The sequence below is a fragment of the Apium graveolens genome, chromosome 6 (genome assembly GCF_009905375.1).
Source record: "Apium graveolens cultivar Ventura chromosome 6, ASM990537v1, whole genome shotgun sequence".
Lineage (NCBI taxonomy): Eukaryota > Viridiplantae > Streptophyta > Magnoliopsida > Apiales > Apiaceae > Apium > Apium graveolens.
This window is the reverse complement of record NC_133652.1, coordinates 91,692,854-91,764,942: the sequence shown is the minus strand read 5'-3', so window position 1 is coordinate 91,764,942 and position 72,089 is coordinate 91,692,854. Positions and strand designations below refer to the sequence as shown.

General features: G+C 34.3%; 2 protein-coding genes and 1 non-coding gene across 4 annotated transcripts in view; 1 reads left to right on the top strand and 2 right to left on the bottom strand.

Annotated features, from left to right (window-relative positions):
* LOC141667528 (uncharacterized) overlaps positions 1-3,395 on the bottom strand; it is a 5,126-nt gene extending 1,731 nt beyond the window's left edge. For both annotated transcript variants that reach the window (XM_074474052.1, XM_074474053.1), the window contains exons 1-9: positions 3,213-3,395; positions 2,700-2,822; positions 2,517-2,573; positions 2,336-2,398; positions 2,156-2,224; positions 1,912-2,004; positions 900-1,004; positions 750-827; positions 221-349 (exon numbers count right to left, since the gene is read on the bottom strand). In XM_074474052.1, the coding sequence (XP_074330153.1) occupies positions 221-349; positions 750-827; positions 900-1,004; positions 1,912-2,004; positions 2,156-2,224; positions 2,336-2,398; positions 2,517-2,573; positions 2,700-2,807 (702 nt within the window). In that variant the 5' untranslated portion in view covers positions 2,808-2,822; positions 3,213-3,395. The remainder of the gene's footprint in view (positions 1-220; positions 350-749; positions 828-899; positions 1,005-1,911; positions 2,005-2,155; positions 2,225-2,335; positions 2,399-2,516; positions 2,574-2,699; positions 2,823-3,212) is intronic.
* Positions 3,396-16,955: 13,560 nt separating this feature from the next.
* LOC141669425 (small nucleolar RNA R71) lies at positions 16,956-17,062 on the top strand. The gene has a single exon (XR_012553711.1). It is a non-coding gene; the product is annotated as a small nucleolar RNA R71 (small nucleolar RNA).
* Positions 17,063-39,795: 22,733 nt separating this feature from the next.
* On the bottom strand, positions 39,796-46,386 carry LOC141666586 (protein SUPPRESSOR OF FRI 4-like). The gene is made up of 7 exons (XM_074472659.1): positions 46,070-46,386; positions 43,793-43,890; positions 42,646-42,769; positions 41,534-41,952; positions 41,087-41,235; positions 40,940-40,993; positions 39,796-40,188 (listed from the first exon to the last, which is right to left on the bottom strand). Exons 1-7 carry the CDS (start codon positions 46,267-46,269, stop codon positions 40,117-40,119), a joined length of 1,116 nt encoding a protein of 371 aa, XP_074328760.1. The 5' UTR covers positions 46,270-46,386; the 3' UTR covers positions 39,796-40,116.
* Positions 46,387-72,089: the final 25,703 nt, after the last annotated feature.

Below are 72,089 nucleotides of genomic sequence, written 5' to 3'. Positions count from 1 at the left end.
GATGTTAAAGTACCGTTGATCTAAAAAAAATACGTTAAAGAGAAATTTACAAGTAAAATTTCCTAGAGCTGCAGCTGTTACATTCCTTATACTATCATGTCATGGTAATGAATATAAATTACTGTCATTGTCATTTCATGTTAATGAGTACAATAATACATTAAGGAATCAGGACATTTAAACTAATTACAAAGAGTCTTAAATTAAAGTTTGCACAGACCTGGGTTATTTGCACTTGGTTTTTGCCAGATGACGAGAATCTCAATAGCTCTTTGCTTGCATAGTCGTCTATATATGACTTGTACATTGTTTGGAATAGATTATATTGCCCTTGTACAATCTTCTTCACCTGCATAGTTATGTGATGATAAATAGAAATTTTAAGATCAGTAGATCACAATGCTGTTTAGAAAGGCTCCATACACATCGAATGTTGTATGCCAAAGACTATGAGTCTATGTCACATCAAAAAGGGTTAAAATAAATATATTGGTGACCTTGAATTGTAACCTGGTTTTTGTATGTCTCTACTAGATAATTATTCAAGTCGCTAGCAACATGTAAAAAGATATTATGGCAATTAGCAAGACTGTAACATTAATCAGAGAAGTTTTTGATAACAGTTGTTCGTATATCTTCAGCAATATTCCTTCAAATCAGCACTTTTAGCAAATATTTCAAAGAAGTATGAATTTTAGAATTTCTAACATTTTCAATCTAAATTAAGATTAATTTTTAAGCAGCTTTACCTTATTTTTATCCTCTGCGAAAAACATGCGCAAGTCACCCATATATGAAAGGCTGCATATTTTGGTATACAGATCTTCCTGCAAGAACATCATTTGTAAGGCTATCATTTGGAAATTAAGAATAATACTTACTATGAAGAAGCAGCAAACCTCGATAAATTTGGATGGCAACAGAAGGAGAGCAGCGAAAGTGGCACTCTTCAAGTTAACAGAGTTTACATGTTCTATGCCGAGATTATCAACAAGCACACGGACCTATTGGAGTAGAATAAAACTCTCATTCATGTCATGTTTGTTGTTCAGTGGTCCAGAGACAATACAAGAAAAAAGGATATGAGGTCCACGTGTACAGAAACATTAAGATTTTCTAAAAAACTGTTTGCGTCACCCAGAGGAACACACTTAAAAGTTAAAAGGATAAGTTGTGGGAAACTATGTTTGCTCATGCTGGAAATGCTTTTGAAATCCATAACTTTTCAGCAGTGCCGAATACTTGCTTTAAATACTAGGGTCCGAAAAATCTATTACCAGTTTGTCATTGAGTTAATAATATTAATATATTAAGTTTATATATATATAGTGTACAAAGTTAATAATATATATATTAACTTAATATATATATATACAAGCAACTTTAATGAGGCACAAGAATGTATAGTAATACACTATGTAGCCTATGTAAGAAAGTATCCTCCAGGTCATCCTTGACATATGCTGCTATGTTTAGCATTAGGGCTCCAGCTAGATTAGCGGGTAAAGCCTTTATGCATAAATGTAATAAATAATTACGCAAACCTTCTCTAAATTTCACATAGGTTGGGATTTAAGTTTCTAGTGATGGTGTAAAGCTTCTTAGTATTTTAGACATTTCACCAAAAAAACTGAGCAGGCAAACTACAAGTACTGACCTAAAAGATGAAATATCTGTTGACTGGTATACAGACAATATTGCCCTGAAAGTTGCAATATTGTTGGCTTATATACAGATGTAATATGAGATCAAGAAGAGGGCTGACTATTTACATAAATTTAATCCACTTCATTTGACATAATATGCGATGTCTCAACAAAAGTATAGGTTTTTACCATTTTTTAGAAAATAAACCTAGAGTAGATGAAACTTATTTACACCTACAAGAAAGGGAGAATAGATAAAACATACAGGTTTCTGCAATCGACCACTCAAGTAAAATGTTTTCCATTCAAGTACATCCTGAATCAAGTCATCCAGTCGAACAACTCCATATTTGTGCATCTGCCAAAAAGTTGATCACAAATGAAAGATAAGTTAATTACGAAGACATAGCAAACTAACCTTAAAAAGTACTTAATTATAAGGAAATCATCTCACAAATTGCTCTGTTGCCCACATATTTTCTTCACAATTACAGTGGAAAAATTGATACCTTGTCCCCGCAAGTTATAAATGGGTTGAAGTGTACCCCAACACCAATGCCATCTGCCACACCAGTAACCTAACAGATGACCAACCATATATAGAGCTTTAGTTTGCAGAACCACATTAAACGTTCAAGCAAAGAGTCCGTGTATGCGACTGAATAAGAGACAGATAGAGAGAGAAGAACCAGCCTGGCTCCACCAAGACGCATCAGCCATGAGGCATAGTGGTCCCTGTTTAGTTGTAGATTCTTCGAACCAAAAGGAGGGAAAAGGAGGAAAAAATAAACATAAAAAATTGGATTTGATATTTTTGATATTCATTAAGCAGAAGCAAATAGGAAGAGTAGAATGTATATAAACACCTACCTCAGAGTGCCATTGTTGAGGATTTGATACACCAAGAATGTAATCTATCATGGATGACTAGAGTTCCACCAACAACATGTGATGAAATATAATTTAAAAAGGTCAGTTCGTAAATTGTGACTTCACATGTTTTTGTGTGTTGCGCAAGGAAGTTGAAAACGAAGGGTACAAAAGATGGAAAACCTTGTCATTGTTATTCGGATGGAGAGAAGAGCCATACATGAAGCAGAAATCTACAGGAGGAAGAGTTTTCAGCAAGCCACCAAGCTCAGGTCTATTGTCATTGTCCATATTCACACTCGAAAACTACACTTAGAATACACCATCCATAAAACAATTAACTTAGTAGGTGCAATTTACAACCTTATACACATACATTAAGTCTATATAATACATTACCAACGCGACGAGGATCGCAAGATCATAAATACATTCTACGCCATATCGATAGGTAGACATCATGTATCTTACTCAATTAACACTTCTTTTGACCAAACAAGCCTAAAACCACGAAAGTATCATAAAAGAAGCAGTTTGTGAGACCCCGAAAGCCCCTTTTCAGCTGGGCACAATATATATATATATACATGCATAGGAATATGTTCAAACAATTGGGGTGCAGATAGAATATCACTTGTTCACATTTATAAAAACAAACAAAAATATTTGAAAATTATAGATAGAAACTTGACTTACTCTTATATATACGAAATTGCGAATGATTTGAATTGATAGCTGAGTTGCAGTTAATTTAAGCCACAATTTGTTCAAAGAACACTCTGTTTTGCGCGGGAAATCATCAACAAAGAGTGTAGCTACAGATTAATAGAATTAATATCCTGGCGCCGCGTGATGTACCAGAAACCTTAAGAAAGAGAAAAGGAAATGATTACCGGGTTTTAATACGGTCAAAATCGGGTTAATAGCATAATAACTGATCAACTGAGATTTCGAAAATCGGAACTATTTAGTTGAGATACTGATATGCGATTTATAAAAAATCGGATAATATATCGGTGATTTATTGGAAAACGGTCAAATTAGACAAATATTTTTGAGCGATTTATCGGTCATTTTTGAAAAATCGGCTGATTTCTATAACCATAATTATAATGAAACTAGTTAACTGAGACATGTTTCGCAGCGACGGTATGAACTATTTTAGAAAAGTGACTCGAGAAAAATTTTATAATATTATATAAGTTAGATATATGTAAATAGTAGAAATAATTATTTATAATTTTTTATAATACCAATATCTGTCAAGATTTTTCGAGTCCAGAGTCGTAATTTAATATATGTATTTAACGAATTAATTCAAGCGAACAATGTAATTATTTTTGAAAACCAGTAGCCAACAAAACTACTATTTCAAGTATATAAATGAATATGAAAGATCTAATTAATGTGCACATTTTCACCTCCGACAAATCCAACACAAAGATAATATAGGCTATTACAATGTAAATATGATTTTCAAAAGTTAACATGATTAACAAGTGTGTAAACAATTTTGAGGCATGAAGATTTTTCCGAGTATAAACATGGTCAGCAGTAATTTAACTTAGCTGTATAGCGGCAACATACAAATAGATAGATTCTTACAATTCACGAAATCTATTAAAGAGCATGCTCAAGAAATTACAAAATTCTTAATCTCAAGCAAAAAAAAGGAACGTACCTTGGGCCGAATTTCTGTACGGTTAACTCAATTCTAGAGGGAATCTTATATAAGCATACAATACCCTAAATCTAACTCGGCAATTCTAAAACTATCTTCCTAAAATTTTACGATCTATTTAAGTATATTATTGCTAACGAGGAAATTCTAAAACTATCTTTCTATAGTACACTTGATTTTCAATTTAGATGAAATTATACGTTATCTTCGATATGTTAAGTTCAATCGATGTTAAATATTATGATTCTAATCTTAACAAATCATTCTTTTATATAAATAAAGTATTTTGATGAAATTCTTTATTGTTCTTTATATAAGGTGTTCTTTGTGAAGTTTAGCCCTCTATATATATACCATTTATAATAGACGATACATTGAAGGTTTTGATTTAACGGTTTCCTATCATTTAGTTATAATATAGCTATTGCTTCATGAACACCCTTATATAAAGAACAAAAAAGAACACTATAAAATTATACATAGTAAACACATTTCGATTTTAAATTTCACACCAGGTCTTTTATGAATAAAAATACAATTGTTACGACCAAATTTCTGATGATGATGGAACGTCCTTCGATCGTGTAGAGCATCCTTCGGTCGGACCTGCAAGGAGAAGAATGTGAGGGTTTGTCCCCCCGATTCACCTCTGGTGTGAGAATCAGTAATCGGCCTTTCATGAGTAAGATGGAACTTACAAGAGCTATGATTGTACCAAAATTGTATATGCCATGGTCCTTAAAAAATTGTCTTTATGATTGTGTGTATATATTGGTGTATTTATCAAACCTTGGATATAAATGATTCAGCCATTACACTTGGAGGAAGATGAATGTTTCAGGGGGTTACGTTTCTTTGAATTATTATTCTAACGGTCGGTCCGTGGTTGCCTAATGGTCCTTCGGCTATTGGGCCTCATAAATCGGGCCACTATCACCAACATGTCCCTGTCTATTGGTCGGACTAGTGTGTGGGCGATAGACAATGTGCGTGGCCCATTTTTGGGTAGTAATCCTAAGGCCACTTGTCATATAACACTCAGCCAAGGAAATCGAAGACAAACGGAAGCTGGGAGAGGACCTGGAACAGACCGAAGAGTGGTGTTTCCATTCGGATTTGACTATGCTGTTAAAAAAGGCTCGTGGCCTTTCCTGGAATTACAAGCTCTTTCTGGATGAAGTAATGGAAGATCTAGTCGCTCCTGCCTTCGGGCTTATAACTTCTGCCTTCGGGCTGTTGATGCTGTTGTTTTCTTTTCGCATCTTTAGATGTTTCTTTGCTTTGGCGTATAATAATAATTTTTTTCTTTTGCATTGCATCTTCGGCTTTCGTTTTACCTTGGAAATTTTGCAAAATTTTAGAATATGCATCTTCGACTTTTGTTTCGTCTCAACAATGGTGTCTTCAAATTTTACCTTAATTGCATCTTCGGTTTTTTCCTTGGCAATTTTTAATTTTCATCACATTTTCGGCTTTTATTTCGCCTAAACAACGGTTCAATTTTCATCGCCTCTTCGACTTTTATTTCGTCTCAACTATGGTTCAATTTTCATCGCCTCTTCGGTTTTTATTTCGCCTCAACAATGGTTCAATTCTGCGTTGCATCTTCGGCTTTTATTTCGCCTCAACAATGGTTCAATTCTGCATTGCATCTTCGGCTTTTATTTCGCCTCAACAATGGTTCGATTTTGCATCTATCTTCGCCCCAAGTGTTTGAAGGACTAGGGCCATTGTTCAGAAATGATGTTAGCTTTATTTGCCCCTTTTTTCTAAAGATGGGTCTTATTTTTTAAACAGTTGCTGTAAATTCCATGGTAAGTATAGGCGATACAGAGACGGAGGACCTATTATCTTCGGGTAGCCCCTAAATAGGTGTCTCGTCTGGTTTCTAAATCTTAGAAAGGAGTGGGGGAACGGATAAACTATCATCTTCGGTTTCGCCCCCCCTTTTAGAGATAATGTCTTGTGTAATGTTCCCTTCGAACGAAGGAATATTGTGAGGACGAAGGACTTATCTTCTTCGGGTGGCCCCTGGATAAGTGTTTCATGCGGGAGATAAAATTTTAAAGAGGGGCGAACGAAGGATCTATCATCTTTGGGTGACCCCTAGATAGGTTTTCGTTCGCCCTAACTAGTATAAAAAGCATGTTTATCTTTAGATAATATATATTTAATATGAAGCGACTCTATTTATGCCTTGGTATATTTCGAGGAAATTTTACAGTGCTTCGGTTATTTTCGTGCCTTGATAAACTTTTCTTCCTTTACGCTGCTTCGGCTATTTTGGTGCCTTAGCGTAATTTAGGAAATTTTATATGTGTCTTCGGCCTAGCCTTCAAAATTGTCATTTATCCCCGAGTTTTTAAGGGACGGAGTAGTTCGGAGTTGATTCGGAACTCCGATTTTTAACCCGGCATAATTTATTCTTATGCTCCTTCGGTTTGTATTCCATATTTTATGTTTCTTCGGTTTAACATTTACCTTAGCGTAATTTATTCGATTGACGCATCTTCGGTATGTGTATTAACCTTTGTATAAATTATTTTGTTAGATATATTTGATAATGTCATGTGTAATATGATTTGTGTTTAGTTTTCAGATCTTACCTTACAGGACAAATCAATACTTAACTGAAAATCAGCATTTATACTGAAGACAGAACTTAAGATATCAGAACTTAAGTTATCAGAACTTAAGGTTCAGAAGATATTTATCAGGAGATAATATCAGGACTTAAGATGACTTTCAGATAAGGCAAGCGGCTGATTGAAAGGAAAAAAGATCGAGACTAAGACAGAAAGAATTGTGCATGAAGAAGGAATTCTACGAAGAATAGAATACTTGGAAGAAAAGATAACTAGTTGATATATTTTAGGAAGCAGAATTATATTCCATATCAATTAGAAGATTATCTTCTAACTGTGTAATATATAAACACAGGCATAGAGTTTACACTATAAGTGTTATGATTATCGAAGTTATTATTCTTTGTAACTATAGCAGCTCACGTGATAATTTGTTCATCACTGAGAGAGGACAGTTCCATGTTGTAACAGAGTTTATTGTGTTAAATAAAATCTGTATTCTGTTACTTAAGTTCTTATACTCGATTTGATTGTGCTAAACATTGTATTTGTGGCGCCCTCCAAACTCGGGTCAGAAGTTTGGGGTCCACACACACCTTATTTATAACCTGCTTATAACAATAATAAAATAATAATATGCAGTGACCCTACTTACCAACTACCACAGACCGTAACAGGTTAAAGTATGCACACAAGCCAAACACACTTATATTACAAATCGTTCAAATCCCAACTATTTAAACTCAGAACTGAGTATTAAACATTATTACAAACTTTTACAAACTCAAACTATCCCAAAAAAGCCTACTATCTTAACTCGATCAACCTGAACCCCTAGCTCTCCGCTGGACTGGGGATCCTCGGTACCAACTGGTTCCTTCTTAACTGGAAAAGAACATAAATAACATCGCATAAATGAGCTAACTAGCTTAGCAAGTCACATTGACAAAACTGAGAATAATGATCATCAGGTGAAAATGGTTATGATGACAAGTGAACAATGGATGATGATTTAGAATTGGATATTATATTTTCATTTTAAAAACCATGGTTAGGCTGCTGATCAGTCACGCACTAACCTCGAGCAAAGCACACAACACTGCTCTAACTACTGGATCCAAGGCACACATTGGCCTAACTTGACTATTATATGGTCTGACCACGAATCTGGTCCACAATTTTATATAAAAAAATGTTAGGGCGAAATCACGCACTAATATTCACGCAAGTATACGCGTTCGCAAGTAATATAGAATACTTTCTAGTTCGTTCCCTCAGAGACTCAGACTAAGTTATTGTCTAATTTAACTCACTCACCAATGTATGATTACTTCTCAATGTTAAGATAATAACACTTAAAATTGTTGATTAAATATTAACTATAATTAACTACTTAATTAACCACTTAACTAACACTGCAATTTATCAATAATAAAACACTCATGAGATCACAACTTCATTATTACTTCCTTCTATAGCCATCGTTATTACCTTTAGCATGTGACAGTGATGATATTAATCGAATAACACAAAACTGATAAAAACCAACTTTCATTGTACTAATACCATTCTACCAAACATCCACAATTAAGATAGAAGTTGAATAGTCATCAATTATGTTGAGTTCCTATATGTCTACAGAAATCGACAACACAACGATTTAAGCACAAGTTACTCCTTTTGATTACATAGGGCAAATAAAACTGTTAGAGTTACCCACTAATCATGCACAACGTACATGAACCTATGCTAGCATGGCAAGTTCTAAACCTCAAGATCCACTGTTGCTTCACAAGAGATTAACACCCTATCTTATATGTTCGCGACGCACATAAGACGAATACGCACAACCAATACTAGATATCATGCAATCATCACACACTAAAGTATTAAACAATTAACTAAAGAATTCCATAATAAATCCATTGCAACCCCATGATCACGATTAGCCCATAATAGAACTTATCGTCATCATGGGTTCATATGAAATCATGATAAACGAACACAAGAAAATAACAACTAAACTAACTATATTAAAACAGAGTACGTCACAAGAGTAAATAAGTCAAAGCAAGAAAACTAGCATCCAACGTTACAACGAAACAAGAATCACAAGAATGTATGCTTCCTCTTCGTTGCTGTGTGCTAAATCGGTCTTCTTCCTTATCTCCTTCGCTTCTTGCAAAACACAATCTAAAACATAATCCCCTCTTAATTACCCTGTGAAAAACGTCTCAAATCTACTTATATAATAGTCCCATAAAACTCAAATTACATAGAAGTTGGAAGCCAAACAGAAGTAGAAGTCTAAAATAATATATTATTTTCCCCGACCCTGCGCGGCCGCTCAGCATAGCTGCGCGGGCACGCAAGGCTGCTGCGCGGCCGCTCAGCATAGCTGCGCGGGCGCGCAGGACCCTACTTGAAAATTTCCAGGTTTGCTCCGTTTTTTCGCCGTAATCTGCCCGTTCTTTTCCTCTCGCAATGGTGAACACATGCCAAGGCTTATTCTTGATGATTCCTTCTCTGAAATGCAACTAATACCCTGAAATGCATAAACACTAGAAAAACGTATCAAATACACAAAATACTTGATTTCAAGACACCAATTTAAGCCATTTTAAGACATTCTAAGTGATATAAAATGCCACTTATCACACCCCCAAACTTAAATCGATGCTTGTCCTCAAGCGTCACAGACTCAAAAACAAATAAAAATATGCATGAATGCAATTTATATGAAAATGCAACGATCCCCCTTACTACAATTAACCAATCAAATTGTCACGTCTCAATGAATGCAGTTAGACACTAAAGATCAAGAAACTCATGCAAACGGACATACCGCCAGAAACGTGGTGTGTGCAAATGCTTAACAGATATGCTTCGGAACTAGACCAATTACTATGACTAGACTTTCCTCAAGGCAATCCTACGATTATACAAAGAATAAAAATTCTAGGCACAAAGTGATATACAACACTACAAGAACTTTAGAGCTTACTACGGAATCGTGCTTTTTATTTACAACGCAAATGCTTATTTGACCGTGCAGTGAGTGAGGTCCACAAAAGACTTATACAATGGTATCCATGTAACGAGCGTTAGGTTAGCGGATCCCAGACTCTAAAAGCCTTAGGTCACTAGGCACAAAGTCCCCTAAGAACTTAATAACTCGAATACCAAAGAGCCCACTCTTGATCAATTATGCAATTTTTTTTTATTTTTTTTTTAATTCTGAGCAAGTGCATTTCGCTCCATCTTGCTCAACCCTAGACTACTCGCATAACATGCGAGCCGGCTACTAGCCATTTGACGCCTAGCCACAACTAGCAACAAATTCCATTTTTACTCCATTTTTTTTTCTTTTTCATGCCTTTACCACTAAAAACCTATTATCAAATTCTAAGCATAATAAATAGATTATCCTCGAAAATAATCAGATCATAACAACAATCTAGTCCTTCAGCATTCTCTAAGACTTAGTGACAATACAAGTGCTTCTAGCATGCATATCAACCTACACAACTTAATATCACTTTAATGCTATCACTACACTCACATCAATATCACAATTCAGTCGATAAATCATTGCAAAAGGGATCATGGTATATGCATGAGCTATATGATATGACAACAAATAAAGCTATAAAAAAAACTATATGGCTAAAATTATGCAACTATATGAACTAACTATCATGAATATGCAACTATATGACACACACAAAATATTCCTTAACTACCACCCCCAAACTTAAAATCTTCACTGTCCCCAGTGAAGGTAGTAGAAAGGAACACAGGGTATACCTACTCGGAGTCATCATCATCATCACCCTCAGTGGGTGGAGTATCAGGCGGCGGGTATGCAGAGTCCTCACCAAAAACTGGCCACTGGATATCAGCTCCAAGGCCTCGAAAAGCAGTCCCTAACGCAAGGGTGAGCTCCTGAGCAAACCTGCTCTGCGTCTCATACATGGCATCCATCCGCCGTGAAAGCCTCCTATACTGGGCATCACCCATCCCAGCACCCTCCTGAGCTCTCGAAGAACTAGCCTCACCACGCCCTGGCCTGGCCATAGTAGCACCTCGTGCTGGACGCCCTCCTGGAAGACGATAACCCAGCCCATGCTCCTCAGGCTCACCACCGGTCCACTCCTGCATCCCATTCAGAGTGCCAGAATCTATAGGAGCTGCTGGCAACTGCAACTGCTCATGAGCCGGCCAGTTCACTCCTACTGCATGGCATAGCTTTGTAACCGTGGATGCATAAGGGATGTTCATATGCTTTGCTCCCCTCAAAAACTTCAGAATTCCTTGGTAGATAAACTCACCAAGGTCCACATAGTATTCCTCATTCAGAATTCCCCACAACAACTGTGCTCTCTCAACTGTGACCTCGTGTGCATGTGAAGAAGGCAAGATATTAGCACATATAAATGCGTTCCATGCACGGGCATACCTGTTCATGGCGATCGCCGGAAAGTGACGATACTCATTATTGGCTGGACTGCGGTTCCAAACTGTGCCCGGTCGACAGAGAGTCGCACAAATCAAATCCAAGTCAAAATCCTCAGCAGTCTTTTTCATTCCAGTTCTCCTCCTCGGGCTTCCTCTCTCGCTATCCAATCACTCGGCGAATCGCCGCAGGATGATAATCAACCGTCAGCCCCCGAACTACAGAAAACCCATTCTTTTCAGCCTTCGCGTTCGCGTAGAACTCGCGAACAACACTCATCGGTACTGCTTCGGGCGACTCACAAAAAGCTATACACCCCTTCTCTGCAATCATGGGCAACAACTCACCATCCCTCCCTGATGGTAAAAACCCCCTCTCCTTCAGAATCGGCTTCCCCAACAGCCTAGTATACTCCTCCTCCGCGGCTCTGTCAGTTAACCGAGGCCTCGCAGCAGTACCCCTTGATGAATCAGCAGTAGGAACTGTGCTACTGCTGTCAATAGTGCGTGCTCTCTTGGGTGCCATTGATTTGTGAATAAAAGTGTGTAAGAACTGATTTTTGATGTTTATGAGAGGGTTTAAGTGTAGGAAGTTGTGGGAGATATGTAGGATAGGTGTATGTATATATAGGGTGTGGAGTAGGTTAAATTAGATTAGGAGTGGGGTTGAGGGATAAAATCATGGGGTAATGGGAAAAGAATTCGAGGGTTTATGGGCTGTAATGGGTTTTTGTGTTTTTGTTTTTTTTTTTTTTCTGAACTGTAAAAAAATTTCTAGAACTCGACCCCTGCGCGGCCGCTCAGCATAGCTGCGCGGGCGCGCAGAGGGTCTCTGGAAAAAAAAAATTTCAACCCCTGTTTTCTGATTTTTTTGTGTTTTTGGATAGCTTATTAACTTCTAAGGGTTCCTGTAACAACAATTCATGGGTTGCCTCCCACGCAGCGCTTCTTTTTCGTCATTAGCTTGACGTTCCGTTCCTTTCTCACGTAGTCAACAAAATGGCACTAACCACCTCTCGGTTTGCCATATCCCCATAGTAGTGCTTCAACCGCTGACCGTTAACCTTGAATGCTTGGTCCGAATCATTCTCAAAAATTTCCACCGCTCCATGTGGAAACACAGTTTTGATAATAAAAGGTCTAGACCACCTTGATTTCAACTTCTCAGGAAAAAGTCGGAGCCGAGAGTTGAATAACAGAACTTGTTGCCCTGGCACAAACAACTTAGGATGTAGCTTCCTATCGTGCCACCTTTTCACCTTTTCCTTATACATTTTGTTATTCTCGTACGCTTGAAGTCGAAATTCATCAAGTTCATTAAGCTGAAGCATTCTTTTCTTACCAGCTGCATCTAAATCCAGGTTCAATTTCTTCAATGCCCAGTAGGCCTTATGCTCAAGCTCCGCCGGTAGATGACATCCCTTACCGTACACCAACTGAAATGGTGACATCCCAAGTGGAGTTTTGTATGCTGTTCTGTAAGCCCAAACAGCTTCATCGAGCTTTAAAGACCAATCCTTCCTTGATGGACAAACAACCTTCTCTAGAATGCGCTTTATCTCTCTGTTAGACACTTCCGCTTGACCATTTGTTTGCGGATGATAGGCAGTAGCTACTCGATGATTTATATTATAACGCTGCATCATAGAAGTGAACTTACGGTTGCAAAAATGCGATCCTTCATCACTTATGATTACCCGAGGTGTTCCAAACCTTGTGAAAAATTGCTTATGAAGAAAATTTAGCACTGCCTTTGCATCATTTGTTGGTAAAGCTTTAACTTCGACCCATTTTGAGACATAATCGACTGCCAGCAAAATGTACTGATTATTGCAAGACGAGATAAAAGGCCCCATGAAATCGATTCCCCATACATCAAAGACCTCGACTTTAAGCATCACATTTAATGGCATCTCATCCTTCCTTGACAAATTTCCCACTCTTTGGCAATGATCACAACTTAAAACAAACTGATAAGCATCCTTGAACAAGGTGGGCCAGAAAAAACCTGCTTGCAGAATACGAGCTGCCGTTTTCTCACCTCCATAGTGTCCACCATAAACCGTGGAATGGCAGTCTCGTAATATCCCCTCCGTCTCACAGAACGGGATACATCTCCTGATGATCTGGTCAGCTCCCTGTCTAAACAAATATGGTTCATCCCACATATACCACTTCACCTCATGCAGAAACTTCTTCTTTTGCGCGGATGTCAAATTGGGAGGCATTATATTGCTGACAAGATAGTTTATAATATCTGCAACCCATGGTTCTTCCTCCTGAATTGCAAACAACTGCTGATCCGGAAAAGATTCATTGATTAACGTCCTATCTTGTGAAGTAGAATCGGGATTCTCCAACCTAGAGAGATGGTCAGCTACTTGATTCTCGGTACCTTTTCTATCTTTGATCTCTAACTCAAATTCCTGAAGTAAAAGCACCCAACGAATGAGTCTCGGCTTCGAATCCTTCTTAGAAACCAGATAGCGAATAGCTGCATGATCAGTGAATACTGTCACTTTTGTACCAAGCAGATAAGATCGAAATTTCTCAAAGCCAAAGACTATAGCCAAAAGCTCCTTCTCAGTAGTGGTGTAGTTCAATTGGGCCCCATTTAAAGTCTTACTCGCATAGTAGACCACATGGAAGAGATTTTTCTTGCGCTGTCCCAGAACTGCACCTACCGCATAGTCACTCGCGTCACACATCATCTCAAACGGTTCTGTCCAATCTGGTGCTGTAATAACTGGTGCCGTGATCAAACTCTCCTTGAGAGTCTCGAATGCTGCAAAACATTCATCATCAAATTTGAAAGGCACATCTTTCTCAAGTAAATTGCACAACGGCTTAGATATCTTTGAAAAGTCCTTGATGAATCGTCGATAAAAACCCGCATGACCGAGAAAACTACGGATTCCTTTCACTGAATTAGGTGGGGGAAGATTTTCAATGACTCCCACCTTGGCCTTGTCCACCTCCAGACCTTTGCTAGAGACCTTATGCCCAAGGATAATGCCTTCACGCACCATAAAATGACATTTCTCCCAATTAAGCACCAAATTAGTTTCCACGCATCTTTTGAGTACAGCGCGCAGATTATTCAAGCATTCATCATATGAGTGTCCAAAGACGGAGAAGTCATCCATGAATACTTCGACGTTATTTCCAATCATGTCAGAGAATATAGCCATCATACATCTCTGAAAGGTGGCCGGGGTGCCACATAACCCAAACGAAACTCTACGAAAAGCAAATGTGCCAAATGGACAAGTGAAGGTAGTCTTTTCCTGATCCTCTGGTGCAATACAAATCTGATTATACCCGGAATACCCATCCAGAAGACAAAAATACTCATGTCCCGCCAATCTGTCAAGCATTTGATCAATAAAAGGGAGAGGGAAGTGATCCTTTCTTGTGGCTTTGTTCAATTTTCTATAATCCATGCATACTCTCCATCCTGTAACTGTTCGAGTAGGGATGAGCTCATTCTTTTCATTTGCGACCATAGTGATACCTCCCTTCTTAGGAACACATTGTACAGGGCTCACCCACGAGCTGTCAGAAATAGGATAAATGATGCCTGCATCTAGCCATATCAGAATTTCTTTCTTCACCACCTCCTTCATGATTGGGTTCAGTCTTCGCTGCTGTTCCACAGTTGGCTTACTACCTTCTTCTAACAGAATTTTATGCATACAATATGAGGGACTTATCCCCTTGATGTCTGCTATAGTCCATCCTATAGCCGATTTGAATTCTCTCAAAATCCTTAAGAGCTTGTCTTCCTCACTACCTGAAAGGTCAGCTGAAATAATAACAGGTAACGTAGATGAATCACCTAAAAAGGCGTACCTCAAGTGTTCAGGTAATGGTTTGAGCTCTAAGGTAGGCGCTTCTTCTATTGATGGTTTGAGCTTCCCTTCAGCGTTCTTGAGGTCAGAAGTACCAAGAGATTCAAATGGTATATCTAGCTTTCGCTTCCAGGGAGAAGCGTTCAGATATTGTAATTGCTCGTTGCTATCTTCATCATCACTGTCAAATTCCCCCACTAAGGCCTTTTCCAATGCATCAGACATTAGCATGTGATCGAGTTCCGAAGTAACCGCAGAATCAATCACATCCACTTTTAAGCACTCCTCATCTTCTGTAGGGAATTTCATTGCCTTGAATACGTTGAAGGTCACATCCTGATCTTGAACCCGCATAGTAAGTTCTCCTTTTTGCACATCTATCAAGGTACGGCCAGTTGCCAGGAAAGGCCTCCCCAAGATTATGGGAATCTTTTTATCTTCCTCAAAATCCAGAATAACAAAATCAGCAGGAAAGAAGAGCTTATCCACCTTGACGAGCACATCCTCAACTATGCCCCTTGGGTAAGTAATGGAACGGTCCGCCAATTGTAGCGACATGTATGTGGGTTTTGGATCAGGTAGGTCCAGCTTTTTAAAGATTGACAACGGCATCAGATTAATGCTTGCTCCCAAATCACAAAGGCATTTGTCAAAAGTTAGATTGCCAATGGTGCAAGGAATGGTGAAGCTTCCTGGATCTTTCAGTTTTGGTGGTAACTTTTGTTGCAGAACCGCGCTGCATTCTTCCGTGAGAGCAACGGTTTCAAGGTCATCCAGTTTCACCTTCCTTGAAAGAATAGTCTTCATAAACTTCGCATAACTAGGCATTTGTTCCAGAGCCTCAGCGAAAGGTATATTGATGTGAAGTTTCTTGAACACCTCCAGAAACTTCCCGAACTGTCTATCCAGCTTTTGTTGCTGCAATCTCTTAGGAAAAGGTGGTGGAGGATAGAGCTGTTTCTCCCCTGTATTAGCCTCAGGCAGAGTGTGTTCAACAGTAGTCTTCCTTGGTTCCGCCGCTTTCTCCCTTTGCTTAGATTCTTCATCTCGAACTTCAGCTTCGACTTCTTTTATCTTTTCAGCATCAGCTACTTTTCCAGACCTTAAGGTAATAGCCTTGACTTGCTCTTTAGCTTCCTTCCTGCCTGGTACTTCCGTGTCACTGGGAAGAGTGTCAGGTTGACGATTGAGCACTGCATTGGCTAATTGACCGATTTGATTTTCCAAGGTCTTGATAGAAACCGCCTGACTCTTGCACAACAGCTTAAGTTCCTCAAAATCAGCACTAGTAGGTGTAGTTGCACTTCCCTGTTGAGGATATGATTGTCTTGTAGCATACTGCTGTGGTTGCTGGAATCCAGGTGGGTTAAACTGTTTACTCACTCCTTGCTGATATGGTGGCTGAATAGCATTCTGATTATTTCCCCAGCTGAAATTTGGATGATTTTTGTTGTTAGGATGATAGGTCGCTGGCACAGGCTGCTGTTGTCGCTGATAATTATTCACATACTGAACAGATTCATTGACAAGAGAACACTGATCCGTAGCATGAGAACCTGCACAAAGCTCACAAACCATAGCTATTTGATTAACTCCATACGTAGCCAAAGAATCAACCTTCATTGATAGCGCTTGGAGCTGGGCTGCAATAGCGGTGGCTGCATCAACTTCCAGAATACCTGCTACCTTGCCTGATGTCATCCTCTGAGTTGGGTTTTGATGCTCATTTGCAGCCATCGTCTCAATAAGATTGTACGCCTCAGTATAGCTTTTAGCCCATAAGGCGCCTCCCGCTGCTGCATCGAGCATGGGCCGAGATTGAGCCCCCAAACCATTATAAAAACCAGTGATTACCATCCAATCCGGCATTCCATGATGTGGACATTTTCTCAACATTTCCTTGTAGCGTTCCCAAGCCTCGCACATAGATTCTGTAGGTTGCTGCGCAAACTGAGTAAGAGCACTCCTCATAGCAGCAGTCTTTGCCATTGGATAAAACTTCACTAGAAACTTTTGCGCAAGATCTTGCCACGTAGTGATTGACCCAGCTGGTTCAGAATGTAACCAGTCTTTAGCCTTATCCCTCAGTGAGAATGGGAAAAGCCTCAACTTGATAGCCTCATCAGTCACGCCATTATACTTAAAAGTGCTGCAGATCTCGACAAAATTCCTTATGTGCATGTTGGGGTCTTCAGTTGCCGCTTCTCCAAAAGAAACAGAATTCTGCACCATCTGAATAGTGCCCGGCTTGATTTCAAAGGTGTTAGCTTGAATAGCCGGATGAAGGATGCTTGACTGAATGTCATCAATTTTAGGCCGAGAAAAATCCATAAGAGCTGGATCAGCTTGAACAATATGATCTCCCAAATTTACTGGTTCTTTCTGCTCAGTTCCTGAATCCGAATCCTCAATATCTAACTTCTCCAGTGTATCAAGAACTTCATCTTTCTCCTCAGCTGTATCTAAGGTCCTCTTGCGAGCACGAGAACGAGTTTGCATAAACGCACTAAAGTACCTGAAACACAACCGAAAAGAGTAATTAACTACTACGTCCTAATCACTGAGTCCTAATGACCAATGATGGTAAGTACATAAACTAAACAAATACGCCGAGTCCCCGGCAGCGGCGCCAAAAACTTGTTAGGGCGAAATCACGCACTAATATTCATGCAAGTATACGCGTTCGCAAGTAATATAGAATACTTTCTAGTTCGTTCCCTCAGAGACTCAGACTAAGTTATTGTCTAATTTAACTCACTCACCAATGAATGATTACTTCTCAATGTTAAGATAATAACACTTAAAATTGTTGATTAAATATTAACTATAATTAACTACTTAATTAACCACTTAACTAACACTGCAATTTATCAATAATAAAATACTCATGAGATCACAACTTCATTATTACTTCCTTCTATAGCCATCGTTATTACCTTTAGCATGTGACAGTGATGATATTAATCGAATAACACAAAACTGATAAAAGCCAACTTTCATTGTACTAATACCATTCTACCAAACATCCACAATTAAGATAGAAGTTGAATAGTCATCAATTATGTTGAGTTCCTATATGTCTACAGAAATTGACAACACAACGATTTAAGCACAAGTTACTCCTTTTGATTACATAGGGCAAATAAAACTGTTAGAGTTACCCACTAATCATGCACAACGTACATGAACCTATGCTAGCATGGCAAGTTCTAAACCTCAAGATCCATTGTCGCTTCACAAGAGATTAACACCCTATCTTATATGTTCGCGACGCACATAAGACGAATACGCACAACCAATACTAGATATCATGTAATCATCACACACTAAAGTATTAAACAATTAACTAAAGAATTCCATAATAAATCCATTGCAACCCCATGATCACGATTAGCCCATAATAGAACTTATCGTCATCATGGGTTCATATGAAATCATGATAAACGAACACAAGAAAATAACAACTAAACTAACAATATTAAAACAGAGTACGTCACAAGAGTAAATAAGTCAAAGCAAGAAAACTAGCATCCAACGTTACAACGAAACAAGAATCACAAGAATGTATGATTCCTCTTCGTTGCTGTGTGCTAAATCGGTCTTCTTCCTTATCTCCTTCGCTTCTTGCAAAACACAATCTAAAACATAATCCCCTCTTAATTACCCTGTGAAAAACGTCTCAAATCTACTTATATAATAGTCCCATAAAACTCAGATTACATAGAAGTTGGAAGCCAAACAGAAGTAGAAGACTAAAATAATATATTATTTTCCCCGACCCTGCGCGGCCGCTCAGCATAGCTGCGCGGGCGCGCAAGGCTGCTGCGCGGCCGCTCAGCATAGCTGCGCGGGCGCGCAGGACCCTACTGGAAAATTTCCAGGTTTGCTCCGTTTTTTCGCCGTAATCTGCCCGTTCTTTTCCTCTCGCAATGGTGAACACATGCCAAGGCTTATTCTTGATGATTCCTTCTCCGAAATGCAACTAATACCCTGAAATGCATAAACACTAGAAAAACGCATCAAATACACAAAATACTTGATTTCAAGACACCAATTTAAGCCATTTTAAGACGTTCTAAGTGATATAAAATGCCACTTATCAAAAAACAATACAATTCTAACATAATAACAGAATAAATAATGTAAAACAATAAACAGAATCATAAACAACACTGGGTGTTCGATAATGAAATGGTTTCAATCTTCATAAGGATCAATATGGCATTTTCAAAGTTTGGCTGTTGGGTAATGAAAGAATTGGATAACAAAGGAATCAATATTTCAAGATTTCAAGGATTTGGTCTTTCAAAGCATAAGATAAAATGGTTTGAGTGTGTAAGCAATTTGGTTCAGTGTTTGATATTTAGTTTGTATGTATTTGTGGAGGAGTATCGTATATTTGAGGTTCGTATTTGGGTGTACAACAATCAATGGTCTAGAAAGAATCAGGTTTACGGCTCAAGGTCAATAACTGAAATCAGGGTTTTGGGTTCAGTGCATCAAAGCACTTGCAATATAAAACAGGTCTATCAATCAACTACAATATATCTCGAGAAAGTTCAGAACACTTGCCTGGTACTAGCTTATTATTCTGCACTCGCTTTCAATCACAACTGTCTACTCCTCGACTATCTGTTTCCCTTTCCTACGCCTTGCCTCTTCTGCTCACATATCATAAGCATCTATCAATATTCAACTCATACGATTCTATTCGACATATACTTCTATCTACCCTTCGTTTTACTCAAATCCGATTAACGGATCGAAAGTTATATTATAAACAAGTAAATACCGGATATATAGACCAACGGTTAACCAACAAGTCACATATAGCGCATAACACGTTAAATAATCAATGATATATCATTTATAATGGAGTATCGGGTCATAAACAGGCTTTCAGGTATTTAAAATGATTTTTAAAATATTTTTCGGAATTAAAACGGGTCGTTGGATCAATTTCGGAGTAATAAACAGGGTTCGGTTGGCCCAATCTGGCTTCAAAACAAGTTTATAATAATTATCGAGCCTTGAAAACAATTTAAAATAATATTTTAAAGCTCGAAACTATTTTTTGGAATTTTTAAATCATTTTTAAATAATTAAATCTAATTAAATAATTAATTAAAATCAATTAATAATTAATTAAATCAATTAATCAATTAATTTTCTAATTAATTGACCAATTAATCAATTAAAAATTAGCTGAAATTAATTAACTAATTAATTCAAATTTATTTTTGAATTAAAAATAATTTTTGGAATTAAAATAATAATTTTTAAAATTTTCAGAAATTAAAAACGAATTTTTATAATAAAAATAAATAGGAAATATGATTTTTGAATATTTTTAAAACAGGAATCCAAAATTTGCAAACTCTGGAAACTTCAGGGACTAAACTTCATCGTCCCCAATAATTGAGGTACTAAACTGTAATTTTTCCAGCCCTTGCCGGAACACAGTCGGGGTTCGTCGGGCCTCCGGCATCCTCCCACCACCATCACCTCCAGATATACTCTACACAACATCAGGAATCTGTTTATGCATTCAAAACACAACAATAACCCCTGTCCTGGCCGGAAAATGGCCAAGAACTTTGGCGGTTTCCGGCGAAACATCGAGAATTTCAAAACACAACTCCCTTCGATTTAGACATCCTCTGTTAACGAGCTATATACCAATCGATTGCAAATTTCATAAGAAACACAACCCACTATAAATTAACAGCTAATAACCCCTAAATCAAAAAGCCCCAAATTTCAATTGAAAACATTCATACGGGTTATAAACCCTAATTTCAAAATTCGAAAATTAAACTCAATTTTGAACATGTTATTGAACTCCAAATCAGACGTATGACATATGAAAATCATTAGGAAAACAAGCTCTACAACATGCAATCATCAAATCATTCAAACAATCATTCGAACAAAAATTTATATTTTTAATAAAAATAATTCGAAAATAAATAAATTTTCAGAAAATAAACCTTGATTTCTGCAGTGATATGGAACACAGAATCTGATAGTATTCCTCGAGACCTTCGATTTGGTTACTCCAATTTTCCAACTGATTTCAATAACACCTTGAAATTGTAGTTTGATTCTCAGAAGGTTTTATGAATTTAGGGTTTTCTCGGGAAAATTATATATTTAACTGACTGCAAATGATTTTGATACGGAATAAAATACAGTAAAAGGCTATTTATAATTACGGAAAATTAGTATCCCTTTGGATCATTCCGGGTATAAAATGGTACGTTTATTTATAAAAACTGATCCAAACGGTACCGGTTTTCGGGATAATTATCCAAATCAGTACAATTTGTACTGCGGTCTTGGTCTCAGCGTCTGGTTACACGTACTACGAGGTGATAATTGTGATAGTTTAATAAAAAGATCCCGTTTATCGAAAATACGAGTTTTATCGATTACCGAAACAAATAATGTATCGAAAATATTGCGCCGGGACCCGCGCAAGACAAACCGTACGCCGGATCGAAAAAGTCAAAACATGGAAAATGCTCGGAATATTACAATTAGGTTAGGAAGGAGTTCTCGGAAGAGTTTCGGGTTATAAAAACGTAAAAACGGATGACGTCGGTTGGTTCTCGATTGTATAAAATAGTTTTTAAATACTCGGAAAAAGATTTTATAAAATCCATATAATTCCTATAAAATCATAAATCATCATAAAAATAAATAGGAAGATATGATAATTATCTATATATTATTTTGGACATATAAAAATTAAAATACTCAATTAATATTATTTTTAAACATCCAAAAATATTTAACACTTAACAAATAATTCACAGAATAGATACTGAACACATATAATAATTATTTATTAGCAAAAATAATTACACGATATATCCCGGATATTACAGTATTCAACCCCCTTCTACAGTGTGTGTGACCTAACAAGTGGTATCAGAGCCTTCTGTTAACACACAAACAGTTTAAGATCCAAAATCAATCATGTCTGAAGAAGAAACTCGAACCAAGCCCACCAAAACTGAAGAACCTCCAAAAACTGTAACTCATAGTCGATATGAGACTATAAGAGTACCCATGTTGAAACCTTCTGAGTATTCCATATAGAAAGTGAAGATGGCTATGTTTCTGGAAGCTACAGATCCAGAATATCTCGACAGGATTTATGAAGGACCACATATGCCAACCAAACTCTATGTGGAAGTTGCAGGACAGCCATCAAAGTCTGTACCAAAGGAGAAAAGTGATTACACTGCTGAAGATATCTTATTGATTGCAAAGGATGCAAAGGTAAGACACTTGCTGCACAGTGTCATTAATAATGTCATGTCAAACAGGGTAATAAACTGCAAGACTGCAAAAGAGATATGGAATGCTTTGGAAACAAGGTGTCAGAGAACTGATTCAATCAAGAAGAACAGGAAGACAATACTCACTCAAGAGTATGAGCACTTTGACTCAAATCCTGATGAGTCATTGATTGATTTATATGACAGATTTGTCAAACTCTTGAATGATTTGTCACTAGTTGACAAAGAGTATGATATTAAAGATTCAAATCTTAAATTCCTGTTAGCTCTTCCTGAAAGATGGGATTTGAAGGCCACAATAATAAGAGACAACTATAATCTTGACGAAACAACTCTTGATGAAATTTATGGGATGCTCAAGGCTCATGAACTTGAGATGGAACAAAGAAGCAAGATGAATAGAAGAAAGTCAAGAACAGTTGCCTTTGTGGCTGAGGAGGAAAGTCCCAAAGTAGTTGTCTCAAGAAAAGGCAAGAAAAAAGCTCTCATCACAAAGTCTGATACTGAGTCATCAAGTTCTGATAGTGATGATGACTCAGAAACTGAAAGTATACCTGAGATGGACCATGATGAGGAAATGATAAAGTTGTGTGCTCTTATGGTGAAAGGGATCACAAAGATTGCGTACATAAAATTCAGGAGAGGAAAGAAGTTTTCCAGGAAAGGTGCAAGTTCTGAAAAGAAAGGTTTCAGAAAATCTGAAGGCAAAGGAGGAAAGTCTGACAGAGGAGATTACTCAAATGTTAAATGCTACAACTGTGGTGAGAAATGCCACATATCTCCAGATTGCAGAAAAGGGAAAAGTGACAAAGGAAAGGCTCTTGTCACAAAGAAGAAAAGCTGGTCAGATGCTTCAGATTCCGAGGATGAGGAAAACTATGCCTTGATGGCAAATATTGATAGCAGTTCTGACACTGCTGACTTAAAGGTACCTCAAACTACTTATGCCTTTCATACTGATGATATTACTGAGTTGAGAAGATATCTTAAAACCATGTTCATTAGTTATAAAGATCAAACTTTAACATGTGAAAGATTTACTTCTGAAAATCTTGCTTATAAAAAAGAGGAATGATTATTTAGAAAAAGAGTTAGTCATGTTCCATCAAACTCAGAAAGATAGAGATGATGTCTTTTATGTTAGGGATGAAGTGTTAAAAATGAATGAATCTCTAAAAACTGAGTTAGAAAAGGAAAGAGAGATTATCAGGACTTGGACTAACTCTGGTAAAGCAACTTAGGATATTCTTCGTAGTGGAAACTGGAAAGAGGGCTTAGGTTATGGAGATAGTAAGAACAGTAAGGGAACTGTGGAAACTGAGCCTATAGTTGTTAAACAAAAACCAAAGGTAAATCCTGTTAAGTTTGTAACTGCAAAGTCTGATATTGATAAATCAGAAGTTAAGGAGATAGTAACTTCTGACAAACCTAAACAGGATAAGCCAGCTGAAGTTAACATAGGCTTAATGACTAAGAAGCAGCTTAAGCATAAGCTGAAAGATGTTAAGAATGTAAAAAAGGTAAAGCCACCTAGGAAAAATAGGAATGGAAAGGAAGGTGTAAACAAAAGTAACAATTATAAGCATGTTCCTAATGCTCCTAGAAAAACATGTCATAACTGTGAAAATTCTAACCATCTGGCTTCTTTTTGCAGGAAGAATAAGAATATAAACTCCTTACCTTCAAAATCAGGAGTTAAGAGTCAGTCTGTTAGATATAAGCCACAAAATCCTTGTTTTCATTGTGGTAGTTTATGGCATTCCATATATACTTGTAAGGAATATCATAGTCTGTACTATGATTATTATCAAATAAAACCTTCTGTAAAGAAAGTTAGCATTATTCCTTCTAGTATAAGTTCTGAAGCAAAGTCTGATATTGCAAATTCTGATAATAAAACTGTTAACATAAACTCTGATGCTAAATCCGCTGCAAATGTTAACAAACTTAAAAAGGCCAAAGGATCCAAGCAAGTCTGGGTCCTTAAAACTAATCATTGGTGGTCTTTGTGATTGCAGGGCAATAGGAAGAACATCCTAGTTCTGGACAGTGGATGTTCAGGACATATGACTGGAAATAAAGCCCTGCTATCATAATTTGTGGAGAAAGATGGCCCAGGTGTTTCTTATGGAGATGGCAACATTGGAAAAACTCTGGGATATGGCAATATCAATCTTGGGAATATCATCATTGAAAAAGTAGCTCTGGTCTCAGGACTCAAACACAATCTGCTAAGTGTGAGTCAAATCTGTGACAGAGGTTATCATATGGATTTCTTTGAAGAACACTGTGAAGTTGTAAGCAAAACTACAGGCAAATTTGTTCTGAAAGGATACAGGCATGGTAACATTTATGAAGCCAAGCTTTCAACAAGTACTGATGGTTCTGCAATCTTTCTGTTGAGTAGAGCATCAATTGAAGAAAGCTGGAATTGGCACAAGAAACTCTCTCATTTAAATTTTAACAATATAAATGAACTAGTCAAGAAAGATCTTGTGAGAGGATTGCCAAAATCAGTATTTGCTCCTGATGGCCTTTGTGATTCATGTCAGAAGGTAAAACAAAGAAAATCTTCATTCAAGAGCAAGACTGAATCATCAATTCTTGAGCCTTATCACCTACTACATGTTGATCTATTTGGTCCAGTTAATGTCATGTCTATTGCAAAGAAAAAATATGATATGGTCATATATTTGATAATATCATGTGTAATATGATTTGTATTTAGTTTTCAGATCTTACCTTACAGGACAAATCAATACTTAACTGGAAATCAGCACTTATACTGAAGACAGAACTTAAGATATCAGAACTTAAGTTATTAGAACTTAAGGTTCAGAAGATATTTATCAGGAGATAATATCAGGACTTAAGATGACTTTCAGATAAGGCAAGCGGCTGATTGAAAGGAAAGAAGATCGAGACTAAGACAGAAAAAATTGTGCATGAAGAAGGAATTCTATGAAGAATAGAATACTTGGAAGAAAAGATAACTAGTTGATATATTTTAGGAAGCAGAATTATATTCCATATCAATTAGAAGATTATCTTGTAACTGTGTAATATATAAAGACAGACATAGAGTTTACACTATAAATGTTACGATTATCGAAGTTATTATTCTTTATAACTCTAGCAACTCTCGTGATAATTTGTTCATCACTGAGAGAGGACAGCTCCATGTTGTAACAGAATTTATTGTGTTAAATAAAATATGTATTATGTTACTTAAGTTCTTATATTCGATATGATTGTGCTAAACACTGTATTCAACCCCCTTCTATAGTGTGTGTGACCTAACATGTTTATTTTACTCATTTTTGATATTTAATCTAGAGTAATTTTTAATTCACGCGTCTTCGATATTTAACCTAGCGTGATTTATTTTATATATGCGTCTTCGGTACGTAATAGTTACCTTAGCATAGTTTATTTGGTTTGTGCATCTTCTTTGGGATATCCCCCTAGATAAATATTTCATTCATTTATTTTAGCCTTTTTACGAAGTAGGATGTTTCGTTCAGCCTTAATAATATGCATCTTCGGTGTTACCTCGACATAGTCACAGTTTATAGCCTTATTGGGCAGTAAAATGTTTTTTTTGGCTTTAATAATATGCATTTTATGTGTCACCTCAGCATAGTCAGATATTATAGCTACCTTCTTTGCCCCAAAATTTTAAGGGATTGAGTAACTTCTGCTTCGAGATTTCAAGTAATTAGGTCGATTTGTTCTACCCAATTCCGAAGGAAAGATAATTACAGTCTTAAATATTTATTCCGCTTCGAGGTAAATATTCCCCTTGGATACTTAAGCAAGTTCCTATATTATTTGGGATATACCCTAAATAGGTATTTTGCTAATTTATTTGTTATATTAATGTGCTAAATTCGAATGAATTTACTTAATTCAAATTAATGCACTTAAACAAATTAGCGTACTGCATCCGAAAAAATGTATTTAAATTAATGTACTGAATCCGAGACATGTACCTTTAGTCGGATCGAGACTAAATTTCAAGAATTGGTTGCCTTGACCTTGTCAAACTGGGCTATGTAGTCGTTAAACTTTCATTCGACTCTTGTATATAGATGCGGTGTATTTTCGGAATTCTAGACAACTTGACACCTCCTTACTAAAATAGCCGTAACTTTCTGTAGAAAAATCAATTTGACGAACCGTTTTTTTCATTAAAAACTAGACTTCGAGAGATTTCCATCGATATATAGCTTGATATCCATAAATGCCAGAGGAAAGCAGTTTATTCTGCAAAGTTTGTCATTCCACAGCTTCTCACAAATCTGGACAGTTTTACACCCTGTCACTAAAATGGTTATAACTCTCTGTAGAAAATTTATTTTGTCGAACCGTTTTTTGCATAAAAAGATAGACTCCGAGATGTTTCTAACGATATATAGCTTGCTGTCCGAAAAATTTCCTAGAAAAACAGTTTAATACTTGAAGTCAGACCTTGTCTGGTTATGAAATTTCTGCTCATTTTTCTGCAGTTTTTCAGTAAATTTTCTGCAGATTTCCTGGAAACTTTTCTGCAGGTTTTATGGGGATATTTCTGCAAATTTTCTGCAGATTTTCAAGGAGGTTTCCAAGCGGGTTCGGGCGAGTTGTTGCATCTTTCTTAATGTGATTTTTCTGCAGATTTTTTAGTTTTAAATGACCAAAATTGTAGCACTTTGCTTCTAACTTTTCCAGCAGTTTCCAAAGCAAATTATGACAATTTTCAGAGCTTTCTTATGCAATTCTTCTTTCACAGCAGATTCTAACATGATTGAGGGCTCTCCCCTTCCGGTGACAATGATAGCCATGATGCTGTCTCTTTGGTGTCGGGGAGTCATGCCTGGGTTAGCCGGCCATTGAGAGCATTATCCATAGACTAAAATGCACTTCTAGTCGCCGGTATTGAAGAGTCCAACAACACCACAACTCATTTGTTTGCAATCTAGCTTGGCTATATGAAGTTGTATTATGAAATTTTTCAAAGAAGTCAGAAGTGGCTTACAACTCTCTTCCTGCAAAAATGTGATCATTATTGTAGAGATTGATATCAGCTAGATTGTGCATGGTAGACTTAACCATAGACTTGGGTTCACTAATGAACTAATATGATTACATGACAAGTTTATTTTAATTTCATGAATAGGGTACACATAGTAAAGGCTATGGAATAGATATGATCTCTTGGGATCTAATTAGTTGAGCACTATGTTAGCATATCACCATTAATAATTACTACTCATATCAATTTATGCTTCGTACCCTTTGATAACTTACACAAATCATCGTGATAAAATAGGCATTTAAATAAGATGAAGGTAATTACAACGATTCTAGTAAATATAAATAAATAAATCATTGCAATAGAAGAACATTGCTTATCTGGTCACAACACCCGTGTGTATAATATTTGCACAAAACCATCAGCCTTCACACACTTCTTAACGCCGTTAAATTTCAGCGATGGGCGTCGAAATTGATTTTAGTTTATCTTTGACATAATCATCCTTCGCCGTTTGGATTTTGGATTAAGGCTACTTGTGCGTTCCCACAGACGGCGCCAATGTTACGACTAAATTTCTGATGATGATGGAACGTCCTTCGATCGTGTAGAGCGTCCTTCGGTCGGACCTGCAAGGAGAAGAATGCGAGGATTTGTCCCCCCGATTCACCTCTGGTGTGAGAATTAATAATCGGCCTTTCATGAGTAAGATGGAACGTACAAGAGTTATGATTGTACCAAAATTGTATATGCCATGGTCCTTAAAAAATTGTCTATTTATGATTGTGTGTATATATTGGTGTATTTATCAAACCTTGGATATAAATGATTCAGCCGTTACACTTGGAGGAAGATGAATGTTCCAAGGGGTTACGTATCTTTGAATTATTATTCTAACGGTCGGTCCGTGATTGCCTAAAGGGTCTTCGGCTATTGGGCCTCATAAATCGGGCCACTATCACCAGCAACAATCTAAGAAAAAATTGGGATTAAATATAACATTATTACACATAATTTCATTGTCACAGAAATATATAGAAGATTCTATACTGGATTTTGCACTAGATTTTATGTTACACTTTATTTTCAATTTTAGCTGAGATTCTATTCGATATGTTAAGATTAATCAATGTTAAATATTTTAATTCTAATCTGAATCATTTTTTTTATAAAAAAATAAAGTATTTTAATAATGTTATTTATTGTGCTTTATTTAAGGTGTTTTTTGTGTAGTGCAGCCCATTATTATATTATTAATTACTAAATGACTAACTAGGCCATCGCTCCATGAAAAACACCCTACTATAAAGAACAGTAAAGAACACCATTGAATCATACATACAAATACATTTATAGTAAAGAACACCATTGAAGTATAGTAATAAAATATGTGTTAAATTTATTTTTCGAGATAAAAATAGTTTATTATGAAAATGATAAAGTGCAGGGTACAAAATTTTAAAATATATAAAAATGCCACTAGATCGAGGAGAATAGAAGATGATAAGGATAGCCCGCCTAACTTTATTTGAATGGCTCAGTTGCAAAATTTCGTGTGAATGATTCAGTGAAATATGAATCGTTCAAAGTGATAATTTTTTTTAAACAAATGAGCTGATTGTTAGAATCGGTTCATTCACCATTATTCAGCTATAAACGAATGAGGCCTTAGATTCTAATCTTTACATTAAAAAGGATTTTTGATGAATAAAAATAGAATCTACGAAAAAAATAGGATCAAACATACCATATTATGATACATAATATACATGAGTCTACCGTACCATGCAGTTAATTAACCATAACATCTGGTAAATTAATTAGAAAACTATGATTTATTTTAGGACGAATTAGAAACAATTCCTAAAGTTTGAACCAATAAAATAAAAGCTAACATGCTTCCTAATATATATTTAACTTCCCATCTTTTAACCAAGGTTAAACTCATCCTTACTTTATTATAATACATGAGTCTGTAATACCATTGAGTTAATTAACCATAATATTTAGTTAACTAATTAGAAAATTATAAATTATTTTAGGATCAATCAAATTCTGATTCTAAATTTTAGAGCGATCAAATTAAATCTCACACACATCCTAATATAATTTAACTTCTTACTTTTTAACCAAGGCTACACTCCCCTAGGTTATGTTTGTTTCGTGATAGTAAGCAGGCGATATGATTGTAATACTTTAAATTTTCAATCTCATATTTATTTTGTAAAAAAAAGTGAAATGTTATGCAAGTATTATAATCCCTTAATATATATTATTTAATATTTGTTTTGTTAAAATAGATGATAGGATTATAATTCACTCTCATGTTATCCCCGGATTATTATTCCGGGATTATAATCACATAAAATAAATATGGCTCTTCGTTCCGAGAAGTCTACTATATTTGTGTTCACGCTACAAGCTCATAAACTCTTTTTACTATATCTTTCTATCAATTAGCAATTGTTTTGTATCCTCTTTTCATACCTATATACTTTAAATAAAACTGTCCCAAATGTCAATTCAAATAGTTGAATTTGAATTCTAATAGCAACTCAAAAATAAATAATATTTATAATAACATTATTAACATAAATTAACTTAATTTTAAATTAATTATTCACATCATAAATTTAATTGAAATTAGTATACAAATTTTTTAATGTCAAAATAGATGTAAAATATATATACACATAAATTGAACTTTAAGTGGTAGATAACTTTAAGTCTTTAATAAAAGTATATATAATTCATCTTAATAGTTTAGAGAATATAATTTAACCCGTTATTAGATTCAATGGTATCACCATATTACTATATTACGTGTATGTGCATGCAACTCTCTACATGATCTCTTGGCTAAGATTATTTTATCCTTTTCTAACTTCATTTTATAAAATAAATTTGTTACTTCCAATATTACAATACCTAAGTATATAGTTATTGAGTAAAGCAATCAAAAAATTATAAATTTTTTAGGATCAATCAGACAATACTCCTAAATTTTTGACCAATCACATTATAACAAAAATTTATCTTATTTAACATTATTATCCTACTATATTAACTACGATTAGTTAATAAATCTAATTTGAATATTTATATATTTTAACATATTTATATATTACACATTTTTATGTCAAAAAATCAACTATAAGTAGTAGACAAACTTTAGCAAAAGCCTAAATAATTCAATTTAACCTTTTAATATATTAGAGAAAAAGTAAATATTAATATGTAACACATATTCAACACATATTATTATTATTATTATTATTATTATTATTATTATTATTATTATTATTATTTATATTATTTATATAATAACAAAGTTTTTATATTAATATATTACTAGGCTAAAACCCGTGTGATGCACGGTTGTTTAAAATAGTTGTTATATTATTTTTATTCTAATATTTTATTAATTATGTATGTTAAAAAAGTAAGTATGTTTGAAAAATATAACCGAATATTTATTTCATTATATGATAATAATTATTTAGAATAAGCAGGTTTTAAAATAAATAAGTTATTAAATTGATCTAGTATATCTGGCCCATTTAAATAGGTCAGGTATGTGAATTATGATATTTTATTTTGGAATTACTTAGATTGCATATAATATTTAAATCTTGAACAAATTTATATAATAACTATTACTATTTTATCTTATCATGAATTTGATTTAAAAAATTCAACGATTAGAATTTAAGCCACCAAACTAGAATGGAGAGTTTACCCGACGAGATTGAAGTGATTTTGTGGTTTAGCTTAAGAGATATAGCGTGTAATGTTTATATGTTATATTTTTTCAAAAATTTCGGATCAAAATGACAATGCGAGTTTATGTAATATCAACTAAAGCCCAGTGTCTTACTTCAAACTTAAATATATATATATATATATATATATATATATATATATATATATATATATCTAACAAATTATTTTATTACGTACAATTAAGGGTTATATATGTCTTATAAAAGTGAGTCCATGTCTAACTATATTTTAAGAGTGTCTGGTATATTTTGGGATATACATATTATTTTTAATATTATATAATTTTAAAATATATATGCATATATATATATATATTTTGTTATACCTGGTATAAAAAGTAAGGAATAGTTTATATTGTTATGTTTAAGTACGACGCTATCATACAAACTAACAAATTATCTATAATTTCGTTTAATAAAATAATATATAGATATTATAGACATAACATAAGCTCGTTACAATAAGTTAATTGAAATAATTATATTTAGTTTATTTTTTTAATTTTATCTTAACTCAAGTTGAATATTATTTTGTTTTACTGCGGTTGAGTGGTATATATTATTTTATGTTAACCTTATATCATTATATCGATCCACAAGTTATCTTTCAATTTTAATTTTGTTGTAGCCTTGTTTAATAGTGTAATTTTCTTTTTGATGTCACTAGTATTTTTTATTTTGTTCTAGCAAGATGCAACAAATCCACCTAAATTTTATTTTAGCCAGACTCATTATGTATTTTTTTTATTCGTGTCAATATTATTTATTATTTTGTTTTAGCACAATGTACCAAATCCAACTAACAACTTCTAATTTTTTATTTTTTATTTTAACACGAATCAATTGTATAATTTTGTTTAAACACGGATCATTAGTACAATCATGTTTAAGTCATGATAAATGATGTCTATGATTTTATTTTATCCTAGAGTACATGATTATTTGATTTTAATTTTGTTATAAATCGGATAAATAGCACACATTTTTTGCACATGTCAATAGTATAGTATTATATTATTTTGAGCCTAGACTGTTATACAAATTTAATTTTATTTATATTTGCATAATTATATTATGAATATTAATCTATTAATATGAGTATTTTTTATATTAACAATAAAATAGATATAAATAGATAGGTAGGCAGATATACATGCTGTAAATATTAGCACGTTTTGGATATCAAAAATTAGAAAGTTTGTAAGCTACTTGAATAATTGAGCCAGTCATGTGTTGGACAATTCTTGCGAGTATATCTTGGTACGTTGTTATCGATTTTCAGGGGGAGATTGTATTTTTTTTATATTTCTGTTATAAAGACAATTAGATATAGAATATTTTAATGTGAATTGAAGGGAGGGTATTTAAGTAATTTCAGTAAGTACCGACCGACCGACTATCAAATTTTTAATATTTCATCTTTTATAATATAATATAGATTACTATTAATATTAAAATAGTAATAGTAATTTAAGTATTTTAATATTTTAATAATTAAATGTGTTAACCAACTTCAATTATACTATGAATATATTTTAGATTATATTTTTATAAAGAAAATTAAAAATCCTTTATTCTGCAAAGTAAAAGTTAATATTAGCTAACAATCGGTATGTTGCACAAGTTTTCTTTAAATGATATGATTTGATAATGATTATATCTATGCATATGTATTTCTGATATTTTTTTTAAAAAGAAGCATTTTAATTATAAAATATAAAAACAATTATGTTTTAGCTAAAGAAAATTTTATTAATTATTAATATTTATATTGTCATAATTTTACATTATTAAATCTATTTATCCATGTTATTTTTGAAAAATGAGGGGAGTTTCGCTAAAAACATTGAAGAAGCTAATGTGTTTTAGCTCAAAAAGGTAATTGGTTAGTTTTTAGTAAATTACCATAATATTAATTACTTTATTAAAAATAATTTCCTATGATATTTCTAGACAAAGGTATTTTAGTTGAGAAAAATAAGAAGGTAATGACCGTGATAAATTTTTGGAAAAATAGTTGTTTAAGTTTAAAAAAATTGAAAAGAAATTTTTTATATCTAAAAAAAGTAGTTGGTTAGTTATTAATAGATATAATTTAAGTGTAGTTAATTAGGTAAAAAGATCAGTACCAAAAAATAGGTACCAATGACCAAACTTTTGATATTTCAAAAAGGTAATTGGTTAGTTAATAATTATTATAATACAAGTGAGGCTAATTAGGTAAAAATCGGTATCAATATTTTGAGTATTTGCTTATCCTCTTGATTAGAATCTTTTACTTGAATAATCGTATTTATATCACAATTATACTATTACATGTTATGAATCAATTTTTATATAAATATACTAGTCACTCAAAATTTATCACTAAAATTTAGATTAATCATATTATTCAAATACAATAATTAATTAATTTAACATGTCTATAGAACACATAATTTCAAGTGATAAAATATTCGTTAATTAATCACTCTTCTTTTAAATTTTAAACAAATTATTTGATAATTTTCATAAATAATCAATCAGCCTTTTAAAATCAATTACAATCAAAATATTATATATATTATGATTTGGAATTAAGAATTAAATTTTAAATTAAGAAAGTTCGTGATTTAACCGTCTAGAATAATTACTATTTACACAAGAATCATGTCGTTGATAATTTTAATGTAATTGTCGACCTTTTAAGTTGTTAGTAATGTTTATATATTTTTACTAATTTTTTCCCATAGCGCGAATTTTGAGTGATTAATTTGATTTTAAACTGGGTTAAATCGATTATTGGACGGATCTTACAAATAACAAATCTTGAGCTAATTTTTATATAAACGAATCGATTAGTTACCGTTTAGTGAATAATCTTGATTAGTCGCTGAATTTTAGAAATGAGATTCTAACAGATTACTAATCAATGTAATCATGATTATTTAACAACTAAAATTTAGATATAATAATCGCTTGATTTAGCATATATATTATTTTTAATGCCAAAAACCTCAAATTAATAATCATTGTTGTAATTTTAACCAGTCTTTTATATTATATGGAGTAATTTTTATAAATAATTTGTTGATCAACCATACTTTTAAATTAGAATCACAAGATTGTTTTAAATAATTTAATACAAAATATATATTACTCTAAAAATTAATTTTCAAGTAATTAAAAGTTGAAAATCAATTTTCAAACTTGTGTACTTGGTAATTCTTATATACTTTGTAAAACATTTAATGAATTTATAGACAAGCCTAATTTTTCGATACGTTTGCTTCAATGTATTGTTGAATTTGAATTGTTGAATTTGAGATAATTACATGAATTCATGCGGGAATTACACATATTAGCGAGAGATTTACCAATACACCAACTAACAGAACTTGAAGTGGTTATTCATCTCTAAGTGAAAACAATTAATGTTGCAAATTTGTTTTGCAATGACAATCAAGAAGAGTTAATGGAATGGATCGGAGGTCAATGAACAGAGTAGGTTTGTATCGTCAAGCTACTTTCTATCATGGTCAACTTTATAATGTTTTCTCGCGAATAACTTTCTCATGTGATTTGTATGTCATATTAGTAGATGAGACCGGAGAAGAGACAAAGTGCCCGTTTGGGAAATCTTAAAATAAGTAACTTATGACCTAAAATGATTAAGTGCGAAATAAGTGATAAGTTGATAAATACTTATAAGTTCTATAAGTGTTTGGATAAATTTACTTATAAGTCAGAATTTTTTTTACTTAAATGAATTAAAACAAATAATTATTAAATATAATTATCTTAGTTCATGAATCTTAAATTATAAAATATTTAAAAATTTATATTTTAAAATCAAAACTTTAGAAAAAAGTGAAAAAATGAAAATAAGTTGGAAAAAAGTACGTCACTGCCAACTTTCAACTTATCAGCTTATAAGTTGTAAATTCAGCTTATAAGTTGGGTCGACAAACACTCGTCGATAAGCTGTTAAGGGCTTATAAGCCATAAGTGGCTTATAAGCCGGTAGCCAAACAGGCCCAAAAATGACAACGTCGTTGTTTATGAAAAATTTTTCTATAATTTGTCCTACTTCTAATAATTTCAAGATACATATTTACACAAACTATAAAGATTTCATTTTGGTTCTTTTGTTTTTTTTAGAAATGAAAACCATGGAACAAAATCACTGCATATATGTGCAATTTTATTTATACGGTTGTTTGTTTTGATATATATTACTGCATTTGTGTTTGATTTGATTTTATTTATGGCAGTATAATTTTTTTTTGTTTTAATTTTATTTTCTAGCCCGGATTGTTACTTAAAATTAATATGTTTCATTAAATTATTTGAATTTATTAAACTTGAGGACTTCATAGATTTGTATGATAGTCTTATGATTTAGAAACTTAAGTTAAAATTCAATTTTGCCCTCATACCCGTACCCATCGGATATGACATGAGTGTGGGTATGAAATGTGGGCCAAATCCTTTAAATGGAAACATGACACTTTGACCTTAAGAAATATAGTTCAAAATTATTTAAAAGGCCTCGCAACAACTTAATCCTCTTAATAACGGGGAGAGATGTTTATAAATTACTTTTCTCATGTTATTCTTTTGATTTAACCAATTATATATATATATATATATATATATATTTATTTTATGTGGTAGAATACACAAATTTACAAATGTAATATAAAAAAAAATAGGTATAATTTTGATTATTTGAAGGTAATACCTGAATCCCCGCAGCACCAGTGTCCAATTTTGGATCCAAATCCACAAATCCTAATTTATTTAAAACTAAAAATCTAACACTTAGATCCGTACCCATATCCGACACCACCTGAGTCCAAGAAAGGTTATCTAGGGTTCAAAGTGACTCAAGTTAAGTATCAAAAGTCTAGGCCCATATTAAGACTCTTAAGTTAAAACCTCTCATCACTTTCGCGACTAGATTCAATAAAAATCAAGGTTTATCACCATGTATTCAACCTGTATCTTTTAGTTCTAAGTCATAGTTTCCGTGATTACTCGGATTACAGGAATAAAAATGTCCCATTTATAATTGTATTTATAAATATATCTTATATTTGAAATTTTTTATCACTTTAAATTAATCATGGTTAAATTTACTATTTCATATTTGTAAATGACTTATATAACCCTTATTACTAACAAATGAATGAACCTTTTTTCTTTTATAAATTACTTACTAATGTAGTAATAATTTTTCACAAATATAAGGAACTGGTGTAATATAAACAAGACACTTTAAATGCTGGTTGATATAAAGTAATACATAAATTAGTTATTTAAAAATCAACAAACATGTGCAGGTTGTTAGATTGAAAATTAAATAAACTTAAGTTTAAAAATGAATAAAAAAGATTACAATTCTTGAAATCCAAATCAGTAATATTTTAAGTGTTGCGTACTCTAATTCGTGAGCTACAAACTTGAAGTTTTTTTTGAAAACCTATTACAAAGAATAAATTAATATTATTATTAAAGCAGCTCGAGATATTAAAATAGCAAAAAATGTTATGTTTCACAAAAAAAACTAACAATCAAAAATTATTATTTCCTAATTTATATTTCCTAAGGTGATACACGTAACATATAGAATTGACCATAATGTGATCTCTAAAAAACCAAAAATTTTGAAATCGTATAATGGGAGGATTTTTTTAAAGGCCAAAAATAGAAACTATTTACATACCAAGAGATAGGAGTAACAAAAATCTAAGATAGTAAATTATATAGTGCCACTATACTACTCATATGGGTATTCAAGTCATATAAAGTATACAAATATTTATTTTTATAATTTAATATTAGTTTATAAGTTATACATGAGTTAAAGATTAATTATGGGACATTTTTATAATTATTGAACAAAACAGGACATGTTAAAATGTTTTATTAATTTGGGATATAATAGACAAATTCCCTATCTTTAATTTCGATAATAAATATTTTAGGTCAACAACTCGGAAGTCTAATATCCCTCACTGATTAACACCTCACCGATTAACAGAGTTACAGCAATATTTAACCGTGTTAAGCTAACTTGTCTTTACCACCAAGAATTCACATTCTAAACGGAGTACATTATTTTTCACATAAATCCTAATATGAATTATAATGATCTAATATCATTAAATGTTATAATCAATTAATTCATTGGCAAATTTCAAGAGAAAAAGTTAATTATATGTTAAAAGAGAAATCTACAACATCCATTAAATTATTATATATATGGGGTGAGAATGAGAATAGAGGGTATGAGAATGGGGTTAATGAGTATGAAAATGAAATGGAAATTCGATTTACCCACCAAGAGGGAATGAGGTTCACATTCCTCACCACTAAATTGCTAATACAAACACATTATTTGAATTTTAGGGGTCCGATTACCGTTAACCGGACATATTAACTATCAACCAAACAACCCCTGTATATTAGGCGTTACCTGGTGTTGTGTTGAAAGTAGAACTGAAATTAAACGGTGTTTGTTTGTTTCTCTTCTATGCTTTAAATCAAATTCTCCGGTTTGTGTGTGCATAATATTTACGTGTCTGCAATTATTTGTAGATACGACTCAAATTGGATTCTTTTGCAATTTTGGGTTTACGATGTTAATTGGGCGGGCCCGTCAGCCAACCAGGCCCAGTGGCTTCAGTATTGTGCAATTTAAATCCTGTCTTTGATTTTTACTTTATCCCTTAACCAAACCACTCTTATATGTATTAAAATTAGTGTTCTAAAAATTGGCCAATTAACCGATTAATCGGAGTTCGGACGGATTCTGTCTCGATTAATTGTTAATCGGGTCAAAATACGGTTTTTTAAATAATCGGTTAAAAGTTGAACAGTTTGGGAAAATCGGTCGATTCAGGTCAAAAATCGGCCAAATCGGTCAAAGTTGGAAATTAATAAAAAAAAATTAAAAAAAAATATTAAAGTTTTTTGAAAGTAATAATTAACATAAATCACTAGTGACTAGTGAGTAATCAGTAATAATAAATTAGCATAAATCACTAAAATATCAATTATGGATTATTAATGGTGTTTTTTTAAATCTTATCATTTAAACATCAATGATATTTGGTTTTATTTTTATAAATTTTATGGAAGGTTAGTGACATTTAAACATAATTATTTATTAAATAAATTGCTTCTGATTAGTGGTTTGATTAATCAACCCGATTAATCATCAATAATCCGATTAATTACTCAAAAATCACTTCACCGAACAATCTCGATTTCTGCTTTTTAGAACACTGATTAAAATTCATTTTTTTATTTTTATTTTGAATTGTTTCACTCAAATCACAAGTCACAACTGATGTTGCTATAATTATATTTGTAAAAATATGGTATTCCAGGGGAGCGAATGAGAGAGCGCGAATATTATTTTCTTCTATATCTTTTATTTATACTTCCGAAATTATAAATTAATTTTTGACTTTCCATCAATCAACCTGGTATTTGGATAGGATATATCTACTTACAGTCCTCTGATAGTTCTAATTTTTATTTTTTTTATAGTTTGCTGATATTATATTATTTTACATTTGTGAATTGCTATTTAGGTTTTACGGTCAATTCTCTTATTACAATTTTAATTTTATTTTGATGTAAAAAGAAATTGACACTATCTTGTTCTCTTTATTTATATATATAATCCCGTGTAAGTAAACTTGTAGTCATTTTGGGCTTATTTGTCTACTAACTTATAAATTACTTATAACTTATAAACCCTTAATTACCTATCTGGGAGTGTTTGTTGACCCAACTTATAAGTTGGATTTACAACCTTATATAAGTTGGATTTAGAACTTATAAGCTAATAAGTTAAATATTAGTAACAACGTATTTTTTTCACAACTTATTTTGAATTTTTATTTTTTTAAAACTTGAGTTTTAAAAAAATTGTTCTAAACTATTTTCCTAATATAATAATCACGAATTAAGATAATTTTATTTATAATTTATTTATTTTTCTTCAGTTAAGTAAAAAAAAATCTGACTTCTACCCAAACACTTATATAATTTATAAGAATTTATATATTTATCACTTATAAGACACTTTATCAATAACTTTATCACATGCAATATAAATATTTATTGTTATGTCAGCTCACATTTTTTATGCTCCAAACTTCTTAATAATTGTGATGCACAAATTATTGATGCACAGTTTTTGGTGTCTATACCATCGAAAATGCATGCTCTGGTTATAATCATAATTTCCTGATTCATCAATAACTTTCAGACTACAACTTCAGGTGCTCAAGAAGCCAACATAACGTCTTTTTTATTATGATTCGGGGAGGTAAGAAGCCAGTACCAGTTAAAAACGTCTAACCACCAAACCAGAACATTACTAGCACGAGCAACGGCTTCCTCCTAGTTTCACAACCAGGTCTTTTCTTTTATGTATATGTATATTCTCTTGTTGACAAATTCATCCCTCTTACCACATAATCGGATTCAGGCCTGACTCTTTTAAAGGGAGCAGAAAAAACCATTATACAGATATAGAAAACACACCATTAAAGAGCAAAAGGTCAGCCCCATGTATATTTAAATAACTTCAACCAAGCACAGAAATTCAAAAGCAAGGTCATTAGTATTAAAAGGCAGCCACGGATATAGATGCCAACTGGCAAAATGGCTGTGTAGCTAGGACTTTTATAGAACTGGGTTCTACAGAAACTGAAAACAAGTTAAAGTTCACTGATTTTTAGAAAAACAAAAGTAAATCCTATCTCAGAGAAAACAATATGACTAGTCATGTTCTGTATATCCTTGCTAATGATCCAAAAAAATTGGTTCTTACATCTGCAACCGCTTACAACTTCATCCCTTAAATTAACAATCAAAACCAAGAACCGAATGCCAAGGCCTGTGCTCATCTCCGCAGCTCCAAAGCTAAAATGGCATGCGACCGGCCAGCCTGCTTTCTGATATCCTTCTGTCGATAGCCGCATCTACTGAGCTCATCTGTAACACGGCATTACAGTTGGTAATGAATTAAACATGATAAAGGACAGTTAATTGCATTTTTAAACCAATAAATATGTATAAGTTTGCCTCGATGCAAGATACACTGAATCTTAGGAAAGAAGCTAACCTCGGCAGAGCTGAAATTCTCTCCTCGACCAAAAAGTAAAATGATAGTAAAAATGAAAAAACTCTATTAGCAAAACAAGAGGAAAATTTCTCTTGGTGTTTTTGTTCCACTCAATAAAATAATTAATCCCATGTTAGACACACTGGGAGTCCATATAATCAGCGATTAGTTTTTTTAGATAGCAACTGCATGCATTGCATTTCAATTGAGTAGGATGTAAGTCAGCAACTCTAGAGCTGATAACAGCAAAGCTTATGAAAACAGTAATACTAACTACCAACGAATAAAATCGAAGTACCTACTTGAAAATTTGATGACCAGATAATTTTGTATAACTGCTCTCAACAACCACTGAATGGCCAAATGTTATAAAAACAGCCGACCAGTGATATGTGCAAAGTAGACACATACTAAATGAAATCTCTTCTATTCTGTCCTCTTAGTTCCAAAGAATGAACAAGAACATAAATTACAGTCAGAGGTACCTTTACAAAATGTAACAACGCGCAAACAACTGAATCTGAAAGGCAAGGAAGGTAACACCTCCTCATCGGGTTAGCCATAAAAAGGAGCTCCATATCCGTGTGAAAAAAATTATATAACAAGACAATCATCACTTACCTGGCTAGTTTCATCATGCACCTGGTATTTTGGTAATGCCATTCTTCTCTCTTCCTGCAAATATCCAACAGGATTAAAAATATTTTAATTATGAAATAAATGGTAGCAAATGTAGAAAAGAGAGGGATGAACAATAAACCAGCTTACCATTGACAGCGCTTCATCATCCCAAACTAGATAGACCTCGTTAGTTGCAGGCTGGGGAGGTTTGTTTGCGATAACTGGAGGAGGGCCAATTGAAGGCCCACTTGTATTTGGTCCAGATGCATAAGAATGTGAATTTACCAACGCCCCACCTATTGAGAAAAATTATTAACATAAATGCAAAAATATTTATAGCCAAAAAAAGAGTCATACATGAATCACAACAAAACTGTAAATAAGAGACTTGCAATAATTTACTTCAACTCTTTACACTATCATTATTAAGGATTCACATTGGGAAAATATTAGAGATCCATAACATACCCTCCAAATACCTAATTCTGATGAAACTTGTACAGATTAATAACAATTAAAGTCCCCCCTCTGATAAGAAAAAAGCTCTAATAAAAACATATGCTTACGTGCTACTGTGTGTGAAAAACTTCATACCTGGAAATCCGGGGGTATGGTAACTGCTTGCCAGTGATGAGATGTTGTTACCATGCAAGTCACTGGAACTATTATGTTCTGCAGAAGAGCTTAATGGAACCGTGGTTGAAAATAGAGCAGAAAATGGTGGAGCTGGAGCAGATATGTTATTGTTGGCAACTGGAAACAAAGGTTGTGACACAGTAGCAGGCGCAGACACAGGTAATACAGGGGGAGCAACAGTCAGTGACGGTTGGAGCCCTGGAGATGTAGTAGATGGCATGGGAGGCCTAAAATTCTGTACTGGGAATAAAGGTTGTTGGACCATTCCCAGAGCTCCAGGTTGGGAAACTAGGACCCCTGGACGTTGTACTAACCACGGTTGGGGGCGTGGTGGAATTGGCCACCCGACACGTGGCATTGGTACAGCAGGATTGTAACTGCATCCAGAAAACAAACACATAACAGGGTAAGAAAAAGTTACTTCAGCACTGGGAGTTTCTACATATACTGTGATACACAAGAGTGATGTTTATAAATAATGAGCAAGCACAGAGCATTACTTGACAAGGCTAAGTACATGTCCACTGTACAGGTGTTTAAATCACTTCATTAGAACAGGTAGAAGAGACTGAACTTAGGAATGCCTGCACATGATAATATTTTTATAATGATTTTTTATATGACAGAAGTTAAGGACTTCATGCTACTGCATTATCACTTTTAGGCCCAACCTCAAGAAAAGATGGGCTGCAAACCAACATGACAACATTACATGTGAAATATGTTGTCTTTTAACCTATAAAAAAGCAAAATTTCAAAGTTGGTTGCACCAAAGTAAAATTTAACATTATTGCATGCACACTATTAAGTCAAACGTGTTCTGCTAGTTGCAGCACATTCACATACAAGAAACATTCATCAAACTTTACTGAGTGCGCAAGAGAAATAAAATCAAACAATTCGAAGCAAAATGTTATTAAAATAAACATGTCTCGACCCAAATCTTCAAATGTATATGCCATAACTTTTTCAATGTTATACCAAACAATTATTAGAATATGGATACAGTCTATGTAATCAGGTTCAGTGTGCACTGCTACTTTATTATATACATTCATATTAAAACTTACCAAGGAGGCATTGCGCCTACAGTTGTCGGAGGGGGATATCGAATGCCGAGTGATCCAGGTAAAGCACCAGCGAATTGGGAGGCTGGGACATCCACTTTCCCTATTTTTGATGGAGTATCTTCATCTGCAGGACAAGTACATGATATAAGACCATAACTGGTCATAAATTACAGAATTAGGGTTTTTCGTTCTCGTGCTGTTTTGATGCAACTTCAAGTTCAGAGGCATTCTTGTTAAAATCTTAAAGTTAATTCATAATTGCATGTACTTTTTAGTTTTATCTCATTAATAAGCATCCATTCTGCAAACCACCGTGCATGCTAAATTAATAGTAGCAAACAAGTGAAATCACTTGCCCCCCGGACAAGGACCTTAAGTACAAAGGTGGTTGTGCATCCAGTGTCCTGACTGAATTAAGCTCTTCTCTGGTAGTCATGTGTCCACTGTCCTAGTTATCAACTTCATTACAAAATACTTAAATCTCGCCTTTGGTTGGAAGGAATAATAAAATGAATGAGTACAATTGCGAATTGAAATTATAATTTTCACTTCATTCAATTTATCTTAACATTTATGCAAACTATTCATTCTACCAACTCAAGTACGTCCCTTCCAGTTCACAAAATACGCCCATTTACTCATGTTTAATTTTCTCAGTTAAAAAAAATTATTTTTCTTCTCATCCACTCTCATACCAATTTCTCATTTTCTTCAACAACTCCAGCAATAACTTTACACTTTTATTACCAGGGTAATTTACAGCCAAAAACAACTATAAGATTGATATGTCTTAGCAGTACAGATTATATTTACAGCCACGAAAAAGATGGAAAAATGTTGAGATTAAAGCACTCCATCTAATATCAATTTAGCCCTAAACCTTTTAGTAACCATGCTAGTTAAAGGGTCTCCACGATACATATAATCTGTCTTTTAAAAATATAATTTAAACTAGGCACTACACTTCTCTTTCCCACTTCCTACATTGCATCAGTAGCAACTAAAGCTGTTTTTTTAATTCATTAACACATGCAATGCACTCTGGCTGGAAAACTGGATGTATCTAGCACATTAAAAAAACCTTGAAGTACACATCAATGATATTAAAGAGGTGTACTGTATAAATAAGATCTTGAAGATATCAAACCTTCTCCATAATGAGCTGCCATTGCTTCAGCTGGAATTCCCTGCATCCCATATATCTCTATATCAGTCGACTCTCTACCCTCTTTAGCATTTGGCACCCTGTAATTTATTATCATGTTCGATAAAATTCAGTAAATGGAATGCACTAAAATTGTACAATTAATATTTGATAATATTAATAATAATATGTTTACAAGCTAAAGAAACCCGGTTCACTTGCACAGGAAAAATGAAGAGCAGAGAGAAAAGAACTTTGAGCAAGAAATATTAACAAAAAAATGACCAGGCTTAGTTTTAACAGAAGAAACGGTAGAATTGATCTGAGCTTTCTAAAATTGTTTGTGATAATGAACTCAGAGCTAAACAAGATATGAAGTCAAATTAAATTATGCAGCTCAAAAAGGGCCTAAGCAGACACTAGAACATATAAGAGCGGCCTTACTAGGTGTTTTAACTAAAAATGGTTTGTTCACCTCGTCACCGGTAGTCTAGCACACAGTCGAGAATAAGGTAAGTAAATAACATAAAAAAGAAAAAGAAAAAGAAACAACGCATATCAATTAAACACACTAAGAATGCGGAAACATAAAACGCAACATCGGTTCCCGACTTCCCGTAAAATGGCCCTAAATGGCATAATATGAAAAACTGGCCCTTTTAGGCAAGTAAAACGCAATACCAGTTCACGTTTTTGAAAAACATAATTACATATCTACTGATTACTTCTAAAAACCAATTTTTTTTCAAATAAATTGTGAAAAGTGAAAACGCGTCTGTCAGATGCGTTATATGTGGCACGCATTTATAAGTTGCGTTTTTCATCCACGGACACACCGAATTTCGTGGCAGCTGTCTTCGAATGAGTCAAAAGTAAAGAGGTGGGCCAGTGGGAGTTGAACCAACGACCCCACAATTCTATTTCTGACTCTCCAGCAGACCAAGAGCAAATTGAGTTGAGAGTTATAAATGCTAACTGAAACAACGTTTTTTCTTGACATATAGGCCTCTTTCTTTAGTTGTGCCATTTTGAGCATTTTATTCTAAAAAAGTGCCATGAGAGGCCTTTTCTCGGCGGTGTCTTGGTGCGTACGGCTTAAACAACACCTCAGATTGATTTAGTATATATGTAACAGCCTAATAGGTGAGTAACGAGAACCTGGACTTAATCCAGTATCAGAGGTTTAAAATGGAATTGGTTTGTGATGCACTATATATGTCAATGGCAAGAATTTAGCGCTTCACGCTTTTTTGCGCTTCGCGCTTTTGTGCTTCTTTGAAGTCGCTGCGCTTCATACATCCCTAGGCACTTTGACTGCGCTTTGCGCCTAGGCGCGCTTTTCACAACACTGGTAACGAGAACCTGGAATTAATCCAGTATAACAGGTTTAAAATGGAATTGGTTTGTGATGCACTAAAGATGTCAAAGGATAGAATTTAGGATGTAACCAATGAAACTAAAACTATAAGGCCATTAAAATGAACATGAAATTATTCAGATTATGACCAGCTTATATTTAAAGGCTACAAAAATAAGGTGCGCTGAACATCAACCCTTCTTCAGTACTTAATGTCTTATTTTATGCATTCCTTTACCGAGAGCTTCTAGATTGTATATCCTCAGTTGCAGGAACATTAATATAATATCAATATCCTTACTTGTAGCAGTTTATCCTCCACCCCTGCTAGATGTTACACATGTTGGGCTTACTATTAACCTATCTCCTTTTTGTGATTTACTTTCAATCCACCAAAATTTAAGCATATAGTAAAAAAAAAAATGGGCCACACTATGAGGCATGTGCTTCAATTTGAAGTAAATGAGATAACCCGATTGATTTGGTAGAAATCAAGTCCACATCAAACGTGTCTAAGCATGAATCACCGCTAATAAGCTTTACTTGATCATAACATATGCATCTAGTGGAAGCAATAAACAAAAACAAGACATACCATCCCACAGAAATATTCTGATAAACACAATGCATATCAACCAAAGTAAACAAATAACAAAAACAATCAAATCACAAACCTATGATCTAAACAAAATCCAAATCACATACAATTACAAACAGAGAGAGAGAGAGGAGGAAGAGAGAGAGGGGGGAGGGAGAGAGAGGGAGAGAGAAAGAGAGAGAGGGGGAGAGGGAGAGAGAGGGAGAGAGAGGGAAAGAGAGAGAGAGAGAGAGAGAGAGAGCGAGAGAGAGAGAGAGAGCGAGAGAGAGCGAGAGAGAGGGGAGAGAGAGGGGAGAGAGAGAGAGAGGGAGAGAGAGAGGTATACTTGGAAACAGTCTCTTTGTGAACCTGAAGAACATGAATAGACATGCCACCAGCAGTAGAAAGCTTCTTATGACAAACATGACATTTAAAGTGCTTAGCTTTCTGATGCTGTACCAGTATCTTCTCATCATCGAACTCTCTATCACAATAATAACACCATATATCTGATACTGCAGCTGCTCTCTTCTTCTTCTTCCCCATCCAATACTCGTTTTTTCAATCTAATTTCTCCAAATTCTATCAATTTTTAGGGGTCTTGCACTAAGGGTTACGCTTTCTGCCGTCTAATTGCCTTCCTCCTTGTGCTCATCTATAAATACAGCCCTCAACTTGCACAAATTTTATATTCAGTTTTTTCCTTACATATTTAATATTTTGATATTTGTTAAATTTATTTTTTTTTTTCGTTTTTGTTTAAAGTTTTTTATTAACCACATTTTAGATTAATTATATTCTTTAAACAATGTTTTTAAATTAAGCAAATATATAAATCTATACTATATTATAATAGCCGGAATAGAGATAATTTGGTTCAACGGTTTCGTTTAACGATAATTCCCTAATTTTGATTATTACAAAAATAGATAAATAGTGTTATATATATAATAAACTACTAAATTATTAAACTACTACTAAATATAGTATACTTATCCAACTAAACTACGAATACAACTTATCCTATTATTAAAAAATATAAATAATAGTGTTACATATATGCTAAACTACTAAATTGTTAAAATACTATAAATAGTCTATTTATTCTACTAAATTACGACCACATGTTATTCTATTATTTTTATTATAAATTTATAATTATTATATATTTATATAAATATTTTAAAAATATAATATAATTTGATAAATAAAAATTTAAAATATTAATGAAAACCCATCTATCGGACGGGATTTATGCTAGTATGTTTAAAAAGGGGAAACGCCAAAATGTCTACTTGCTTTTTAGTTGTTAAGCGTTGTATTTATATATATTACAACTTGTCCTAGATGAACTGAATTTATTAATGGTCAAATCTCATTTTAAAAGATCGAATTTCATATTTGCTGATTTCGACTATCGCTAAAATTGCATATCAAGTAAATTATTCTTATATTTATAATTATGGCCAATACTTTGTGTGTATATATAATGTGAAAAAGTAAAAAATATTAATAAAGTAATAACAAAAAACTTAAAGTTATCTTTTAAATAAATTGCATAACTTTCATGTAGTCAAATTACAAAAATTGATATGTAACCAAAATAAATACATATTTTCATATTTTAGAATTTACTTTATAAAATTACTTATAAGTTATAAGTCATGTTTGCTTATAATGCAAACAGTTTAAAATACACAACATTTTAATTTTGTGCGTCAAAACAATCAAGATGCAAACACATACAAAACTGTACTAAATGCCTATATTTCTAGAGCGAATATATGAAATAAATGAGCAAATATGATTATATTTCTAGAGTAAATGTAGATATGTTAATATAAGAAATTTTTATTAATAATATATTATTCTTAATTATCACTACAAATAAATCGAATAGAATCAAAGTTCGGCATATCGAATCTCATATTTTACCTGTCAAATTGAGTTAATCTTGTTGCAAATAGGAGAATCATATTGTTCGAATTAAAATTATTATGAAACCGATATGAATCCAGTTTCATAATATTATAGTGTTGGGCTTCCTGAGCATGTCTTAACTCCACATTAGTATGATATTGTTCGCTTTGGGCCGAGGCCGCACGGGTTTGTTTTTGGGTCACTCCCAAAAGGCCTCATACTAATGGAGTTATCTGGCTGCTTATATTCTAGCAATATGCCCTTCCCACAAACAATGTGGGACAACTCCTAACAATCTCCCCCTTCACACATCGGACTCGACACCTGTCGTATCTACCTCTTGATAGTGTGATATGGCTCCCCCTTGACCCATACAGGAATCCTTCTGGCTTTCTAGCTCCCCCTAGGCCCATACTGGAAGACCCACCTGCCTTTTCCTTCAGCCCATTCTGGGTAGCCCATCTGCCTCCTTCTAGGCCCATTCTGGAAGCCCAACTGAGATTGTTCTGAACCGTTTATAACCTTAGTTCTGATACAACTTGTTGGGCTTGTTGGGCTTGTTGAGAATGCCTTAACTCCACATTAGTATGATATTGTCCGTTTTGGGCCGAGTCCGCGCGGATTTATTTTTGGGTCACTCCTAAAAGGCCTCATACTAATGGAGTTATCTGGCTGCTTATATTTTACCAATCTGTCCTTCCCACAAACGATGTGGGAAAACTCCTAACATATAGATCTCAAAAATTTTAAAATGACATTGAGGATTCATTATATCCAAAAGGTAAAGAAACTTTGTATTTCATGAACATAGATATTTCATGTGTCCAGCAAAATAATATTTGTGCATTTTCTATAAAGATATGATGAATCAATACTTACAACAAAAAAAGAACGAGCTTTCGATCAAAGCTTGGAAAAAACATGGATGGGAGTGTTAGAATATAGTGAACGGGTTGACAGTTTAATGTAATGGTAATATCCAATTTTGGCATAATAATACTAACTACTTTCACAAAATAGTATCTCATATAGGGTTACACATATGAAAATAGTTCATGAATATACCACCTAATATATGGTAATATTAGTGACATAAGTTGTATCTTATCACTAGAGACACATATATGATTAGCATAACTGAATTTGAGGCGGTAATACAACTTGAGAGAGATTAACAATTACTTTAATTACCCGACTAATTTAATTAATTAAAATTATAATGTATAAGCACAATTGGAGAGATTTAATACTTGAGATAGATTAACGTATATAAGTTGCATGTTCACTTAAATTATTTTAGCTTAGACGCCGATTATTTTGCAAGCATAGTGAACCCCACTTCCATAACATTTTAAATTCCCTGTTTAGCATAAAGTAAAGTAGTGTTAATTTAGTTATAAATATTAGTCTCAAATTATTATTTTTCTTTTAAAATAATTTACCTTTTATTCCCTAACAATGTAACAACAAAATTACAGAAAGGGCGGTTGAATGAAATTCTGGTTTCTTTTTGAAACTTTGAAAACTTCTTACAAAAAATCATATAACTGTACTTGAATATGCTTGAGTGCGGATAAAAAATAATAGTATTCAAGAACACAGAGTAAATAAACATGTATTTAAAAACTTTCTGGTGGATTTGTATTTCCACCATATATATATATATATGTGTGTGTGTGAAGAAATCTCTGTGATTCTAATAGCACACAGCTGCTTACAAGTGTTTACAAACTTGAACTTGAGAGTGTTCTAGAGAGGATATAGCTTTCTATGCTCTCTTGTTCTTGCTTGTTGAATTGATTCAATCAATCATTAACTACTTACTACACTTGGTTTATATATCACCAATTTACATGTGAAATATAAAACCTAACAGTTAGGTCCAATCACATGTTTCTTCATTTCTCGATCCAATACAATCCAGGTAAATACCACATCTTTGAACGTCCCTATTTTTCCTAAAAATGAAAATGCTTCATTTTCTTTTAAAACCTGAATCGGGGCTACCACATTTCTTTTGTATACAATCAACCATGTGACTGTCAAGTCACTGTCAATTGCTATTTAAATTGGTTATCCGTTGAAACTTCACCATCATCCATTGACACTACAATTTGGTTATCCGTTGATGCTGTAATAGTGTCATCCGTTGATGCTTGCATATGAACATCTGTTGAAGTTTTAACAAATATCACTTGATTAGCTTATCCTTTGAAGGTGTCTTGAGTCATCCGTTGAAGCTTTAATTTTATCCGTTGATGATGAATTTCTTAGAAGTTGATACTCTTTCACTTATATAAACTTACAAGGCATCTTCTATTTATAATTGGCCAACCTATTTTGTATATCTTGCTAGTAGTCAACATGACTTAAAATTCACCACAACTTCCAAACCCCTAAGCTCTTTATGGTATACAGAAATGTGCTACAAACTTATTTGACTATAAGCTACTCTATCAACGGATAGATAACTATGGTTATCTGTTGATGGTTACAAACTCATTTAAATTATCTACTTAGAGTATTTTGGTAAGTTATCATCAAATCTACAACATATTCCTAACAATCTCCCCCAATTTATGTCTAATAAAATTATGAGCATAAATTCAGGTTAACTTGATGATAACAAAACACCCTATTAAAAATAATACGGTAAACAGTAGATAAATTGCAAAATGCTTCAATTAAAAATTGAACAAGGAATGTAATGAATATTTACATATCATTTCTAAGGTGCTCCTCTAGATTGAGCTAATCATTTCTTTTTCCTCGAATCCCTTTTCCTCTTTCCCAACTTCTCATTATTCTCCTCAATCTGGTGTTGGAGTTGTTTATGGAATTCAGCTTCATTTTCATTGTTGATATCCAACATCTCCTGTATTTCCTTGAGTGTATCATTGCTTGGTATTTGTAACTGGTCTTCAATTCTGAAAAATCTTCTGAAAAAATTTTCATCTCTAAACTCCATCATCCAATAAGGTCTCAAATGCACTCTATCACCAGTGTATGGGATAGTCAAAACTCTAGGTAGTGCATTTGGATCTCTCCAGCTTTTTCTGATTTGGATGATCTTGCCAAGTACATCTGATTTGGCCACCTTAGTGAATCCAAAATCTTTCTTCATTGCAGAAAAGACCTTGACTAGGACATTTTAGCCTTCATTGAGAATTCTGTAGAGAGGCCATGTGATCTCCTTGCCTCCCTTGTATCTGAACACCAATCTTTCTGGCATCTTGTAAGAAGCATCAATTGCCCTTACTTCATTCGGTTCATCCAGGTAAAGATTGATGTCTGAAAATCTTTGATGTCACATATAAAGAGTTGATCCTCCTTGTTGACTGTAGGCTTAGGCTTGGAGATGGATTTGAATTGAGGTGGGTTGGACTTGATTCCTATGTGTTTCTTCCTTGGGTTCCTCTTCTTGGTGACCACTAATCACACAAATCAAACTCCCATGTTTGTAGATCTTTGCCATCCTTTTCTTCAATATGGAGTCTTTGGTAGTTTTGAAGCTTGTAATTGATCTACCCAACAACTTGAATTCATCAGATCTAGAAGGTGAATAGGCTTGGTCCATTGGGTTTTTACTTGAGAATTTGGAGGAATGATTATTAGGCGTCAAAACCACAATGGACTGTTGTTGCTTTTTTCATAGAAGTTTGTCCCCTTTCACAATTCCCTAGCTTCATTTCATTCAGGGTAATTGGCTTCAACTGTGTAGAGTATTTTACAGATTTATCTTGAGTAGCAGTTGAGCCAAATACCTCTGAGATTCTTTGACCTATTCTTTGCCTTTGTTCTTTCAGCTTCAACTCAGCTGCTGCTAGGTTGATTAGATCAATGCCATCTAATTTTTTCCTAACTGGTGGCTTTGAGAAAACAATAGTTGGCATTATCATTTTACTGACTTGTATGTACACATACTTCTCCCCTTTTTGTTATCATCAAGTGGAAGAGTATGATTTGAAGTCTGTACAACCACTAGCTACTGGAGTAATTGATTATGAGTTTACTGATTTTGAAGTATCTTGGCTACTGAGTCTTCAACAGTTGACATCCTTGTGCTCATAGCCTCAACTTTACTGGCTAGGTCATATTCCTTCCTGACCTTGAGCTGAATTTCTCTGATAGTTGTTGCAGGAACTTTCTCATCCAGCCTAGCAGACACATCTCTTTTCACTTCATCAATGGCAAACTTGAGACCATCCAACTCTGGATCCCGTCTTAGATTTTAAATTCTGTGATGTTAGAGGGACTACATATAAGCTTGAAGAAGTGCCCTTGTATTTGCACTTGAGGTTGCTTCTATTGTTGTCTGAGTTTGGTTGATCAACTTGAAGAGTGTAGAAGTGAAGTGATGGGTACTGCATTCTTTGATAAACATCCAATCAGGAGTTTCTGTAGTTGAACTAGCCCCTGCATCTCCCACTATGTTTGTGCCAGTTTCTTCATCAAAATATTCACATAACTCAGAATTAGCATCAGCTCCAAACTCCGAGTCCATATCAGCTGTAGGAGGCAGTGTAGATATTACATCTTTAGCCCTTTGCATTGATTCAATAGTGTGTACCAAATTCAATGTTCTTTCTGCCTCCTCATTGCCCTGACAAGCAGTGTTTGATATGCAGTAATATGGGTGAGTAAATGTCTCAGCATCCAGGGAAACAGAATCTATAACAACTCTGTATTCTTGCTGATATAGTCTTTTCCTTTTAGCCTCATTGACATTCATTGACTCATTTGCAATGGATTTCATCCTTATTTCTCCAGTACCTGCTTTTCTCTCATTATCTCTTTGTTCTTACATCAAGGGCTCCCCTTGGCTCACCACCCTCACACCCACACCTTCACCATCTAAGGTGGGACTTTTCTCACTCTCTTTTGCCATGCTGGAAGAAATAACATGCATATTTTCATTCTTTTCCTCTCATTTTTCCTTGGAGCAACCCAACCTCTCACTCAATTCACTCCCTTCCCTCAAATCTAAAAGTGATTGGACAACTACTAAGTCATATGTACTAGTGACAAATGTAGGAATTTCAAGTTATGTAGTGACTGTCAACGGATAAGGGATATCTGTTGAAGTAGTAGTTATGACTATCAATGGATGACTATTGTTAAGCTTATCCGTTGATGGACAATCACCTATCAACGGATGATGGAAATCCGTTGATGAAGTAGAAATAATAAAAATAGGAGTTGAAACTATTATTGAATATGTGGAGATTGATTTTAAATTTTGGTGCACAGATTTATCAATAGTTTGAGAAAGAAAAGGCAAGTGATCCAACAAATCATCAATTAGACGATAATCACCTGTTTGAGTAGTTGGCACCTCCATGAATTTGGGAGATGGAGAATCAAAAATTGATGTGTTGATCATATCCACATCCAGATAATTTGTTGGAGAATTTTGTGTGTGTAGTGTTTCGATTATAAGATAATTTGGCTGTGACTCCACATTTATTGGAGCCACATCAAGCTGGATTTGAGAAGGCGCAGTAACTGAGTCTTTGACTGCAGTTGGCATTGTGTGTGCACCCTGTGACTCCCCCATAAATTTATCCTTCTTCTTTTTAATATAAGTTTGTGTTTTGTCAGTGTCCCCACCCCTCTTGGCCTGTGCTCTTGGTTGAGAGCTTGTTTCAATAGTTATATCCTTTTAGGAGGATATAATTAATAATGAGCCGATTTCCTTATTAATCACCACAGTTTATTGAGAGACTGTGGTGTGGCTGGTTTGGGACTCACTAACCTCACCTACCTTGTCCTTGAGGTTTCTTTGATTTTCAGCTCTTCCCTCACCTGACTTACCATCATGTTCACTCCCCTCAAGTGTTGTGGTAGTTGTTACAACTAGTGTCTTTTGAGAGACACTAGAGGTTGGTTTCTTAGACTTGGATTTTAAAGATTTTGGTTTGGTGACTTAGATAGGCACCTATTTGGTCACTGTCAGATATGCCACAGCCACAGTTGAAGTCAAAGAAACTATAGGTTGGAAAGAGATAGGAGCAGAAATGTTTAGCTCACTTACTTGAGGTGCCCTAAAGATTGGAAGATAGATGAGAGGCACTTCATTGTTGAGATTATTCCTGCTCAATTCTGCAAGAACTCTCTTTTCTTGAACCCAACAAGCAAGCTTGTTGGTTGGGTTCTCAATTACAAGGTCCTTAGATATATGGTTAGCTAGCATCATTATAAATCAAGCATAATAAACACTTCTAGGCCTATTCTGAATATTCCCTAGTTTATACCCTAACTCTAGCAAGACATAGTTGCTAAAATCAAAATACTTATCAATCAAGAGCATGTAAAGTATGTTAAATAGAGAAGAAGTAATTTCATCAAAATTACTGATTCTTTCTGAAATACCTTGATAAAAGCATCACAGATAAAACTTCACTCTAGCCTAAGACCTTTTTTTTGTAATACTACCAAAACTAGCAGTATCTAAAGAATAGCCCATAGACTTAAGCATGTTAACCATATCAGTATCAGTGTGTAGAGCAGTTGTGTTATTTTCAGGTAATTTAAAGCAAGATTGAATAATATCTGAGTTAACATAATAGTTGTTACCTATGAGAGTAAAGGTAATTATCATATATGTGGAATCGAAAATAGCAGATGACCACACTTCCTCCACAACTTCACAGTAAATGACAGGTGACTCGAGCTTAGCATACTTCAATTTGCAGTTGGTAATGAAGTCCATCATTTCGTGATAGTCTTCTTGAGCAACGCTCTTGTCCACCAAAGCTACGAAGTTGTTCTTTTCATAAACATACCCAGACTAAGACATGATTTTCACAACAGGTGCCATTGATGCTAGGGTAGAAGTTATAGAGAGAGATAAAGGGTTTTGAGGAGAAAGAGAGTTGAAATTTTCTTGAGTAATTAGAGAAAGATAAAAGTGAGATCTGTAAATGAATTTGGCTTTTATACTTTCTTAGAAAAAGACAAATAAATGATTAAAAGTAAAATAAAACAAACAATGATAATTGCCAAAAATAAATGTTTAGAAATAAAGAGAATTGTAGAAATTCTAAAACTATCCATCAACGTATACATACATAACTATAAGCACGTGTCAACGGATATGGTTTTAAGAATCAACGGATATGATTGATAAGAATCAATGGATATCAAATGTACTATTATCCATCGATGGATAAATTACCCAGAAATATATTTGACTTTCAACGGATCTATGTAATCACGGATATTCACTCTCAACGGATAATGAACATCTGTTGAAGAAATAATTTGACTTAGCCAAAATTTCACCCTTAACAGGAAAATCAAATTTATTTCTGGCTACATTACAAATTGCATAGACATAAAAAATAATGAAATAAGAATAGTTTAGCATACCTAACTCATTTACCAACCTAGTAAAAGTTGATTCATCAATTGGCTTGGTAAAGATGTCTGCAAGTTGTTGCTCACTTGGAACATAATGAAGTTCCAAAGTACATTTCATAACATGCTCTCTTATGAAGTGGTATTTGATGTCAATGTGCTTTGTTCTTGAATGTTGCACAAGATTTTCAGTGATGGCAATGGTACTTGTGTTGTCACAGAAACTTGGAATCTTGTCCACATGTAGACCATAATCCAATAGTTAATTTCTCATCCATAAAATCTATGCACAATAGCTACCAGCAACACTATATTCAGCCTTAGTTATGAAAGTAGAAACTGAATTATGTTTCTTACTAAACCAGGACATAAGCTTATTTCCTAGAAATTGACATGTGCCAGTTGTGCTTTTTTTGTCAATTTGGCACCCTGCATAATCTGCATCTGAATAACTAATTAGATCAAAGACATAATATCTAGGGTACCAAATGCCAAGTTTTGGTGTGCCCTTGAGATATCTGAAAATTCTCTTAATAACTATTAAATGAGATTCTCTAGGATCAACCTGAAATCTAGCACAAATACAAGTAGCAAACATTATATCTGGCATACTAGCTGTTAAATATAAAAGTGAGCCAACCATGCCTTTATGGTTTGAAATATCCACAAACTTTTCAGTAGTGTTCAACTCAAGCTTAATAGCAGTGGCCATGGGTGTTTTTGCAGATGTGCAATCCATTAAGTCAAACTTCTTTAAAAGATCATGAATATATTTAGTTTGACTAATGAATATTCCATCACTAACTTGCTTAACTTGTAAACCAAGAAAGTAGGTTACTTTTCCCATCATGCTTATTTCATATTTATATTGCATCAATTTGACAAACTTTTTACAAAGTTTTTGTAAAGCATAATGTAATATAACATGTAATCAAGGAATTATAACTCAACATAAAACATAAAAAGATAAACAATATTAAATTGTGAAGCACAGGAACCCCTAATGATGGAGACATGATACATACAAAATATCAAAAGATGCAAATGACTCTCTAAGTCCACACTCAAGTCATGGGAAGAAGTTCATTAACATGAGCATCCATGAAGAATAAGGCATCAAAGGACTTCCAGTTTTAGTTACATGGTTTAATTTGAAGTATTAAAGATCAGGGGTTCAGTGGTTGAAGCTAGAAATAACCTTTCAAGATGTATCAGCTTTACAGTGCAAAAGGAATTGAATTATATCAACTCATGTTAGTTGTTTGTGAACCAGACCATTTCACTAAACATCAACAATTCAGAAGAGATTTAATTCAGCAACACAGGAAAAATAGAATTGATACAACTATTGGAGATAAAGAAATTTTCTAAGGCAAAACTATATAGTCGCGGTTGGCTATATAGTCGCAGGTTGGAGTTGTGAGAAATCTTTTTAAGGCAAAATCAACCTTGTAGTCGCCAATTAACTTCTGAGTCGCAGGTTGAGATGTTAGTCACAGGTTGAGGACTTAGTCGCAAGATAAGTTCTTAGTCGCAAGTTGAGGAGTTGGTTGCAGGTTGAGAACTTAGTCACAATATGAGTTCTTAGTCGCAGATTGATTCATTAATCGCAGGTTAACAAATCCTCAGTCACCAGTTAGCAATTGGAGGCTTTTCAGAATTAAAAGGAAGCAAATGCAAATAAAACTAGTGGTTCAAATTAAGCCACATGTCCAAATGAATTTGAAGACTACGAAGCAACAAAATGAATCTGTATTCATTTGGTTATCTTCTTCAGTTCAACAAAAAGTGTTCACGGGAGCTCCATTAAAGAACCTCATTTATTAAGCTTGTAAACATAGTATTGTGCTGCTAAATTTATTGTAGCTAATCAATTTATTGATTAGATTGTAGCAACCTCAAGGATTATATTAATAAAATAATATATTTCCTGAATAGTTTTGTGTCTATTTTGATTTCGTACTTATAATGAAGAACTTGTAAACGAATCGAAAAAGATTGTAGGTATCGTATTCAACCCCCCCTTTTATGATACTTTGGGACTAACAGTTTCTCATCTGTAGAGCTAAATATAATATTATCTACATAAATATGAACTAGTATACTAGAGCCATTAACAATTCTAAAGAAAAGAGTTTTGTTAACAATACCTCTTTATAAGTAATTTTCTAAAAGGAACTTTGACAAAGTATCATACCAGGCTCTAGGTGCTTGCTTCAATCCATAAAGTGCTTTCAAAAGATAGTAAACATAATCTGAAAAGTTGGGGTCTTCAAAACTTGGAGGTTGACTGACATAGACTTCCTCCTCCAAATCTTTATTCAGAAATGCACTTTTGACATCCATTTGATAGATGTTGAAATTGGAGTGGGCTGCATAGGCTAGAAAGATTCTGATTGCTTCAAGTCTTTCTACTGAAGCAAATGCTTCATCAAAATTTATTCCTTCTTGTTGACAGTAGCATTTAGCAACCAATCTATCTTTATTCCTTATGACTATGCCATTCTCATCCATCTTGTTTTTGAATATCCATTTGGTGTAAATAGAAATCTTGCCTTTAGGTTTAGGTACCAACTTCTATACTTTATTCCTTTTAAATTGGTGTAGCTCTTCCTGCATAGCTAAAACTCAATCAGGATTCATCAAAAATTCTTCTACCTTTTTTGGCTTCTCCTGTGACAGAAAGCTGCTATACAGACATTCATCTTGAGTTGCTTTCCTTGTTTGCACTCTAGATGTTGTATCACCAATAATCAGTTCAAATGGGTGATCTCTTGTCCATTTCCTTTGAGGTGGTAGATTAGCTCTAGATGAAGAGGCCTCATTGTTATCTTGATGTGTGACTGAGTGTTGACTATATGAAACTCCCCCTAAGTTGGTGAATCTTTGATTTGAGGTTGGAGTTCTATCAAACAGTGATCTAGAATGATTTTCAGCGCCTATTGAAAAATGATCAACGGATGTTGAATATCTATCAATGGATGATCTACTTTGTCTATCAACGGATATTGAGTTTTTTCTATCAACGGATGATGCACTTTGTCTTTTAATTGATGATATATTTTGTATTTCAACGGATATATCATTCTGGTGCATAAACTGTTGTTGATTCTTTTGATGACAAGTTTGAATCTCCTTTAGTCACCACTTTTTAGATCATTTTCATCATCACTGTCATCACAATACATCTCAACATTATCAAATTTGAGACTTTCATGGAAACCTTCATCTTGCAGTTCTTCAATCTTTTTATCATCAAACATAACATGTACAGATTCCATAACAATGTTGGTTCTTAGATTGCAGACTCTATATGCTTTTCCAACATCATATCTAACAAAGATACCTCCATCAGCTTTGACATCAAACTTTCCATGTTGATCACTCTGATTCCTTAGAATATAACATTTGCACCCAAAGACATGAAGAAAGTTCAGTGTTGGCTTCCTATTCTTGAACAGTTAATAAGGAGTCATGCACTTGACTTGATTAATCAGAGAAATATTCTGAGTGTAGCATACAGTGTTGATAGCCTCAGCCTAGAAATAAGTTGGTAACTTTGATTTTTCTAGCATGGTTCTAGCAGCTTTAATCAATTATCTATTATTTCTTTCAACTACTCTATTTTGTTATGGAGTTCTTGCAGCTGAGAACTCATGCATGATTCCATTTTCTTCACAAAATAACCTCATTCTAGAGTTCTTGAACTCAGTTCCATTATCACTCCTAATTCTTCTTACTTTGAGATCAAGATGATTGATAGTGATTTCACTAGCTTCATCTTTAGATCCAATAAAATATGTCCATGAGAACTTTAAAAAATCATCCACAATCACTCTGCAATACTTCTTCTTTGAGATTGACAATACATTGACTGGTCCAAATAAATCCATGTGCAACAGTTGTAGAGGTTCATCAATTGTTGATTCAAGCTTCCTTTTGAATGATGTTTTTATTTATTTTCCTTTTTGACAAGCACCAAACAGTCCATCTTTTGAGAACTCAACTTGAGAAATGTATCTAACAAGGTCTTTCCTGACCAATTCATTCACGGTCTTGAAGTTTAAATGAGACAACTTCTTGTGCCATAGCCAACTTTCATCTTGAATTGCTTTACTGAAAAGACAAGTAATAGAATCTGCATTTTTTGAGTTAAAATCAGCTAGGTACACATTTCCTTTCCTTACTCCTGTAAGGACCACTTTGTTGTTTTTCTTGCAGGTAACAACGCAGGCTTCAGTAGTGAAAGTAACATAGTTGCCTTTATCACATAGTTGACTAACACTCAAAAGATTGTGTTTGAGTCCATCAACTAGAGCAACTTCTTCAATGATGACATTCTCTCTTAAAATCAAGCCATATCCCATAGTATAACCTTTACTGTCATCTCTAAAGGTAATGCTTGGGCCAACTCTTTCCTTGAACTCAGTGAGAAGGGTAGAATCTCCAGTGAAATCATTATCAATCATATAAGTCAAATCAACAATCATCCTGATCTCAAAGTTATCCTGTCTCCTCAGTCCATCCGTGTTTCCTTATTAATCCATCGGTCTATCTCAAAGTTTCATCAAATCCTCCCAACTTAAAGGGGATAAAATATATGTATCACTTATGCCTTTAAACATCAACCTTAACTCATGGTGAATCACCCTCATCCTGATGATTACAGACTTTTTTTTATCTATATTGTTACGAGTCTCTAGGGTTTCCTCATACCTAACTCCCTTATCATTCCTCAAACTCTATTTCTTTTATATTCTTTTATACTCTTTCCCCTTTCAGTCTTTTATTTTCATTTCTATTACAACCATTTTATGAACTAACACAACATAAGCATTGATTTCAAACATCCCGTCTGTTACGACCGGCATTTTATGTAATATTATTTGTGGATTTGGTATAATATTAAAGTCAAATGAAAATATATTCAATGATTGTACGCTAGTGTGAGTGAAAATTTCTGCATTATAAATTTGCTTTGTGTAGTATATGATTTTTCAAAGCAAGAGTTTATTTAATTTCTTTATTTTTGATTTATAAGGAATATTCTAAGCTTTGGAAAAATTTTTCTTTTAAAAGGTATTTTGTTCACAAATTTTGAAAATAATTTTATAAAGTCTCTAAAAATCCAAGTTATTTTATGGTATAAATTTTATAATTTTTGAACTTGTATTTTATTTTATAAAAATAAATCATTATAAATTTTAGTTGTCATATTTATCAAATTACATAACAGACCATGCATGCAAATCACCCTTCTATTCTCTCAAAGGGCAAATAAGACTTTTCCAACCCCACTAACTCATTTGATTATTACCAAATTACTACATTAGCCTTGCATGCAAAATGGCCTAACTTTAGCTAAAGGACATTTTTGTAAGTTCTCACTTCCACTCATTATTTGTCAACCAAAAAGCATAAAACAAAAAAATCAAAGTGGGAGAAATCATTCCACTCATTCCACACTCCAACACACCACAAATTTTCTCTCTTTTCCCCCTCCCACCTTGCTCTCGGCCGAAGGCCAAATCCCCCACCCCTCCTTCCATTTTTTAATTCATTCTTCATCTTCCCAAGTGTAAATCTTTTACCTACATTCATCTTATATCCTTTCCAAGTGTTTTGAGACTTGGAAGTTGAAGTTCCATGGATGCATGTGTAGTTCTTATGTGATCTCCAAAGAGAAACTCTTGATTCTTGTGAATTCAAGAGCTCTCTATGAGATATATTATGTATATGTGCTAACTAAGTGTTTTAAGGAGATATCATGCTTTAAAATCCTTTGCATGCTACTGAAATTTCATTATATAATTATGTTTAGCCATGTATGCTAGTTTTAAGACATTAAAATGATGATCAACCATATTTTGCATGCTATTCTTTTCGAAATCATGTTGTTATGTTTAAAAATCTATAAATGTGAAATAGGTGTGCTTAAAATAGATTGTTTCCATGATAAATTTCTTATTAATACTTAAAAGAAGTTATATTTCATGATTATTAAGGATGAGTATTAGGTGCAAGTCGATTTTGCAAACATTTAAAACTTTATGCCTAGCCGAAATCTTGTTATGTGCTTTCCATGAGTTGCATGTTATATATTTAGTTGCATGTTGTTGTTTTTGGGCATGGATGATCTCACCCAAGGTTATTTTGAGAATAAGGGAGTTAGTTCAGTAGATTACCATGTATAAGCCTTGGTTTAAGTATTGAGTTGTTGTTAGTTGAGTTTGTCAAGTCAAAACCTTGGAAAATGAGAGTTATAGTTTTTGCAGAAAATCTGTTTAGTACCCTGAGGTTTAGAGTGAGTTTTGACCATGTCATTGATGTGCACTTTGAGGCCCAAGCCACCATAAGTTATTATTGGGAGTATACAAAAGGTTTTAGGAGTTGGTTGGAGGTTTGCATGTCATTTGGTTAGGTGCACAAGTAGAATAACAAAATCTATCCAGCAGGGGACAGTTTTGTTGCAACTTAGAAATAGGGAGATTTGACCATGTCATGGGTAGGCCCTCATTAGGCCCAATTGGGCCTTAGTTATAGGGAGTGTCAGAGAAGTTTTTACAACCATAGTTCATAGGATATGAGTTAGAACCATGTGTCAAAAGTTAATTCAAGTCAGGGCGTTTTCTGCCCAGAAAAGCAGGGGAACCTTGGACTTTTAGCTTAGGCCCAAGAAGGCCCAAGCCAGGCCCTTGAGCCACATCAAGCTTGTGAGATGCCCTTAGGTCAGGAGAGTCTTGTGTAAAAGTTTTGAAGGAAAACTTGTAGTTTAAGAGTGCCTAATGCACTCAAGAAAGTATAGTTGTCATTCTGAAATTTGCACTAGTGAGCACTATCACTTATCACGTAGTTTTAGAACACTTAGAAGTGAGTATTAGGTCGACCACCATAGTTGTAAGATAGTATAAGGTCAGTAGAGCAAAAGGCACAAGTGAGGGTCAATAGGTTTTGGATAATTTAGGAAAGGCACATCGAGTTAGGGAGCCAAAATTTTAAGACTTTGTCTAGTTTAGCGACCAAGTGACTTAAGTGGTGAGTCGAGATCATCCAAGCCTAGTGTTGCATTATGGTATATATGGTGTTATTTGATATTAATATACGATATGTGATTATGTGGCTACGTGTGTACATTTGAAATATAAAGGTGGATATAAATTAGGTGCGTATAGGCCTAAGTGCCATCCATGTTTAATTTCGGGTTGTAAATAGGTTAAGATGGTAAAAATATATTATAATGAGGATTATTATTATTTATGTAGGATCTCGAGACGAGGGAAAACTTGCCATAAAAGTCGAGTGAAGCTCCAGTTGCTCCTACCAGTCAGACCAGACCAGCCTATCTCAAGGCAAGTGATTCAACTTGACCTTCATATTTACTATAAACAGTTCATATATATCGATGCAATCATCCTGAGTCATTTTGATATGTTTAAGTCAAGCGTATCTCTCGCTTATCTTTGAATTATATAGAAATGCCATGAACCCTCGAGTATGTATTGCAAGTAGTTCAAAAGTCTTTTCATGATAGTTAAATGCCATGATAAAATAAAGAGTTGTTATATTACTTGATTGATCCTCTTGATTAACATGCTGATGATTCCTAAGTATTGATATCTCATCCTGATACTTGAACCCCTATAGAACCTTACCTTGAACTCTAATAGTCAGAAACTTACCAACATGATTCCTCATTGATTGATACCCTCTTTCCTATCCTAAAGCTTGACAATTCTGATATATATATACATCCTGAGCTAGAGATCATTACCTTAACACCCATCGTATTCGTGAAGCTTATCTTCTTAATAATCCAACAGCTGTACCTTGACGAGAAACCATTGCTTTGAGCCCAGTTTGGCATTACCCCTTCATATTATCCATTAGTCTCACCATATTTTCCTTTCCAAGTTCTGACATATGAAAACCTTTTGGTTACCCGAATAGAGCAAAGTTTTGTGAATCATGGCCCTGAGATTTAGTACCATATTTCCCATGTTTCGAGTTAATCTATAATCCCTTAATAAAATATTTTCTGTTAAAAGAGATTTTGTTACAATTCGGCATCAGCTTTTGAAATAAATAAAATGTGGGTTTTCAGTCCCTAAGGGGGATAAATGTTTTCTTGAATAGTGGATCTGGACTGAGACGCGAGTCCTTTCCACACTTATATTAGGCTTAAAAGTTGCCTAGGGATTCCCGTTAATGTTTTAGAACCCAGCGAGGTTCGGGATTACTTCGCGGCTGATCACCGGCTGTAATCCGTAGCGTCATAAAATGATTTTGATTAAGACATGATTTTAAAATTGTTTTGATGCAAGCAAAATGATGCCATCTCACATAGTTTTATCTCTCGTTATCATTAGTTATGTCTTTCCATTGTCATTCTTAAAAGTATATCTCAATTTATGTTTTGTGTCGTACTGTTAGCACTTGTTGAGCATTTGGCTCACTCCTTGCTTTACCCTGATATTACAGCTAGCAGCTATGGTTAGATTCAAGCAGACTGCCCGTAAGACCTGTGATGCTGATGCTTATGTTCGAGCTCAGGTAGAATAAGTAATAATAGCTGTGTGAGGACTCGGTATTTGTAATCAGATGTAATAGTTGGTAGTGTTGGGCTGTTCCAAACCCTAAACTGTAAGATCTTGGATTTGGTTGTGTATTCTTCATTAAAATAATGTAATAGCTATATTTATTTTGCTGTTTAAGTTGGGGGTGTGACAGGTTTTGGTATCAGAGCTACGGTTTAGAGTCCCTGGACAGCCCAAATAGGTTATAGGATTTGTGTGTAGGTTATAGATATTATGCGAGAGAGTAGGTTAAGTAAATTATTATTAATACTCCTCTTATTGGTTGTCAGCAAAGGGCGCATTCCTCGTCATCCTCTGGGTCGGACGACACTATTGCTTTCTCCGTGTATGCTGAGTTGAGGCGTGAGTTTGACATGCTTCAGGGCAAGTACGACCGACTGATAGACCGACTGAAGAACGTGTATCCGGACAGCCGAAACTACGAAGGGAAGCCCAATGAACAGATGATTGCGAGACTTGAGACCTTGGTTCAGTACGTCAACACTAAGCTTGAGGAGATGCCAGCACACCAGGACCGTACCAGCCAGTATGTCATTCAGATGGTGGCGGATGAGCTCCAGAGCATTGTGAAGACGCTTCGAGAGGAAAAGACTACCAAGCCCCGTTCAGATGGAGTGGAACCTTAGTTCTTTCCATTTACTTTTCATGTTGTTGTACTATCAGACTCTATGGAATCCCCAGTTGTTTCCGTTGTTTCCTTTAAATAAGCCTGTTATTCCTAGAATCAGACTTTGTCCCAATCCTATGTACTGTGACCTTTAAAATTTCAATAATTATGTGCTATTGTTCCATTTGCTCTCAACTGTTATTTTATATTTTTATCATCATATCTGCTTAATTTGGAAACTTGACCCCATATGTAAATGAGAATGCCATGCGATACCCTCGAATCATTTTATCATTCATATCTGTTTTGACACAACTCTTATTTCAGGATCATGCCTCCCAAAAAGAAGTGAAAGGCATATGGCAGAGCCTATTTGTATATTCGAGGATATAACTCAACTCAAATAAGAATGTAATAAGTAAATAGTGGATCTATCGTCAGAGAGATCTCACAAAGTAACATCTGTCATAGGGTTAAGAAACATTATTCATCTACAGACTTGAAGACTTAATTCACTGGAAGAAGCTCAAGAAATTGATCAAGCCTCAGTGATATAAATCAAGATTGTGGATTTAATCAAGTGACAGAGATCTCGTCAGGGTATCAATTAATTACAAGGATTTAATCTGAAGAAAATCAAGAGTATCAAGGTCAAGGCTTGAAGAAACGTCACGGAAGTTAGTCACTCATGAACCAGACAGTACATCGAGTGTCAACATTGAAGTGGTGGAACTGATTCATAATTGACAGTAATTTTCAGAAGATTTTCAGAAGAATGGTTGCTGCTCAAGATTAGTATTAATTCTCTATTAATTAATTAAGTCAAATAATTTAATTAAGAAAATAAATTATATCTGCAAAGATTAATTTATTGATTAATTGAATTAATTGATTAATTGAATTAATTGATTAATTGAATTAATTGATTAATTAATTCAGAATTAATATTAAGGATTTTCAGAATTATTATTAGATTAAAATCTATTAATAATTCAGTAAGACAATGTGATTTGAACTACTATGACAATCGGTATGATAATTGATAGTCATACCGAAAGTCTTACTAGTTCATTCTGATTGTCTTGCTAGCTATTGGGATTGTCTTGCTAGTTCAAGAGGATAGTCTCACCGAAAGTCCTACCAGTTCAAATGGATTGTCATACCAGTTCATTTGATTATCTTGCCGAAAGTCTTGCTGAGTAAACTGGATTGTTCTGTTTACTTAAACAACAAAAACACAGCAGAAGAGATTCATGCAATAATTCAACAGAAAACACAAGTCAAGAACACAGCAGAAAACAAAGGCACAACATTTTATTTTTCATCTGCTTTATTCAAGATCAAAATTCTAGATTGAAAAGTTAAATCCAATCCACTAGAATTATTTATCTTGTTCTTGTGTATCAATCTAGCGGATTAAAATCCCTAGAACTTAATCTCAAATCGCATTTAGCATTTGATCTTTTAATTACAAAAATAGAAAAAGTTCATGTTGAATTTATTCTAGATTTGTAATAATTAATTTGAGATTAATCCCTTGTAACCGATACCGTAGTTATAACACCTTTCAAGTTTAATAAAAGTTTTATTTAACTTGAATTTTGTTTCACATTTTTATTCCGCATTTTATTCGATTAAACGGTATTGTTTGCATTCAACCCCCCCTTCTACAAACAAATTGGGACCTAACAATTGGTATCAGAGCCTTCTGATTAACGTACAAATCTAGATCCTAGACTTTTGTGTTTCTTTCACTTCTTGAATTTTTTATTCACTCAAAAAATTCATAATGACTACACAAAAAGTTGGAACCGTTAAAATTCCACTTTTCGATAAAGAAAATTATGTTATGTGGAAGAAGAAGATGCTACTATTTTTACAAGTTGCTAATCCCAAATATTTGCAAGTGTTAAAGAAGGGTCCAAAAATTCCTATGGTTATTGAACCAGAGGTAATAGAAAATGATGTGGTGATCACCAAAGCGAGAACTTATGTGAAAGATCCTGAGGATTTCTCTCCTGCTGAAATAGAAGAAGCCTCCCTGGATGCTAGCCTTCAATTAATTTTAGTAGATTCCCTTAATCCCTTGATGAATAGACATGTGATGAATTGTAAAGATTCCAAACATATCTGGGAAACTATTGAGATTATTAATGAAGGCACAGAGGAAGTTAGGGAGAACAAGCTAGAAATCCTAACCTCTGAGTATGAATACTTTAAATCCAATCCAGGAGAAGGAATCACTGAAGTGTTTGAGAGGTAAAATGCATTGATCAACAACCTGAACATTAATGGTAAATACTATTCCATCAGGGAGGTCAACAAAAAGTTCCTTTTAACACTGCCAACTCATCTCGAACATAGAATCACTGCCATAAGAGAAGCAAGAGATCTGAGTGAGATTTTTTTGGAAAGGCTCTATGGTGTGTTAAAGACTTATGAGTTGGAGCAGATTCAGTAGAAGGAAGTTTACGGGAAAGGAAGAGTGGTCAGCACGTCTACTGCTCTAGTAGCTGATGAACAACAACAACAACCACAATATCAACAACAATCTCAACAGTCAGAAAGAATGGTACAGTCTTCCAAGGTTGAAGATAATGTGATAGTAGCATAATTTGATCCTCCTACTACAAATCAATCAGGAGATGATTATTATTCCTTGGAAGAACTGGAGCAATTGGAGGATGAGTCAATGGCCCTGATTGTCAAGAGATTCTCAAATGTCAGATTCAAAAGGAATCCCAAGTTCAAGTACAAGTCCAACTACAACAGATTCCAGAAAGGTGGATCTTCATCCTCTAACACCAGCAGTGGTGGGTATAAAACAGGGATGGTTGATCGAAGCACCATTCGATGCTTCAACTGCAATGAGTTGGGACACTTTGCCACAGAATGCAGGAAGCCAAAACAAGCAAGGAAGAACTCTTACGATTCTAATCAAAAGAGTAAATCTGAAAGGGCTTACCTGGCAAAGGGAAGAAGCTGGGATGATACTGACAGTGAAGATGAAGAAGTTGGGAATCTTGCTCTCATGGCTAGTGATGCAAACACCTCATCGTCAAGAAAAGAGGTAAAATTTACTGATGCTGAATTAGTTTATCATCTAGGAGGTTCCTTAGATTGTGCTCGTCGTGATAATGAATTGTTAAATCAACAAATCAAAGACCTTGAGAAAGAGGTCAATGAATTAAGACTTGTGCACATTAATCAAGATAAATTAAAAGAACAAGTATCTTTTCTAGAGAATAGAGTTGACTGTTATAGACAAATTGAAACTATTCTCAAAGACAAGATCACCGGTCTTGAGGCTAAGATTAAAGCTTACTTTAATTCTTGTTCGAAGTCCAAAGAGTTTTACAATAAGCAAGCTGTTAATCAAACATCTGGTATAGGTTATGATTACAATGCTGCTATTGGAAAATTAGGCATAAACTCCCCTCCTCATGTCTGTGCTAAAGGCAGGGAAGTACCACATGTGCTTAAAGGTGTTGATGAACCCCTCTATAAAGAATCAATTGTTGAACCATTTGATAAGACCTCTTTTATTATTCAAGAAGAAATCCGTGCTGAAGATAATGCTAATGAGAAAGCTGTCTCCAAGTCAAGTGTGTTAAAAGTTCCAGTCAAGGTTGTGAAAGCAACTGAGACTAACTCAGACACACATGAGTTGGATAACACAAATGCAATGTCTACCATGCATAAGTTGCCTATTGTTAATCCCTCTCATAAAGCATGTGGTGTTCCTGATTGTATGTCTTGTGCTTTTAATCTGATGTTTGCTTATTTTAATGGTAAGCATGTTTCTAATGATAAGACTACTCCTCGTCAGCATGTGAATAAGACTGCTAGTCCTCCTAAAGCTAGAAAGGAGACATTTGTGCCTAAGCCTAAACAGAAATTTGTCAAGGCTGTTCACAAGGTCAAATGTTCAGTCATTGAGAACGTTGAGAATATTAAAATTAAGAATGTTGTTTTGCCTAATAAAGGCCAATTTTACAAGTATGCCGGACCCAGCCAAGCTTGGGTTCCGAAGAAGGTCTAATCCATTTGTATTGCAGGGCATTAAACAGGTACAACCGGTAGTGTGGATTCTTGACAGCGGATCGTCAAGACATATGACCGGAGATAGAGCCCTGCTATCAAATGTGGTTGAGAAAGCTGACCCAGTGGTTACCTTTGGAGATAACAGCAAAGGTTTAACGGAGGGATATGGTTGTTTTCTAGCTGGAAATGTTATCATTGAAAATGTGTATGTTGTGCAAGGACTTGAACACAATCTGCTTAGCATTAGTCAGTTCTGTGACAACGGCTACAATGTTTTATTCGACAAGCTGAAGTGTCAGATTCTGCACAAGAAAAGTGAAAAACCCTCCTTAATGGGAATCCGGAAAGGAAATCTGTTCGTAGCTGACATGAACTCTGGAAGCAATCCTGAAGTCAATTGCTTCTATGTAAAGGCATCGTCAGATGAGAGTTGGCTATGGCACAAGAGACTTTCTCATCTCAATTTCAAAATAATGAATTCTCTTGTAAAAAGAGAATTGGTAAGAGGTCTGCCTCAGCTGGAATTCTTTCCAGAAGGACTATGTGAGGCTTGCCAGAAAGGAAAGTCAAAGAAAGCAAGTCACAGAGGCACTGACACATCTTCCATAACTGGTGTTCTGCAATTATTGCACATGGATTTATATGGACCAGTTAATGTCCTTTCGATGTCAAAGAAGTGTTACTGTCTTGTGATAGTTGATGACTATTCCAAGTATACGTGGGTTTTATTTCTTCACTCAAAGGATGAAACACCACAAGTTGTGATTGATCATATCAAGATGATTGAGTTAGATTCTAACGTCCCTGTTAGAGCAATAAGGTCAGATAATGGAACAGAATTCAAGAATTCACTTCTCAATGGATTCTGTACAGACAAAGGGATTACCAGACAATTTTCAGCTCCTAGAACCCCTCAGCAAAATGGAGTGGTAGAAAGGAAGAATCGTACATTGATTGAAGCTGCAAGAACGATGTTAAGTGAATCAGGTCTTCCAATGTACTTTTGGGCTGAAGCTGCCAATACTGCATGTTATACTCAGAATCGAACTCTAATCAACAAAGACTTCATGAAAACTCCTTATGAGATTTTGAATGAACAGAAACCTTCTATCAAATACTTTCATGTATTTGGTGCCAGATGCTTCGTGCTCAAGGATGGAGATGAGCGTCGTGGTAAATTCGAGGCAAAGGCATATGAGGGTATTTTTGTTGGATATGGAAGAAGATCATACATAGTGTATATCATTGATCAACACAAAGTAACTGAAAGTGTCAATGTTACATTTGATGACACTAAACTCCCTAGTATCCAAACTGAAGATCCTTCTGAGAAACTGAAGTTTGATGATATGTCAGATTCAGAATCAGAACATGGTCAAGAACCTGAGGTTGTTGCTGGTGAAGAACCTGTTAATCATGATGATACTCAAGGTAATAGTGATGGAAACTTTGGCAACAATGGAGATACCACTGCTACTGATGGAGAATCTTCAAGTCAACATGGCAACAACTCAGGGGGAGATGCTGAAGGATCATCTAGTAGGACACAACATCCAAATGAGTTTCAAGGCGAATCATCAAGATCAAATCTTCCAAGACAGACTGTCTGGAATAAAGCTCATCCTTTTGAGTTGATTATTGTTGATCCAGATGTTGGAGTCAGAACTAGACGTGCTACTCAAAATGAGTGTCTGTTCTCAGGATTTCTTTCTGAGATGGAACCTAAGAAGATTAAAGAAGCACTAACTGATCCAGATTGGGTGATTGCTATGCAAGATGAACTCAATCAGTTTGAAAGTCAACAAGTCTGGAAACTTGTACCTAGACCTACACACAAGAAAGCTGTTGGTACTAGGTGGGTATTCAGGAATAAACTAGATGAAGATGGTGTAGTTACAAGAAACAAGGCAAGACTGGTAGCAAAAGGGTATTCTCAAGCTGAAGGCATTGATTATGATGAAACCTATGCTCCAGTGGCTAGACTTGAGGCCATCAGGATATTTCTGGCATTCGCAGCATTCTCAAACTTTAAAGTTTATCAAATGGATGTCAAGAGCGCCTTTCTAAATGGAAAGTTGGATGAAGAGGTATATGTAGAGCAACCTCCTGGTTTTGAAGATCCAGATCATTTGGATTTTGTCTTCTTTCTTTTCAAGGCTATCTATGGGCTCAAACAGTCTCCAAGAAAATGGTATGACACTCTATCTGAATTTCTTATTGAAAATAGCTTTATTAGAGGTGTCATAGACAAAACTCTCTTTTCTAAAAAACATAAGAATGATACTATATTAGTCCAAGTCTATGTGGATGATATAATATTTGGGTCTACTAATGATAATCTCTGTAAGAGATTTGCTAAGTTAATGCACAACAAGTTTGAAATGAGCATGATGGGAGAGCTGGAGTTCTTTCTTGGATTACAAGTAAATCAAAGGTTAGATGGAATATTTATTTGTCAATCCAAGTATCTCAAGGAACTCCTCAAAAAGTATAATCTAGAGGATTCTGCATCAGCAAGGACTCCATCAACTACAGCTGTCAAGCTTGGACCATGTGAAAACTCCATTAAGGTAGATGTCACAAGCTACAGAGGTATGATTGGCTCGTTACTCTATCTTACTGCAAGTAGACCAGATATTATGTATGCTACATGCTTATGTGCAAGGTTCCAAGCGGATCCTAGAGATATTCATCTCATTGCTGTTAAACGAATCTTAAGATATCTTAAGGGAACACCAAATCTAGGTATTTGGTACCTTAAAGAATCTGGTTTTAACTTTGTTGGATATACAGATTCAGATTACGCAGGAAGTATTGTTTATAGGAAAAGCACCTCAGGGAGTTGTCAATTCCTAGGAAGCAGGCTAGTCTCATGGTACAACAAGAAACAGCAAACAGTTTCCAACTCAACGGCCGAGGCTGAATATATTGCTGCTGGAAGCTGCCGTGCTCAGATCTTGTGGATTAGGAACCAGCTACGAGACTATGGCTCTGTATTAAACAAAATTCCTATTTTATGTGACAATACAAGTGCAATAGCCATCACCAACAACCCTGTGCAGCACTCGAGGATAAAGCACATTGACATCACGTATCATTTTATTAGAGAGCACGTCATGAGTGGTACTGTTGAACTATTTTTTGTTCCAATAGAAGAACAAATAGCAGATATTTTTACTAAACCACTTGATGAATCCACATTTACCAGATTAGTTGGTAAATTGGGCATGTTGAATAGTTTTAGTGATTAATTTAGTTAATATCTGAGATCTGTTCTTGAATGAATTTACAAATGAATTTTTAATAAATGAAAAATTCATTTGCAAATTTATTTTATCATTTTATCATATGTCTTGCTTATTTCTATGGAATTTTTTATTATCTTATCTTATTTATTTACTCAAATTGTTAATTTTAATGTCTCAGAATATTTTATTTTCACTAAAAATATTTTTCTATGAATTTAATTTGTTAAAATTCAAAAGAAATCTATTTTTGGACTGAAAATATTATTATCTCTGAAATATTTTAATTATTTTAATTTTGTAAATATTTTCTGAATTTCTACTATTTATATAAGACTTTATTTCAGGTTTCCATATTTTCTGTACATATTTGATTGTCTTTCTACTGAAATGACAATCGGCAAGACAATTAAAATTGTCTTGCTGAAAATCATTTCAGTACTTATATATATACACATATATACATATTAATTCTGTTTGCAAACGTTTTATTTCCAGAATGACAATTGGCAAGACAATTGAAATTGTCTTGCTGAAAGTCATTTCAGTATATAATTGTCATTTTAGTATTTTTCAGTATAGTTTTATACTGGCAAG

Bases quoted from the DNA above. Each gene is read 5' to 3' on its own strand.
- LOC141666586 (XM_074472659.1), bottom strand. From the start codon at position 46,269: ATGGGGAAGAAGAAGAAGAGAGCAGCTGCAGTATCAGATATATGGTGT. The intron at 41,236-41,533 runs GTATGAAGTTTT...TTTTCTCAATAG, and splicing joins CCATACCCCCGGATTTCCAG to GTGGGGCGTTGGTAAATTCA. The intron at 40,189-40,939 runs GTAAGTGATGAT...GCCGTGTTACAG, and splicing joins TGCATGATGAAACTAGCCAG to ATGAGCTCAGTAGATGCGGC.